At 36.5% G+C, this 71532-nt stretch overlaps 4 protein-coding genes across 6 annotated transcripts; 1 reads left to right on the top strand and 3 right to left on the bottom strand.

The window, feature by feature from the left end:
• Positions 1-19850: 19850 nt before the first annotated feature.
• On the top strand, positions 19851-26606 carry LOC145777537 (cilia-and flagella-associated protein 96-like). Its single transcript, XM_082588940.1, has 8 exons — positions 19851-20102; positions 20959-21032; positions 22080-22225; positions 22457-22594; positions 23597-23672; positions 24096-24275; positions 24565-24737; positions 25423-26606. Exons 1-8 carry the CDS (start codon positions 19994-19996, stop codon positions 25472-25474), a joined length of 948 nt encoding a protein of 315 aa, XP_082445066.1. The 5' UTR covers positions 19851-19993; the 3' UTR covers positions 25475-26606.
• A 2341-nt stretch (positions 26607-28947) lies between these two features.
• On the bottom strand, positions 28948-43916 carry LOC145777527 (uncharacterized). 2 transcript variants are annotated; one of them, XM_082588930.1, is made up of 5 exons: positions 43736-43916; positions 39211-39652; positions 38701-38864; positions 32896-33036; positions 28948-29873 (listed from the first exon to the last, which is right to left on the bottom strand). In XM_082588930.1, the coding sequence occupies exons 2-5, from the start codon at positions 39639-39641 to the stop codon at positions 29773-29775; spliced, it is 837 nt and encodes a 278-aa protein (XP_082445056.1). In that variant the 5' UTR covers positions 39642-39652; positions 43736-43916; the 3' UTR covers positions 28948-29772. The 2 variants fall into 2 exon arrangements, with proteins under 2 accessions (XP_082445056.1, XP_082445055.1); XM_082588929.1 differs by lacking the exon at positions 43736-43916 and adding an exon at positions 39984-40124.
• A 3421-nt stretch (positions 43917-47337) lies between these two features.
• LOC145777585 (uncharacterized) lies at positions 47338-53763 on the bottom strand. 2 transcript variants are annotated; one of them, XM_082589001.1, is made up of 5 exons: positions 53226-53763; positions 51049-51550; positions 50370-50530; positions 49186-49310; positions 47338-47738 (listed from the first exon to the last, which is right to left on the bottom strand). In XM_082589001.1, exons 1-5 carry the CDS (start codon positions 53281-53283, stop codon positions 47727-47729), a joined length of 858 nt encoding a protein of 285 aa, XP_082445127.1. In that variant the 5' UTR covers positions 53284-53763; the 3' UTR covers positions 47338-47726. The 2 variants fall into 2 exon arrangements, with proteins under 2 accessions (XP_082445127.1, XP_082445128.1); XM_082589002.1 differs by having other exon boundaries at positions 47339-47738; positions 51049-51538; positions 53226-53761.
• A 4003-nt stretch (positions 53764-57766) lies between these two features.
• Positions 57767-70888, bottom strand: LOC145777570 (tryptase-2-like). Its single transcript, XM_082588984.1, has 11 exons — positions 70618-70888; positions 70049-70254; positions 68736-68844; positions 67903-68058; positions 67022-67104; positions 66375-66487; positions 64854-64941; positions 63902-64017; positions 61597-61703; positions 59767-59906; positions 57767-59341 (listed from the first exon to the last, which is right to left on the bottom strand). Exons 1-11 carry the CDS (start codon positions 70688-70690, stop codon positions 59147-59149), a joined length of 1386 nt encoding a protein of 461 aa, XP_082445110.1. The 5' UTR covers positions 70691-70888; the 3' UTR covers positions 57767-59146.
• Positions 70889-71532: the final 644 nt, after the last annotated feature.

The following is a 71532-nucleotide window of genomic DNA, read 5'->3' as shown; positions in this document are numbered from 1 at the left end:
GATTATTTTTCAGGATGGATTATATTTTGAGGCAATATTTACCAAAGGGACATTTTCCCGGAAAATTTTTGCCAATTACACTACCGCGGTAGTGTAATAAACGATCACAATATACCACCCTTTGTTCATCAATTAGAGCAGAAGGTCTGCGGGTCTGGAATGATGTCGCCAAAGTTTAGCTGACTTTCTGAAAACCCTGTGTAACCCGGGAAACTTCGCCAATCAGAAAGTGAAAAGCTTTAATGCGCTCCCTTTTAAATTTTGTTGAGCATGAGACATCACGTTTAGGACGTTTTGTTCGTAATTAGTGAAACAAAACATAGAAATTTAAGCTGCTGTCGAATAAACAATTGCATTGCAGATTGTCAACAAGTGATGTTTGATGCTATGACTGATTTATAGTTTTCATATAAAACTTTACTTTGAATTTGCTTCTTGAATTCCTTTTTCTTATACATGGAAGTTAAAATTAGAAAATGAAAAATAGAACCACATGACAATAGAAGACCAACTGACTGTAACGAAGCCACACCCAATTGTAGTAACAATTAATAAATATCAAAAATTCTAAAACTTTTCGGCCATACCAAATGATCAAAATACGGAGTCAGCTAAATCTGCATTGAAGGTAAAATTAACGGAAAGAGAAAAAGAGGCAGACCACCAAGACGATGGCATGACAACATCCAGGCGTAGACCGAACTCAATTTGACGACACTGGGCGAGCTATCTAAAAGTCGTGACTCATGAAAACAGATAGTCCATGTTGATGCGCAATCTGCTGCAAGAGGAGATGGCGATTGAATATATGAATGGAAAATGGCCCATTTACAAAAAAAATCATGTTGACCTACGGTAAAATATTTTAATAGCCTATAAATTGTTGAGACCACAGTTAAAGATTAAAATGATTACTTACAAAGTTTAAGTTTGTGCAAAAAATGAAACGAAAAAATTTTTTACTGGAAACTTATCAGATAGGCTATACTTATCAAAATAAATATTTCCTGAGGGAAAAGCAAGCTACGCAAAAAGACGTGTGGTAATAGTATAAAAGCATTTATGACAGTATTCATCAACGCAACTACATAAAGACCATACATATTTTTACATGCTTTAGACACAGGCCCGTAGCCAGCCAGGGGCCAGGAGGGGCCTCGCCCCCCCCTGAAAAAAGTTTCGCCCCCCCCCCTGGCAAAATTCCAACATTCTCGAGCAACAGTTACAATTGTAATGATTTTGCCCATCTTTTCCGTTGCAGAGCTCCAACCTAGGCCCAATTAACTACAATTGTTTTGTTTAGTTAACAGCTAAGATGATTAAACAATTTCGCCCCTCCCCCCCTACCCCCTTCTTTGGCAACCTCAACATGTTCAATTCAACCAAGGCCAACACGTGTTAGGTTGGTAGACAACTTGTCAGAAACTGTGCAAAATAAAAATGTTTTGGGAAAGAATGATAACCTAACAAAGAGGGAATGGTTTTCCAGCAGGCCTACAAACCGGTACAAGTTAGGCTATTTGATATTAGCTGTCGCTATTCTCGGTACCATATTCTAAGGGTCAGTCTCAGTGATAACCAATTTGTGCAGTGATAAATCGCAAAATGTGCAGTGGCAAAGCAAGTGGTTTTTGAAGACAACGCATACAAAATATAAACCCGTAATCTTTAGCAGTGTTTATTTTTTCTCTTCAATCAGTGTAAATAAATTTTGTTTTTAGTTTTCTAATCTGTAAAGTGTTCAACCTTGCAGCAGATATTGTTACATTTGGATCTAGCACTGCCGTTTGTGAGTGTGGATTCTCAGTGTTAGCAAGGGTTGACGCTCCCACTAGACGGAGCATGTTACAACCAAGACAGGCAAACTTGGTGCTTATGGCCTTTGAACATTCTGTATCGAAATCTATCGATTTAGACTTGTTTGTGAGACGGTTTGCATCCAACCATCCGCGACTGCAATAGACTAGCTCACGGGTGTATAGGCGGAATGTAATCGTATATATCAAAATCCTCGGCACTAGCTTCTTCGAGCCAGTTAAAGTTTTTGCTCATAACCAGTGGCATAGCCAAGGGGGGGGGGGAGGTTATGGGGGTTGCAACCCCCCCTTTGGCACGCGTGTGACGTACGTCACGATATTGCAAATGATGGTTTCAGTCTCTTTATGTCTCTAAAACAAAGTTTGCCTAACTTTAAACGAAACTGCAAAGAGCGAGTTTTGCCATTACCAAACATTCAAATATCTTAGCCTGGAATTAGCAACAAGAAAACATAGAGACTTGTAGCTTTATTTCCGAAAAATGCCGAAGAAAACATGATCTTATCCTTTTGCTATGCCACCGGACAGCACCATTTTACAGGAATATTCACACCCACATTTTTGTTGAAAATACTCTCAGAATGCACCAAATTCAAAGTAATTTTTCAAAATTTTCTGGGGGAGGCCCCCCAGACCCTCCGCCGCTGGGTGTCGCGATAAGCGAAACTTACCATCACTTCCTCCCCCCCCCCCTTTCAAAATTCCTGGCTACGCTACTGCTCATAACAAGTAGCCTAACGCTATTATACAATAAGTCAACAATTGCTGTGTTATGTTGGTCATTGTAATGTGGTTGTCGTGATTTAACTAGCGAATAAAATAAGAGACCAGTGTTGGGCTTAACACTAATCTGATATATTGCAATTTTTGTGGATACCGGTATTTAAAAGGTTAAAATGCCAAAATCATTTAAATTTTTTTGGCCCCCCTAACAAAAAGTTGCCCCCCCCCTAGCTCTGCGGTCTGGCTACGGCCTTGTTTAGACACAATGCTTATGTTGTTTAGTCTCCTTCATGACTGTCCTAAATAGGCTTTGAGTGAGTTGCAGGTTTGCAGCAGCCTAGGTTGCTTGATTATGACCATCTTGGACCTATGCGTACAGCCGTACAGAAATTATTGGTTCAAAAAAGCAAATATACAAAACAGAAACAATGATAAACAAGAATTTCATGGAAAATTTGTGGTTTATGAAGAAAAAAGTTAAAGCTAACCTGATGTGACTTAAAATGTAAATACAAATTACAATCATGTATCACAAGAAAACATTTAATATTTTCCAACACCACACACCTGGCAATCTTGAATTATTTAGACAGCAGAACGATAAATAGTAAGATTACATTTTAAGATTATATCAGTCATTTATTAACATCCAAACAAAAATACATAAAACTACATTCAGCCTTACCAAACTTTTCGTGTTGGGATGATGGTCAGCTGACTGGTGGTTATTAAACCAAACAAATAGAACTGTTTGTTTTGTAAATGATCAATTTAATCAGTTTGTGTTCTCACATCTTTAAATCTATTTCAAGTTAGACTAACCACTGCAACAACTATTTCGGTCCTTCACGACTCACGAGTCTAGCGTTTGTTTAATTTCAACTTTATTACTAAATACTTTTCAGTTTTAAAACAGATTGAGATTGAGTTTTTAGAGACACACAATATAGAAAATACTTGGATACTGTGATAACTAGAGTTATGTCTGTTTATGTGATAACTAGGGCAAGCAAAGATAATAAAGCCAAGTTTTTTCAATAGCATATTGCGGTGTGGTTTCAAGCAAGAGTTCTGGACACAAGGAGTAGTTTTTAAAACCTTAATTTGATAGGTCAATAAAAAAGTAAACTTTTTATCGTTTGGTCAATTTATCAATTTTAGTTTAAGAAAGGCAATTTTATGTAATTGACACGTCCAGTCCAAATGTTTGAGAAAACGAGAAATACTTTTTCTTTAACAAATTCTTGTTCGTCAATCTCAGTTTGTGCTTCGTTAGCATTTCAACCATAAAAACACTGCAAACCAATGACGACATATCTAAAATAATGAACATTGAAAGACCAAAACGTTATTTAAGCACCGATTCGACACCGCTCAAGAGCATGTGGCTGTGTCTTTGGAAAGACACTAAAAAGCGTGCCGTGGATTGCGCAATGGCGCCCCTTCGACAACAGCTCTTGATTTCTTTCGTGATTATGAATTCTGGGTGAACATAATGTTCATTGTAGAGTAAAGAGTTAGTTATCTGCTTATGCTGTATAGCCTTCAAATGATCCTAATATATTCTGTTGAAGATTTAAATCTCGTTTTGCTAATTTAAAATTCTTTTTTCGTTAATGTAGCCTTATTTTAAATATAAAATACCAGAGAACAAAGGTTCATTCAGTCAAATTTTTGATAGGTTAATAACGTCATTTTTTTTAAATTTTAAAGTCAACTTTTTTTGGATTTTTAGATCAATAAAAACTTGCTCTGGTAATAACATAACTTGTATTGTAATTTCGTCATTAAAAAGAGATTATTTTGAAATAATACGCAGTCAAATACAATGGTGTTACTTTTAGTGTATTAATCAAGTTAAAATTGACTGTCAGACTGATGAGTCATGTTTAAATCGACGTTGCCAAACTTATAGTAACAAACTGTTGTCAAGATTGACAGCCATGAAGAAATTTTAATTTGTTTCTCGTGATTAAAGGATAAAGCAATATTGTCCCTTTTTAAGACATAACTTTTGCCTTGCGTACCGTATCTGGGATATTTTTCTGCATTAATATTTAGGGTGTTTTTGTATGATTTGTAGATTATTTGGACAATGATACAGCTACAGGTGCTTTTTTTCCGTAAAAAAAACATGACAATGAGATTGGGGAAGCAGTGATGACCTGTTATCTCTAAGATTTTTCGAGCAATACAGCTAACACCTGTCACCTTAGTATTTACTTTGATCAATAATAAAGAAAGTTGTGTTTCTGATGACTTCAGTGGTAACATGACGCCCTTACTTTCTACACAAATGCTAAAGTACAAATAAACAACAGAGCGGTTCACAAAAACCTTTGGAGAACAATAGTCTAGAAACGTGTCTACAAACAATACAAATGCATCCGGAAAATCGTTAAACGTCCAGATGAAATGGAGTTGCCAAGCGGCGCAATTCAACCCACGATCCGATAACATGAGTGTCAAAAGAAACTCAGGTTGTCACTTTCCTTTTCTTGTGTCTGTAAGTGAGAGACCAGGTGCACGGCTGGGCGCTAAAATCCAAAACCAGTTTTCTCGTGACCGACTTCCTAAATTACGACAACTACACTACCGTTTTTATTCATTTGCATAACGTTCTTAGATGGTAATTTAGCGTGGAAATGAAAAATTGTAAAAGAAAACAGATGACTAGTGTTGTGTCGTTGTAGACGAATACCCATTGTAGGGAAAACGTCACAACACGGACAGTTGCGTAAGATAAATTTGTCTTGAATGGTGTTAATAACATTGATCATATGTTTATACATAATGTTCTTAGTAGCCCAACCCAGTAACGGATCCAGAAAAATCTTTCGTGTTTTAACCCAATTCTGTCGCAGCAAAAGTTCTGAAAGAAAGGACAAATTTTGGGGCCTGAGGAAGCAAAAAATATGCTTGGGCTTTCTCCTCTGGAAATTTCAAATTATTTCATCTTGTCTTGAATACGAAAATAACAAAATACACTATTAAGTACAAAATACTCATGATGCAAATTCTTGTGCTTTCGCGAGGATTTCTAGTAACGCAAGCTTTGTATTTAGCTTTAGTGATCAAAGCTAGTTATGCGGTTGGATTTAAAACTTTTGGTTTTTATTGAAGATTAGTTTAGTGCTAGTTTAATGACTACAAAATTATTTCCATGATTTAATTTTTAGGAAGTTCGGTGCAGCTTTCAAATTGATAAGGTGAAGGTGGGAACAGTTCGAATGGTTAGGGAACTTCAGTGAAACTCTTTTACTGGGTATTTTATGTTCACTTCATATAAGTCTGACCCTTGCTTAGAAGCCATACATAGGCTACTGGGTTTTCTCAAGAAGTAAAGCAAGAGAAAGCTTTGCATTTTATGTAACATTGAAATTTCGCAAGTGTCTCGGAAGTGTTTCATTTTCAATAGCAATGTACAAGGCATTCTTCACCTCATGTCTTTGTTTCCGCTAGTACAGGTTAATTTATTTTCAATTATGCAGTAGACTATAGTACAGCGTGAGTGATATTAGAGTGAGGATTTTTTTTGTATAGGAACGTGATTGGGTTGCGCGTGGCCAAGTGCTCCCCTGGATCTACTGCTCAGCTCAAACAGTAGAGGATGACGCAGCTCGTATTACAGTTGATGAGCAAGCAAGCTACTTTTATATCTTTCTGATTCAGCGTCTATTCGGATTCAATCAGCGTGAAACCGATCATGCTCAGACGAACATTAAAAATCTTTGATCAGGTGAAATTAAAGCCTTGTCTCAAGGTGTGAAAAACGATAGAAGCAGTTCCGTTGCTTATTCTTGATGACGAACTGTTCCACAAAAGCACAAACAGGATTTTAAAACGAAATGTTGCTTTAATTGGGAGGTAATATTATACCAAGTAAACTATCGGAAAGCAATTTAGTTGTCTTCTTGGTTTACAAATTTTACACGTGCGTTCGCGTGCCTTTTCATCTAATGAACTGTATCACATACACTTCGAATGTTATATGTTCACATGAAAACAAAATGGTGGTCAAGTTCTAACAGGCCAGTGTTCGATTCCGCCTTTCGCAAAGGACTTAGTCCCGGTATCTGTTGTTGTTGTTCTTTTCGTACTAGGGCGTAAAGCTAACAAGATGCGAATGCAATAATGATCGTATGTCCATTCGACTTAGCCTATATGAATAAAATTTTGCCAGTGCGATCAAAATGCAAGTGTTCATATTCGTTATTCATCATGTGCAGTCTTCGTTTCAGTTAATTGACATAAACCCATTATAAATGTGGCAAAGTCGTCGTTTAGCAACAACAGTCTATTTTTTGGGACACATAAGTATTAAGTAGCTTAGTATTTCTTGGCGCAACATACCGAGGTGTTTTTTCATGAAATAATTAAAAAAACAGCTGAGCGATTATGTCTTCAGTAAACAATTAATTCACAGGAATTCCAGACTAAAATACAAACACTTTCGGAATTAGTATAATTGCATTAATATAATACAGATCATTGCATCAGAATCGTTGGATGTGAACCCTGTAAGAACGTTACCTGCTTTTTAAGCGTTGCTCCAAACGAATGTCCCCATACAGAAGCCATCACCTTTTTGTGAGCATACGGCTTATGGTTTTCATAACTCATCCGTGTAGGCGAAATGGCCTACATTTTTACGACCTCATAAATCAGTGTTATTATTATGGCTGTGCAACCCTGGGCGACATCAACGGAAGAACGTTTAGGTTTGATATAAAATGAATAAAAATGGAAATTTAATCTCTATCTCTATGGCTTACAACAGCCCACATACACTTTTCAAACTCAAGCTTTCCAGAAGCGTTTGCTTCATTCGTCTGAAGAACATGCCCATTTGATGACATTTGGCTTAAAAAGCAAATAAAAATGATTCATGGTTTCGATTCATTGTACTATATATACATTAGTTATGTATTTTCAATGTATGTAGGCTATACTAGGATCAGCCATTTTGTTACTTGATAAGGCTAACATGTGTATGGCCCAAAACGTTCGTAATTTATAGTTTATTTTCACTTTATTGTATTATATTAAATGCCGTGTGGTTGATAGGTTGTACTTGACTACAATTAAAATGAGCTAATAAACAACGAAAGCTATAATCCTTCATGCCGTATGGCTACGAGAAATCATCAACTAATAAAAGATGTAACGCGAAGTTATAGAACTATTAAAATTATGAAAAAATTGTAGTGGAAGAAGTTAAACATATTTTCAATGATCGTTGCAAGGAAGTTCAGAACGGCTAAGCTACCAAAAATAAACTGTGCCTCAAAAGAACACAGAATTATACCATTCTCCACCCCCATCTGAAAAACTCGCTTGTGAAAATTAACCTTTTGGTTTAAATGTTTCCTAGGGCGTTTCCTATAAAAAAATAGTAAACCTGCCAAAAAATAACCCAAGGGCGTTTGAGGAAAAGTTTGCTAATCAATGATATACGTCCAGCCAACACAACGTTTCAAAGTACAAGAGCACGTTTTTGGAGAAAAGACTATTACTGCAAACACTTAAACTTATGTCAATCAAAACACAATTTAATTGAATTCAAGATATTGTTTTTTTAGTACCAATCTGACATCAAATCGTCACACAAAAAAAATTACCCACGCTTATTCACGTACGAAGCGATCTTGAGCAACTTTGAACCAGAAAATATCAAACTTCTGAAAAGGCCGACTAGAAAAGCGGATAGTGAGTAAACAAAATTAAGAAGGCAAGTGAAGAAGCTCATTAACATTGAACAGGCAAAAAGATTGAACAGGTGCTCAACAGCTGGCTGCTCTGAAAAGCAAAACGGAACGCCCAGGTGAAGAGATGGATTGATTATGTGCTGTGACAAAGTTTAGTTTTGATCTAAAGACTAGCTAATGGAATTTTGATGTAACACTGCTCAACTAAAGCCACAATATTATTTAGTTAATCTAAATTTTGAACCAATATATATCTGCTTGGTTGATCGTAAAGGTTGTGGGTCAATGATCAAATCACCCATAGTTCTCAGACAAGTATGAAAGCAATGTACTACAATTTAGCATCAAACACTGCTCCATAGCGTCTTTTAGTGCCATAATTCTTTTTGTACCAAATCGACTGGGTGACAAAGTCGATAAACTGTAAGTCTAGTTCTAGAACATGGCTATAGAATTAACAAGAAAGAAATTTTAATTCACCGTATTCAAAACCATAAATAAGCTACCCAATGCCACCCGTCGGGTCAATCACATGCGATAGAGCCTGCGAGAAAATGTTGCACAATGTAGAAAATTTACGAGTTTTTTAATTTTATGCAAAAGTAGTCAAGGTGACAAGTGCCCCCTTCTTAGATCCGTTCCATTTCTGCTAATAGATATACAATTACATCAGGTGTTATGTAATATTCATTTGTAGTCAACGTATTTATCAAATGTATTTTTTATTAAAAATGCATAGAGAATCAGCAGAGCCCTATTTATGGCAGATGCATTTCGCTCTACTACTGTACTCTATAGCAGGATTTCCCAAACTTTTTTGGGCCACGGACCACTTGTTACGGACAATTTTTAAATCAAACGTCACATAGAACCGTTGTCTACTGAACCTGACGTCTTACGTCATGGACTGTTGCTAGAAATAAGCAAATATTGCATCACCTTTGTCACACCTGTGAAACATTACATAATCGTTAAATCTTGAATTACGAGATATGGTGTAAGCCAAATTCAACAGGTGTTTGAATAGCTTCATAATGCTTATCATTATTACGTCACAGAAGCTGCTTACGTGCGTTTGAAATATTGTAATCTATTCTCGTCATTCTAAAATTGTTGCTTGAAAGGTTGGTCGCATATTTAACTGTTTTGCTTAGTGCTTGCCAGCTGGACAAAATTTCCGTCTTTATCTCAGTAATTTGTATTGTAGCGACAAGTTTTAGTGGCGTACGGTGTTGCGCTCCAATTTCGACAGCCTTGAGGCTATTTTTACAGAAATAAAATTCTTGAATAGACGTTTTCAGAAGAGTGTTTCTTTCGGTCATTGCATACAGACGAACGGATCCGGGAATCTTATGTTACAATGTTCCCACGAAGAAATTATGGTTTACCGTTGTGACCTCCACTATTTGTGAATCTGTTTATTCGCGAACCCCCAACACAAAGGTAAAAATGAATAAAACCGAATTTTGTTTATTTAAAAAACTGACAACATCAATGGGACGGATGGGATTGCATAATAGGATGGCTCGTTTTTGAACTTTTTTTTAATTCTCTCGGGGTAGTGGGGAAACGGTGCCAATGAGTGAGAAAACGCTCATGACAAAATTTGAGATTCGTAGCAAATTGTCTTCAGCCTCCTCATGGGGCCCAAAAATCGAAAAATGGTGTCAAAAACGAAATTTTTTCCAAAAATATTTTTAGTTTGGGTAGATACAATATTGTTTAGATATATCTAATTAACCTAAGAAAAAAATTTGGAGTCATTTGAACTATTTCTTCAGCTTCCTCACAGCTTCTGAAAATTTTTATTTTGCTGAAAATTTCACATTTTTGTGAGTGGTTACATAATACATAACTGCGTTAGACATTTTGCCAACTATAAAACGTCATTGTATGTTTCTTTATAGACCTGCCCTGAGCTGTTGCGTCATTTTTAATGAAATTGGGTTGATTTGGTAGAAAAAAGTGGCGTCTTTTGTTTGAATTTACGTCACTGACGAAGTTTGCAGTTATGTAACCGCAAACAAAAATGCAAAATTTTCAGCAAAATAAAAATTTTCAGGAGCTGTGAGGAAGCTGAAGAAATAATTCAAATGACTTCAAATTTTTTTCTTAGGTTAATTAGATATATCTAAACAATATTGTATCTACCCAAACTAAAAATATTTTGGAAAAAATTTCGTTATTGACACCATTTTTCGATTTTTGGGCCCCATGAGGAAGCTGAAGACAAATTGTTTACGAATCTCAAATTTTGTCATGAGCGTTTTCTCACTCATTGGCACCATTTCCCCACTACCCCGAGAGAATTAAAAAAAAAGTTCAAAAACGAGCCACCCTATTGCATAAGTCATCAATTCTCGAAGTTATTTGTGAAAGGCAAACTCGTAAGTCAGGGTCCACGGAAAGTCTGGACCTATATTTTGGCTTCATTTTGGTAAGAACTGAAAATGCTCTCTCACACATGTAGGTCGTGGCAAAAGGCAATAAAATTTTAGCTTCTATTTGCGATAGCAATGGGTATTCCTCCACAACACTCAACCAGTGGCGTACCGTGACCACTTTGACAGGGTTTTCAGTGACGGCAAAGCAACAGCGGGGGGTCTGGGGGGCCTCCCCCAGAAATTTTTTAAAATTAACATTGAATTTGGTGCGTTCTGAGAGCATTTTCAGCACAAATTCTGAACATGAGCAGAACTGACAAAAATAATGTTGTCGGAATGGAGAAGAATACAAAATAGATATTTATTTGACAGCGCCTATTGAATGAAAGACTTAATAATATCTAACATTAAGTTGCATTTCTAAAGTCACATACTTCAGTTCAGTTTTTATTTCCGACCATCAAAACGAACAATATTACTTGCCATAACACAGCAGGAGTCTGAAAAAACGCGAAAGTTAAAGCGTGCTCGAGATGGAAATGATTTACTTCATGCAAGGATTAGGCACGGTCGCAACACCTTGAGAAATCTACAAGCGAATTAAAAACAAACATGTAGTAAAAACGGATGTAGTCTAAGCGCAGCTTTAGCCACTAACCAATTTTTTTATTATCAGTACCGGTATCATTTTGTTCATTGGCTTCACATTTTAATATATATATTATATAGGCTACCGTACCGGTGGTACACCCAAGACGAAACAAACATAGGCAATAATTAATGTGAGACAAACCAGGAGACACAGAAATCGACTTTGAGTCAGCTGGCACCTGCTACATAATTAAGGTGTTTCAGCAATAAGGTACAATACCAGTAACCTGTAGCGCACCCAGCATGGGGCTAAGGGGGCTCAAGCCCCCCCCAAACCCGCCACCAAAAGTCAAGTTTTTGTATGCTCCCCATTTATACCTTTTGCTTACAGGTTAGATATGAATAAGACACAACAATACAACAGGGCTGATCATTATAACAATATATTTTACATATTTACAAATAGTTTTAACTCTAGAACGTTTTCGGATTAACTTAAGCCCTCATCAGGAACCTGAAAATATTTGTAAAAATACAATAAATTTCAACTATTAGGAAAAGGCAACTAGGTAAATAACTACAAAATAATTTGCACCACAGGGAACCTACATCTAGTAAATGTTGAGGAAAATAGACACGCCTTCAGCAAATAAGTTAATTTTTTGTGTAAATTTGGGTTGCAGCTTTTGATTAACACTGCTTCCTGAATTTTGATGTCAAATTGGGATTTGCCTTTGCGTAAAATTTTAAATGAGGCAGCAGAGAATTTTCGATCGGTACAAAAAGAACACTCCATGATATGGTTTTTGATGGCACTTTTAAAGTTCAAATGCTCTCGTCGTCAAATGTCTGGTGGACATACCGATGTAGCCTACCGTACGTCAATGCTGAACCACACGGACATGTAAAACTGTATACGAAATTTGAGCAGAAAAACGAAGGCGTCTAGGACTTCAGTTGAAAATACGAACTAATTTTGAATGTTTTGTAAGTAGGAAAAACGTTCACTTCAAATTTAATGTTTACAAAATTAGTGCTTTGTTTCAAACTGTTTTCGTGCTAGTTGTTGTTTTCGCACTTATTTGTATTGGCAAACAGAAAGCTAATTCTGTTTTGTCATACATGAGGAAAAAGTCAAGATCTATAGAAGATTGCTAGAGTAGACGTAGGAATGTAGGATGCTGATGGTGCTAGTAACATGGGGTTCACTAGGCCAACTTGTAATCTGATTGAGAGAACAAATCCTGATGTATCGGCAACCAGTGGGTTGTGGGCCGTGAGTGCCTTACATATTAATCAAAGAGATGGGTATTGGCCTATTGTCACTGTCACTCAGAGGCGTAACCTCAAGGGCTTCGCTTCCTCTAACAAAATTGAAAAAAAATATAATATTTTTCAGTAAAACGATTTCCTAATTTCTTTACCTGAATACGAATTAGAACAGTTTCTAACTCATGTCCCCGTCTACGTTTTAATTTTAAAAAAGTTGGAAGCTTACGGAAGCAGAGATTCGTACCGCATCCATTGCTCTCGTTTTTGCTAAAAAGCAGAGCAAAGTTTGCGCGATTTACGTTTCTTTTAACTAATCTGTGGAAGCAATCTCAAAGTTGCTTCCTGTTGGGTATTATTCCGGTGCGTAATGAGAAAATCTAAGGCTTTGGGGTTACATCTGCCTCGCAAGGAAAGTTTGAGCCTAGTGTTAGATTTACACTGATATCCTGACTACTACAGCAGTAGGTAGCTGTAACTGAGCAGTTAAGCTGAATTGTTGGTGTTCTCTAATTTGAGCCGCAGTTATTGCCCGTTCGTGTAAGAGCTACCTTTCATTTTAAGTTAATAGCTGTTTATCTGCTAATAAATTTTATACAAATATTACCCTAAAAATGTTTCCAGAAAGCACTATAATCCATTATTTGAGTGTAATTTTGCAAAAAATTTTCGGGGGAGCATGCCCCCGGACCCCCCTAGAACACGCGTGCCTTCAGCACGCTTTTACCCCCACGACTTTTATTGCTTTCCTTGCTCAACCCACAAGGATACGCCGCTGCTGTCACTATTGTCGCAAATCACTCAGCCGACATTTCTGAATTAGCCCCCCCCAAAACTTTTTTCTGGGTGCGCTACTGCCAGTAACATACAAACACTCTAATTACAAAACCATTAGATGTGTTGTTTTAGAATGGTGCATCAATGACATTGGCTGCTGCCATAAGCTTTGTTGCAGATTCAGACAAGCTAGTCCTAATTTACTGGCACTTGGTGCATAAAAACCATTTTATCTCATCTTGTTTCCAACTCTGATCACCTCAAACTCTAATCCAACAAGCTAAAACTTGCTATTGCCTGGGATTCCCCCAATGACGCGCCAAGGTGTGCAGATCAGCGAGTGCACAGCCTGGCTGACCTAAAACCATTGCTGTTTTCGCTGCCTTGTGACGTCATTTTTCTTAATTGTTTATTTTAAATAGCACTCGCCAAGCTGTCAGTGCACACCCAGCTTAAAGGTAATGACCGAAAAAAATTAAAGGCAATGACCTCAAACGTTGGAGTATTAAAATTAGAAGGGGACGAGTTTTGCAATTGAAAAGTAATTAGCATGCAGCAAGATGTTAAAATATCATGAAAGTAAAGAACATCGACAACCGATGGAAGTTTTCTTTTTTTCTGGATTTCTTGGGGTGTTCAGTGCACACCTTGAACACCCTGAATATACGCCACTGCACTCAACCAGAAAGATTCAATAGCTGTTTGATTGAAACTAAGCATTAAAGTTCGATCAAATGATAATTCGGCTAATTCTTCTTTTTCGCGTCCTGACAAATCAGTCTTTGAACAACAAAAGGGTTTAAAATCCAGTCAAAATTCTCATATGTCTCTTTTAAAAAGTACTACTTAAAGTGTGCTAGCAGAAACCAATTCCAAATGTTGTGTAACGTCAGAAAAAATCAACTACTGTAGGCTATTAATTAAGGGTTTGTGGGTAGGCTAATGTAATCGCACAGAACAGGAAACATATCCACAACCACAACATTATCATTTAGGCTATCCTTGTTTTCCATATGTTGAGTTTCTTTATGAATCAAATTAAAAAAGGGGGGGTTTGCGACACTTTTTAACCTTGAATGGGCGTAAAGTCCACAAGGGATCCACGTAAAGCAGATACTTAAAGCACCTAAATACAGTGTAAAAAATATTTCAATCAATTTTAAGATATTAACGTCTACCTTTTAAAGTACGTGTTAATTTGAAGAGAAGGAGACATTTATTTATGGTCTCTTAATTATAGTCATTTTTCTTTATGAATGCTGTTATTTTGTTTTGAGGAATACGGGAATTTGTCGTGAACAACTTTTTAACTGCCACGAAGGTGCAACAAGTAAAGATTTACAATACTCGATAGCAAAAGCTTTCGAAATCATTTAAAGGGATACTAAAGAAAAAACCTGACTTGGCGATTTTCCACGTTCTTTGTGTTTAACATGCTACCATAAAACGATTTTCAATAAAATTTTGCCCAATTGCGGTCTGACCACCATTGCGCGCGTGATTTTGCCAGAGCTTTCAAAACGAGATTTGGCCTGAGCAGCGAAGCGTGCGACCGTACAGTTACGTCACTAAAGACTATAGTAATCAGCTAATCGCGCAACAATTGTTACTGCGGGGGATTTGACTGTAGGCTATGTATGTATGTACATCAAAACAACACATTTCAACATCAAAACATCAAACAGTTTGCTCAAAACATCAGATGTGGTAACGTGGTTTTTGTTATTGCTGTCTTTAGTGACGTATTCTCGAGCAGTGTTTGCACTTTTTGGTCATTTTGAAAAAAATAAAAATAAATGAAACATTGGACTTTGGGCCTTACCAGCGCCATTGAAAACAAATTTTTTTCGGTAATTTGTTTTGAAATGTATTCTTGAATGTTCAGTTTACTCATTTTAATGCTTAATTCCCGTTTGAAATTTTCATTTAGTATGCCTTTAAGTTGTAAAGAACTGCGGCAATTATTATCTTTAACAGGGTAGGTATGTAGGCTACTGTACAACGTATATGTGTGACTTTTTAATTTCTTGTTATATCGCCACGGACCACCAATGGTCCGCGGACCACAGTTTGGGACCTGCTGTGTAGCATCATTAGTGCCTTATTCAAATAGATCATGTTTGATTATAATGATATAAAGATAAGAATGTAATAAGGGCTGGGTTTTCCCGAGACACGCAAAAGGTAAAGTGCCAGGCGTTGTTCTAAACGTTTGGGGTCACCAGTGCGGGGAGGGTGGTTAGTCCTCCTTTGGTCGACGTTGCCTTTTTTTTTCTTCTTCTTCTTCTTCACGCAACGCTCGGAGTTTAAGATAGATACCACTACATCTTGCAGGTTTACAATTTTCCATATGAAATGGATTTGTTCCCTGTCTCACCATTAATGCGTCCGCTCCGGGAGCCGTCCACACACCCAAACACTCAGCAGGCACATCATACTTACATGGAGGATACCTTCCAGGGAGGCCAGGGCCGAGGGACATACTCTAACCGAAGGGACCCACCGCGGTAGATGGTAATCTGTGGATGTAAAAATTTGGTTAGGCTATTGGCTGCCTCAAGCTGATCTGCCTGTCCCTACTTTCCTCTTGCTGATGTTGGAGCAGACAGCAGACTATACAGTAGGTCATAGGAGATGGTGGGTCAAGCTCGAGAACTAGCGCGTTTTGATAGGGAGTTAATTTTAATTTGTCTGTGTGTGTTTTTTCTTGTTGCCCGCTTGAAGAAGGGCACCTGCTTGTGAAAAACGGGCCACTGCAGTCTGACATCCCATTTGGCGGAGTGGGAGCTCCCGATGTTGGGTTTCTCAGCGAAGGCAAGTCGACCTTTGTGTTCTATCAGAAACAACTTAGGTTTGTGGAACGCAAATAGAGCAAAATCTCGAAAGCGGATTAAGCTATTTCGTGCCACAGTTACAAGTGAAATTAATTTCTAACGGTTTAAATGCAATTATTTCACCAAAAAGGTTGCAAAAGTGATAAAAATACAAAAAAATTATATTTAAAATCAAATTAAGGCGAACGATTAATTATGTTACAATTTGTAAAATACTTTAAAGTTTAAAGTTACAGTAGTATGTAGTAAAATAGTTATGATGATGCTGATTTTAGTACAAAAAATATAAAAAAACGTTTGACAGCACTTCTTTCACAAATGCAGTTAGGCTACCATCAGTCAGCTTATAACTTTGTGAACAATTTAATGATAAAAATATCTAATTTGCACAATTTAAAGTTGTATTTTAACGGTAATTAATCACATCTCAGTCCAGCACATGCAAGTTTTCATATGACCGAATTTCCATTGGAAAGCCACCTTTTTGTCTTCTCTTTTTTTCCGCATTTTTCCGAAATTCAACTTCGTGATTCCTTTTCAAGTTTTTAAAGAAAATGAAATTGTAATTTTTCCTTTATATTTTTTTGAGTTCAGTTTATCTTCAGATCCTATATTTTCACAAATCCTGTTTTAAAACTTGGATATGAAAAGCAAAAATTTTACAACCGACTTTCATAAAAACGCGTGAGTGAAACTAATAAGAGTTTAGATGTCTCAGAGTCAGAAACGACAGCATTTTTTTACTTTTAAAATTATCTATCCAAGTGAAATAATTGTGGGTGTTATTTTCAAAAACGTTGCAATTTTTTACCTAGAAAAGAAAATGAAAACAGCCAAGGGTGGAAGATTTACAACAACAAGATTTCATTGTCCCCGCCAAAACTAAAATATCTCACCTCAAGCCATTGCTAAGCAACATCAACTGAGCAGTTTGCGAGACTTTCGCGCTTGGCTATGGATGATGGAACGCTGTTTTTAAAAGCTTGTAAACACTGCAAGGAGCAATAGTTGACAACCTTTTTAAAATAATGCACTTACATTGTATTCAAAACCGGTACACCCTATCAATCAAGTTTAACTTCCCCAAAGGTTATGCTATGTCAAAAATAGTGCATAGGGTTAAGCAGAGACTATGGATTTACATTTTCCTTTAGAATAATGAAGTCTAGATTTAAGAACGAAGTCAAGTAGTCAAGTGCATGCTAGTAAACTGTGTCACGCTTGAAATATAGAATTATATTGGGGTGTGAGCAAAAAAAGCTTCTTGTAAATTATATTTACCCTAATGTATTTTGTGTTCTTTTTGGTAACATATGGCCATGTCAAATGCTGTGTCACAACAGGCAGGGCTCCCAAACTTCTTGATAGAAGATAAGCTACTGCATCTGTCCCCGCCCAAAACCAAAACTTGCAATGGAAAGTGACAGTATAATAGCCATTAGTCCTGTTTTATGTTTCAAAGTTTCTTGGTCTTTATCTTGTTTTGGATTAATTAATTAGCAAAGTAGGTGTAACTTTTAAATTTAATCAGTTTTGTTTCTTTATGGACAAAATGAAACAATGAAATTTCCAAAATGCAAGGCGCAAAGGGTATATGGATTTATGATACTTTTTTCTGGAAGTGGCTAGGTGTGATCATTAAAATAGTGATTTGTGATTATCATGATATCTTGATATCATGAGCAGCTGACTAGATGACCAAATGGTCTTTTGCTGCTCCAAGCTAATCAGATTGAATTAATTTAACACTAAGCATAGGCTATATACTTATGTGTTTCTTTATGTTTATGAATTGTATATTAGGCTATTGTGATGTAAGTTTATTGTGTACCGTACTATTATAGAATCTGATTAGGAAATAAAGTTATTTCTCTTCTTTTTAATTCTATTGCTGACATACAGCGAAAAATATTTTATTGAAAATGAACTACAAATGAACAACATTTATATATAATTTTCAATGAAATACATCAATCAGCCAACCAAGAACACTTTGGGACACTGCACGACAGAGGGAGCATTGGAAAAGTTTACGAACTGAGCATCTAAATCTAATTCAGTGTTTCTCAATCTTTTTGGCCCAACGCCCCCTTCTTGAACCTGCAAAATTTTACCGCCCCCCCAACAATAACGATTAATTACCAAAAGCGAATATAAAACAATAAATACTATTAATACTACAAAAAGTGCTCAATTCCAAGCAAAAAGCCAAGCAGAGCGAATTACATCAAATATAGGCTAGTTACCAGTCTCTAAAACCCTTACAGCCTGTTTTACCCTAAAAGGTGGATCATCAGAAGGTCCTTATTCAAATAGAATTCTATTTCTATTAGAATATAAGGACCTTCTGATGATCCCCCTGTTATGGTGAAACAGGCTGTAAGGGTTTTAGAGACTAGTAACTATATTTGATGAAAAGCAAATATATATTTGCAAGCATAAAAACAGTATAGGCCTACTGGTAGTCAATGTAAACCTTGGGCTTGGTGAGAAAGTGCCTGTTTCTTCACATCCGGTGTAAAGCCAGTGAGAAACATTCGAAGATCACCTCTTATAGATATGTCAAGTGGGTTTCGCTGTTTGGTATATAGCAGAACAACACAGCTGAATCCCTTTTCCACCAGGTATAAGGTAGGAAATGCTACCACGAAGATATGAGCTCTTTGATGAAATTTTTACGTTGGGCGGTAGATGGATTAAACCAGAATGCACCTAATAATTAAAACGCCCCCCTTAAGCCGAGGTAATCATACCACCCCCTTGAAAAATCAAAACGCCCCTTGGGGGCGGTGCCACTCCCGTTGAGAACCACTGATCTAGTTCATCAAAGGCCGCATCAGCTATGATACTGTAGTAGTAGTAGCAAAAAATATCATTCAAACATAGGCCTGCAGTACGGTATATATCCAGGGGCGCCGAAGTGATTTTTGACTGGGGGAGGGGGGCAGGATTATGAAAAAAGGGCACTTTTGTTGCTGGAAGGCCAATTTTCTTTAAGTTTTAAGATAAGGTATAGCGATATTGCTCATCTATCAGCTCATTATCGAGTAATGATACAAGTGTTCGGTATACAAAGAACAATGGCACAGAAGGGCGTCATGCTATGTTATAATGATGTAACCTACTGTGATACAGAATTTTGTGTCGTGAATATTATTTTGAGGTAGAAATGAAAGATTATAGTTAGTCTAAAAGTGAATACTGTAGCATAAATTGTTATATTGCAAAGTGTGCAGTAGCTTACCTGATCTTAAAAAGGCACCATTGCCCCCCTGCCCCCATTCACAGAAAATTGATGGCAGGGGGCATCTTCCCCCCGGCTTCCGGCGCCCCTGTATATATCATAATAACAAGCATGAAGAGCTTGCAATAAAATGTGCTTTGTAATGCAAAATTCAATTGCATTCACTTTTATTTTGTTTATTATATTTTTTGAAATATAACTGAAAATGAAACAAAGTGTGAACTTCTATAGAAGGCTATCTACTAAATGAGATCTCTTGCCTTTATACATTCCAATATGATGGTACACATGATACACAATTATAGGATACCCTGATATGTAGCCTGTAAAATATACTGAACTCATAACCAGCACTTGTAACATATGAAAATCCAACACTATTTTTTCATTAAGTTTCCTGGAAGTAAACACTTGACCAGTGACATCAAATATTGAACTAGTCCATACTATATGTTGAGCTAATTTTTTATTGTTCTTGCATCTCATTTATAATAAATTAAGTATTCATTTTATATTTGTAGTTGCAACTAACAATATAGCCTAGGGAACTAAGTAGTCCAAACACTCTAAGTTTGTGTAAGGTTTTCACCCACTCACTGAATGAATTAACAATTCTACTTGTTCAAGTGTAATTAATTACGTAAGCATGTCGGGAGGAACAGGAGGCAAGACGGACATGGAAAGAGTGGGTCTCTTCAGTGAGATGGGTTATACCACAATTGGAGACAAATACCCCAAACTTCATTTAAGCAGTTGTAAGTTTTCCATCTTTCAGAGTTTGCTTCACAATTTGTGCATTGCAGTTATTAGTTGTATCATCCTAGATGATCCAGTAAACTGATATTCCCTATTTAGCTTACAACTGTTTTTTTTTTGTATTATTAATTTCATGTGTCACTCATCCAATTAGTCTTGAGTGTATTTTGTCGATTATCATTTTTTAGTGATAGGAATAAAGTATAGCAATTCCTATTCAACTGATTTTGTTTTCACTTAAGTTCAAGCATTATTTTTACATCATTAAATTCATCTTCATTTGCCAATATATCACACTATGATCATTTTTATATGTAAGAGTCAAAACTTAGTTTATTTTATATTGTTGTTTTAGAAGAGCATTGAATTACCAACCTTTTGTTAGAAATCCAATTTTAGTGTCTCTTTGCAAATGATACCACTGTATGTTACCTATGATGTGAGATGTAGAATCATTTGCTGAATTGTTGATTCAGGCAGAAAGTATTGTGTTGTTTACAAATATCTTTTGCCGATAGTCAAAACTGCATTTCAATGAAATTATTTAGCGTATCTGCTTTGCTATCATGCAAATGGTTAAAACTTTATTGATTGATTTTATGCTACTTTTGAATCAACTCAACTACAGTTATGTAGTTTTTTTTGTGTTTTAGACATGTCCATATAAGTTTAATAACTTTCACAGGTTCACAATATGATTGCATAGGCTAGGCCTATAACGGATATTTCTTGATTTTCTAAGCTATGACTATGATGTTATTGGGCTGTAAGTTAGTATTGCGGTACTTCTATAGGATAGCAGTATGAATCACTTGATGATGATTCCGTGAAGTTTGTGCATCTGTACTTTTTCAGTGCCTTTCAATGATGCCGCATACAAAGGAAAGCACATGTTGCCTGGTGGAAGCAAAACCAGATCAGCTCTTCAGGTGACAAGTTTTCTACTGTTTTTTTTGCCTTGACTGAAATTTTTACTTGTACAAACGCAATGCTGTTAATGATTGTAGTACTTTTCACCTTGTTTTACTATGACACTTTTTACGTTAAAGAAAGGAAACACAGCAAACCACTAATCAAAAATGGTGCACTTTGTAAAATGACGATGATCTCGTACTTTATCCATTTAAGTCACCGTTGGGCAGTGGCGTAGCCAGGAAAAAAATTTGGGGGGGGCCAAATATTTGATGATCTGAAGAGAACAACAAAGTGTTTGATTTAAGCCATTGCCACTTGATGTGCAGTGGCGTATCCTGGTGGGTTGAGCAAGGGAAGCAATGAAAGTGGTGGGGGGTTAGAGCCTGCCGAAGGCACGCGTAATCTAGGGGGGTCCGGGGGCATGCTCCCCCGGAAAATTTTTGAAAAATTACACTCAAATAATGGATTATAGCGCTTTCTAGAAACACTTTTAGGGTAATATTTGTATGAAATTTATTAGCAGATAAACAGCTATTAACTTATTAAAGGTAGCTCTTACACACCAACGGGCAAACACCGCGGCTAAAATTAGAGAACACCAAAAACTCAGCTACACAAAAACTCAATAACTACACAAAAACCCAACAGAGTAAGCCTTTCTGAAATTGCTTTCACAAATTAGTACAAAGAAACGTAAATCGCGTAAATTTTGCGCGATTTACGATTTGCAAAATTTATTGGTGTCTTTCTGTGTGTCTAAAACAAGTCCTTGGAGGTGTTAATAGCCAGATGTCTTGGAAAACGTTACAAATTTATACAAATTTTATTACATTTTCAACAAAGGGCTCAAGTTCAGAATCCAAACTTGGAAAATTTGGGGGGGGCCATGGCCCCTTTCGCCCCCCCCCCCCGGCTACGCCTATGCCGTTGGGTCTTATGAAGGAACCCAAAATTGGTTTATTCGAGAAAACCCTAATTTGCAACACACTTATATGTCTTGGCATAGTGGTTGAAAAGATGTGGATTGAACTCTCGTTTTTCTGTTTTTCTATGTTTCACAGGCTGGGTATTTTGATCTTCAATTTAAGAGAATATTGGAAAAAGAAGCTTACTCGGACGCCGTTAAAACGAGGAGACAAGAGAGAATAAAAGAAAGCAAGAAAAATTTAAGCAAAGCGTTTGTGCCCAATGCCTCTTCGAAGTTACCGTAAATATTTTGTTGTTTGTTTGCCAACGCTAATATTTTTATCGTTTTGTACTTGTTTGTATATTAAAGAAAAGAATGTAAGCTACGAATATAACTGTGCACCTATGCTAAACAGTAAGCATACCAAGTGCAATTGCACATATCATCCGCCATGGCTCACACTGACCAACCAAATACATTCGCGCTGAAAATGGTCTAAAACAAAACTCATCCGTTGAGTGTATCTTGTAGGAGCGGCTTAGGAAATCATTACGGAACATTCTCTGGCCCAATCGGTGCCCTCAGTCCAATGGCTCGATCGTCGAAAGCGTATACGGCCCCAGGAAGGAACTTCACGACCAATCCAGGAAAAAAAGGAACGGGATATGGGTACGGCCTTCGTTCAAGTAATTTATTAATAAGAAGTGCCGCTTTTGTGATTGACCACTTGGTTCGAAAAACGGCTTTTTATGTCAAGTTACATGTCGCTTTAAACCGCCCACCTTTGAGCTAGGTATTGGTGCCATTCTGATTGATAAAAAACATTCAAAAATATAAAAAGTTTAGCAAGATCTCCATATTACACATTCCTTCATCAAATTACATCGGGCTTTGATTGATAACATTAAGTATTTCAAGCGCATTCATTGAGCACCGCTTTACTAATGCCAGGTTTATATTTTAATAACTGTAAAACAAAATTCATGCAGCGGTTTTAATTTTAGCGTGGTTTTTCACTGTCTATATAGTGTTAACGGTTGCGCTGTCAAGCCCTCGGTAGACCGGACATGCGCAGCTTTGCATGTTTTGCGTCTCACTTATTGCGACTTGGGCAGTGCTGCAAATGCGGGAAGAAGTATGAATAACGACGGAAAACGGTTGCATCAGGGCGGATCCAGCAAGTTGCGTTGTGGGGGGAAGCGATTTCAACAAAGCACAATACATTATCCTACCATGCCAATGCACCATGAATAAAGTTACTTTTCTGTGTTTTAGGAGGGGCGATCATCCCCTCTGGATTCGCTACTGTGTTGCGTGACCTATTGAATCATACGTCGTCAGACCACTCGGCATGCGACAACTCAGCAAGTGCTTGCACTCAGCAAGTACATTTCAGCTACTGTCCAAGTCAGCAACTGAGATTTTCACCGAGCATCGTGCTTGGTCATCGCTTGCTAAACTGAATTTGCTGAATTGTGACATGCCAAGTTTCGGCTTGCTCAATTGTTACTTTCTCAGTTTCATTATTTGCCAACTTCAGCCACTTGCTGAAATGTTGCTAGCTCAGTTGTCACTTGCTCAACTGCCATTTGCTCAGTTCACAACTGCTGAGTTGTAGGAAACTTTGAATCATACCATCGTGTGGAAATAACTGAACTTGTGTATTCACAGCTACGTCAATCTCACTCTAGGAAAAGGTCATGAGCACGCATCAGAAATGTATGATAGAGCGAAAGAAGGAAGAAGGGTATGAACAATTTTTTTCTCCTTTGAACAAAATGTATTTGAACAAAGAGCGGTGTAGCGTATACAGTATACATGCTTGAAAGTTATACCCAACGAAAAGATGATACGGTTTTCATGTATTCGATCTAGTTCTCGCTTGAGCAAATTTTCTACCCACTGTTTTTGTGAAAGTTTTAGTTTCATTCGTGAAGAACGTTTCTTGTTCTTTAGTTTCACGGAAATTCCACTTCCATTGCTTGTTAGAAACGAACATGGTTTGTATTATTTCATCGTCATTCTCCGTAGGTGAAACCTGATGTTTGCCCCGCTAGTAAGCGTGCCCCAAGCTTTCAGTTATTTCATCCTGATATTTAATTGAATTAAATATTGTGTAACAACTTTGTTGCTCAACTAACTTTGTTGCTCAACTTCTTTTTTGCAATAGAAAGAAATATTAGCACACAAGAGCTTGATAAAAGGAGGGGCTTTTCGGCTAAACTTACATCCCCAAAGTTTGTTTGACAAAAATCCTTATCGATCTGATAAAACTCTCGGCCCACCCAAGAAAGGATCACCTAAGCCACCTGTGGTCAAACCGTTCAAGCCAAGCTCTCCTGCTAAGAAGGTAATGAAGCCCTTGATGTTTTGTTGCAATTTAAATCTCCTGTTGCAAGAGGAGCTCAGTGATAACACATTGGGGTTTAAATCGAAAAATTTAGTGTTCGATTTTCTGCTATACTTTGTTGAACTTTTGCTTGTTGTGCAGTTGAGCTAGACAGGCAAAAATACAGTTGAACAAGACATGCTACACGTTATTTTCCCGAGCGTTAATAGCTGACTGTTTCCCACTACGTTTTTAGCTTTTCACCCTTTATGAAACAAGAAGGGAGCATAATTATTTCACTTCAATGTAGATTGGGGGTGCCAAAGCTGGGACGTTTGATCCTTACCCTACACATTCTAACGACCCATACGCACACAAAAAGAAGAAGGAAGCCACCACGAACAAGGATGGAAAACTGTTTCATCCCTCCCCTGGCCCCAAGTCATGCCCCACACGGTCTCTTGTTGCACAAAATGTCATCAAGTGCGTACAAACAACTACATTCAGTTTACTAATATTTGCCTGCTTAGTTCACTTATTTTCAGAGTTTGCTAAATTAACTAAGGTTTGAGAATTTTAGCTTCTCTTAAGACTACCTATTTTAATTTGCTACGTGCTAATTTCACGTCGAAACGTATTCACAGTAACGTAGTATAGTATAGTAGATGTAAGTAGATTATATTGTTGACGCAAAACTACTCATATTTTCATTTTGTGTCCCCTCTTCACGTATTAAGAGAAAGGCCTTCTTGTAAAGACAGTTTCTGCCTAGCCTATTGCGATCTATCCACCTCCGATATCTCAGTTAGTTAGCGCGTGGCTTCATGAACGAAGAAGCTTCAAGATCAAGCGGCTCTCGTTCGACTCTTGGGGTGTGCGCTTGATCAACGCATTCTAAGGACTGCTCTTCATTCAGCGGCACAATGGATGGAATAATCCCAAGCAACAACACTTCAACAATCGGAAAACTTCACCCTGCCAATCGGTAACCGGCTCTGGCTTCAAAGCCTGTACAGGTATGCCAGGAATAACCTATCAAGGCTTTGTCAGTCCGAGGATAAAGATTCAAAAACTAACCAATATAACTCGTAACAAAGAATGCAACGTTGACAAGGAGTCTAATTCATGCATAGTTTTTTTTATCACTTTTCATGTCTCTTTGTTTCAGATCTGTTCATTCAGACAATTACAAGATTGTACGGAGTGTCATGGCTTACTAATCATATCCTTCCGTTCAGACGGAAGGTGCTTGAACTTTTCTTCTCAGTTTGTGACGAAAGTCAAAACGACGTCATTTTTGGTGTTTGGAAATTTCAAACCGTTTTCTCGCAATGCTCAAAAATTGTTTCCATCAAGATAAATGCTGTTCCTCCCTGTAAAATATAATGTGTTTGTGGATGATGTTTTCTTTTTTCTTCATGTTTGTAAAATTCCTACAACGATTGTACCATGTTAATGCACCGTGGTAAGTAAAATGAACCAACTTCGCTCGTTCTCTCACTGTGCACAATTGATCCAGTGACGTCTACCCAGTGGTGGACCCGGGGGGGGAGCGATCGCCCCCTCCAATACACTGAAAAGTATTTGTGTAAAGTGTACTTGCAAGGTCGGATTAATGTAGACTTACACATCATTGTGACTTGTTGATATCGCCCTCCCATCTCTCTAAGGTTACCTGCTGGATCCGTCTCTGTATCTACCGCCTTGTCGCTGTCATTAGATCGGGTAATTGTGCCGCATAGTGATTGGGCTAGAGACTGTACCGCGTATCGTTTAGTGAGACACCTCCATCAGTAGGTAGCCCACCAATTTCTACCTTTCACCGCTTTGGTGTGCATTGTAGCTACGTAGTAGTGATAGACGAGCAGTTTCTAACACCCAATGTAACTAACCAATATTGAAGGAGAGTACAAGCTTATGGCCGTAGAAGCATTTCTACAGTAAACTACAGTTGGCCTACCTTGCAATGTAGCCTACCAAGCTGGGAATGAAAAATTTATAAAAATGAAAAGCTTTTTATTTGTTTCGAAATTTTTTTGTGGCATGCACGTAGCTGTGTCGCTTCTTGACGTATCTGTTCCGAATCGTAGAAAGTGATTAGTTTTATGTAAGCTTTGATCTGGTTTAGTGCCAATGAGATGTAGGTTAGGCTACTTCTCCTCCAATGGTTCAACATGTAATCCCAGGGCTTTGAGAGCCACTTTTAAGCAGTCTTGAAAAGCGCAACTAAACCGGACAAAATACTGAAACGTGGCTATCAGCCTCGGCTCGTTTTTGATATTTAGCATCAGCTTGACGTTGACGTGCATTAGCCTACAGTTAATTTTTTAAATATATCTCATCCTTATGTGATTTTTGTTGTTGTTTTCCGGAATTGAACAGTACCTTCAAACTACGATCTTTCCAAATTACAGGTTAAAAGCAGATGCTGTTTTAAGTTAGATGAAAGATCAGACACGGCAACGTTGCTTTATATGACAAATAGGCCTACTGTACAGGTAATAAAATAAAAACAACTGAACTGAACAGGGTTAGTGATAAATTTCTCTGCAGTCCAGCCTAATTTGTTCAACAAAAGTGTTTTTATTTTTCAACAACAGCAAAGTAGCCTAGAGCAGGGTGGTCCACACGCGGGCCGCATGCGGCCCGCGTGAAGCTTTTGTGTGGCCCGCGAACACTTTGTGCATGCCGGAATTATCAGTGCTAAATACAAGGTTTAAAAATACAACTACGTTTTATAAATACAGTAGGTACATTCGCCACAACCTAATTAAGTCGCGCTTAATCGGGTCAATAGGTAACTATGAGGGAACAATGTTGGTTTGTGACGACACAAACGGGCGTTGATATTTTGCTTTTGTTGCTTGCACTTCTCCGTTATGAAGCGATTAAAAAGCGACACATGAACAGAATGGCTGGTGAAACCCTGGATGCCTGCTTACGTCTGTCGACCACTGAATTTAAACCAGAGATCGACACTATATGCAAAAGCAAAAAACAATAAATTGTTTTGGTTTGCTAATTTGTTGACGTGTTATGTATCGTATCTTTTTTACTAGCTGAAAATCACTTTTTGAGTCGCAAGCAGAGATTAAAAAGAGAGTTAGGCGTGCAGCAAAACTTTAGGTCGATCAGAACAGCAAACTCAGTCCTTTCATTGCAACTGTATTTTGTCAGCGACAAGATTTGTTAATGTTCATAGCCTGCAAACAGTAAGAATGTAGCTAAAACAGATCGAAATCTATAGAAAAGAAGTTCAAAATCGCAACTTAGTTAACTTTTTATTTAACAACGTTTCTACTTTCAGCGACCTGTTATCATTTCTCACTATGCGGCCCGTGAAGTTTTTCTCAGACCCTAATGTGGCCCTTCATGTTTGCAGTCTTGGACCACCCTGGCCTAGAGCAATTTCAAAAGAAAACAGAAAAATGTCTTTGCGTTTGTTATGAAGTGTTTTAAGCTTTTAGTTTTGCTATTTAGGTTTTTGCGTTTGTCCCATAAAAGTTTCTCATATACTGTACAGTATCTGAATCCTTGACAGAAGCCTGAGGTAACTTATCAAAGAAAAGAGAATAAAACTGAAGCCACTTTTTTTTTTATAAAATTTGTCGAAAGGTTTTAATGTTACTACAGTAGAATTCGCCTATAACGGCACCTCTATGGGATTGCAATAACTGACGTTATAGCCGAATTGACGTTATAGACGAACTATCGCAAACTATTCCAAAATTGTCTTTTGATTAAAGAAAGAGGTGTATAATCCAGTCAGGTTTACTGTGTACCACCAAACTGACAAAAGTTACGCAGAAAATACAGTCAACAAAGAAATTGTTTAAAAAAAAAAAACCTACAGCGAAAGGTACAGGAAATTTGCGCAATACAGCTCGTTACATACAGTAGTAGAGAAGTTCATTGTTTATTACCAAAAAAGGCATTGATCTTCAGCTGTTTCGGTTTTGACACGGATTTCTCTACCACATAGCGTTCAGCTTTTGCTAAATAATGTAGGATTTGCTCGCTATCGTCGTGACTTCGGAAGTATCGGTCTAGTTGTCTGATTGACTTCAGGGCTTCTGCTGGGGTTGAAACGGCTTCTACAGGATCATCACCATCATCATCGGCCTTTTTACACGTGATAGTTTTTCACGCGGGAAAAAAAAGTTAATTTAGTTAATTAGTTTATACAGTAAGGTCAGCTGTAGAGCTGCTTTTTACACGTGACAGTTTTTCACGCGGGAAAAAAGCTAATTCAGTTAATTGAAGTCCCTGCTGCGAACGACGTAGCAAAATAAAGGGAAGACATTTTGCAAGCAGCAGCGCTAACTGGATTAAAAGACTGACCGTTCGTGGTGAAGGTGATGGCTTAAAGTGACGTTATAAACGAACAAAAGACGTCTGGGGACCAATAAAGGGTGCTGTTACATGCGAATTGACGTTATAGGCGATGCTGTTGTAGCCGAACTACAATGTACGTAAAAGATAGGAATTCTGCCGGGACCGAGCGAAATGTGACGTAATAGGCGAATTGACGTTATAAACGAAGCCGTTATAGGCGAATTCTACTGTATTACAAATATTGTTTTTATTTATTATTAGTTTCATTAAGTTTTCCACATCGTTTTGGCTCAACTCTTATCAAACTTGTTTCTTATCACTAAGCTGAGCAGAAAAAAGATCAAAAGCAAGATTAACTGTAAACACGATAAAAAATATATTGCGGACTTCACAACCTTGAAGCAAAGGCGATATAAAACAAGAAAAGAAAAAAAATGACTGCACAAGATCATACAACAAAGGTTACATTCACGGGGCTCAGTTTTCATGCTTCATCGACGCATTTCTAGGACAGCTTTCAATATACCGGTAGACGGTAGTGACATTGTGTGCATGGAATAACTCGCTAACAACACTTCAACGTCAAGCAGAACCTTTACACTGTCAAGTGTAAACAACCTCGGTGATTGGATGACCGGGTTCATGTCAACGTTTCAAAACCTTTGTAAACGTCCGAAACCGACAAGATCAAGTTCCCAACAGGTTTCTTCATTTCAATAATAGCAATTGGGATGGTACGGGTGTCATGGGACATACGAAAAAGAGAGGAGCACTAGACTGAAAGATTGCAGCTCATCAAACACTTTCGGAATATTGGAAAACACCCAATCTTACTCCAAAAAGCTTTTTTGTCTAAGCGGAGGTATTATAATAATAATAATGGTGTTGCAAGCACAGTAGGTAGGCTACTGCTTTTTAACCCTCATGATAACTTACGTAGCAAAAAGCTTAGAAATATTAACATTGGCCTCTTGAACGTAAGCTAAGTCAAAAACAGTTCACTTTTTAAAACTAAATTGTCAATAGGCTATGAAAAACGATTTGCAGTATGATTAAATAATACTTCAACGAGCTATAGTCTCTGGCAATATCTATTGCAAGTTGCTTAGTAGATCATAACTTAAAACCGTAAACATTGTGCTACAAAGAAAAATTGCAATCGTTTGTTAGAAAAAGAAGGGAATCAACGCTCTTCTTGATCAGGATTTTCATTTTCATAAATCTCTTCATATTTGGGAACGTTCGTGTCTGAATCAAGACTCGTAGCGGAAGCTCGTCTGTGTTCTGGAAAAAAACAGCAATAGTGAAATAAAAGTGATGAAAGAAACAAATAAAAAGTAAATGTTTCGTGTATAAATACTCATGTAATCATAATGAATCCAACTTAGACACCCCCAAGCGAGGTTTTGCTTGCTATAAAGGAAAGCCTTTTAAAGTTCCTTGAATCCATTTTTTATATAGGCTAAACGCTGTATTTTTTATATACCCATCAGCGGATGTAGGCTACATACGCTGGAGTTGTCATTACTCACAGTCTTTTTCTGTCAGCAATGGTGTCAAACAGGGTGGTGTCCTCAGTCCTTACTTATTTGTCGTGTATATGGATGATCTATCGACTGTGTTAAGCAAAACCAAGGCGGGCTGTTATATAGGTAATACACTTGTCAATCATCTCATGTTTGCAGATGATATTTGTTGTATCTCTCCAAGTGTTCATGGTCTGCAGAATATCGTGAATGTGTGTGAAGATTATGCGCTTTCTAACGATGTCATTTTTAACTGCAAAAAGTCATTTGCTATGTACTTCCAAACCAATCACTTAAAGTTAAATTTGAATCCAATTGTACGGCTCAATGGAAGTGAGATCAAATTCGTAGACAGTGTCAAATACAGTATTTGGGTGTTTTTATTGACACGGCAATGTGCTGTGACGACAAGGATATAAATCGACAAGTGCAATCAATCTACTGTTCTGCCAACAAATTAAAATCAAAATTTTACAAGTGCTCCAGTGATATTAAAAATGTTCTATTCCGTTCATATTGTACTCCAATGTATGCATGTCATCTGTGGGAAAATTATCATCAACGTGACATTAATCGCCTGCGTGTTGCCTTCAATAATGCATTTAGAATTATACACAATTTGCCTAAACACTGTAGCGTACGTGAACATCAAGTCTTGTGCAACATTATAACATTTGATGCATTACTTCGGAAATATGTTTTTGCTTTTGTTGGAAGATGCGAAGTATCGTCTAACTCTATTGTTGCCTCCCTGATGAGGTCCGATTGCCATCGTATATCAAATTACCTTCTTCATTATAATAATTCTATGTATGCTGTTATCTAGTCTTGATGGCTGCCATGTCATCTGATTGTTTTTATCGTTCTGAATACTTTCAATTCTTCTAACTTGTAACACTACCGTAGCCTACCATTGTCTGTAAACTCGTAACAGTAGATAGCCTATTTAGTGAGAGTTTAATCTGACGACATCCAAAGTGGCTCTCTGTGGCCTTTGTGCATTTGCGGTTTGTGTATTTCGTTGTTTTGTTTTGGAAATGGACAGCTTTGTCTGATGCAAATAAATATTATTATTTTTGTAGAGGGCACGCTGGCTTTCTGTCTTCAAAGGATCCTGATTAGCAAATCTTTGATGAAACTAGTCTTTGCAGCAACTAGTTTTGCGAACAGTAGCCTAGATCTAGCGGTAAACAAAAGTAATTAGCAAGCTCAATTTTAATCACAAGGCTTTGCCACACGGGTGACTTCATTAGTGAATGAAAGCAACAAAACTCAACTTTGGTCGAGAGGTAACTTTGTCTAGCTATGTGCTTAGTTATAACTGCTTGCAGTGATCAAAACACTATAGGCCTACAACTAAAGGTAAAAAATGGACAAGGGATTGTTCAAATATCATGGGTGTGATATATGGAAGTTAACTTCAAACATCACGCAAGTTCACAAAGTTCAAAGAAAGTCTAAAAAAGCCTACAAATTCAAAATCTGTAGGCTATAAGCAACATCTTAGAAGAGTATTGCGCTGTGGTTACACGCAAGTCATTTGAAAAGTCTTCTTGAACGATTGTTAAGCTGCTAGTTTGCAGGCTACAAAGTTTGACTTAACTACAACATAACTCAAAGAGCAAGGATAAACTTACATTTTCAAATTTTATAATCGGCATTCAAGCAAAAGTGGGCAGTAGCGCGCTACTTTTTTGGTAGTTCAGGGGTACTTTTTTCAATGTAGTGGTGTGCGCGCTGTGGAAGCCAAACGTCACAGTAGTAGCGGAGAGGCGCTACATTTCTTTAAGTCGCACTTCTGCAACCCGCTACTTTCCAACTTAAAGTAAAAAATGACTCTTTTTTGTAGATTTTTATGGCAACAATGTTTGGAAATATCAAGGCAGAAAACATTCGACAATTGCCGGAAACATCAAGCCACGTTGATACCGGCAATTGTGATACCTACACCAGTCATGATTCTGACGATGATTTTTTTGGTGTGTTGGTGCCATCGCATAAAACGTCGGTATGGAAATAAAATGTCAATTGTGGAGGCTTTTCATCAGACAGAAGCGAGTCCTTGAGCTTTCTCAGTGCCGATTTATAACATCTGTTCCTTAAATGCAACACCCCATTCGCCATTCCTTTCAGTGCTGCGGTGGAGAGACTTCTGTGCGTTGGAAAAAACGTTCTGCAGCCAAAGAGTCAAAGCATGCAGAACTCAGCGACTCGTATTTTGAAACGGTCGTGTTTTTGAAAGATGCATAACAATAAATTTCACAAGCAACGTTGTTTCAATAACGATGTTGAAATGGTCGTGTAAACAAGTGTCATTTGTTTTCAAGGTCATTTTGAAGTCACAAAGTGCTGTGTTTGTTTTATGAGAAAAGTAGCGGTAGCGCGCGCTACTTTAGTCTGGGCAGCGGTAGCGGGTAGTGCGCTACTTTTAGTGATTGGTAGTGGGTAGCGGTAGCGCACGTTACTTTGGCCCGAGTAGCGGTAGCGAGAAGCGCGCTATTTTTAAAGCAGCGGATGCCCACCTCTGCATACAAAACAACACAGCAAACTAACCGAAATAATAAAAGCTCATTGAAAACTTTACAGGAGTCATTTTTTCAACACATTTGAAAAAAATGACATAACACTCAAACCTTATTAAACTTTATGAAACTTTTACGCTAAAGAAATATTTTGCAACATTTTTCGAAAATCGATTGAAAGACATTTGTGCTAAAACGGCAATGCTATGTATGAGTTTCACTCGTTCATATTCGTATTTGCACCATGTTTTTCCTCACCTGCCATTTTGAGCTTTTGCTGGGTCAAGACGTCGTTGTATGAAGGCAAAGGTACATCACTACCAGACAAAATGCATGACACTGGTAGCATGGTAGGTGTGCCACTTTCACCCACAGTTGGAGTTGTCGTTTCGTCATGGTCTACAAAATTGTTTTTATTGAATTAAATGTCACAACGTTTGTCGTTGACTGGGTTAATATTTGTGCCTACTTTCTTTCATTTTATCCAAAGTTCGGTCAAAGGTTCTGGTTGGTGACTATAATTTGTGATTTAAATCCAGAAATTTGTTATTGTAGCCTATCTGGCAGCCCCCAAAAAGTGTTGCGATTGTTACGGCACTTTACGTGCCGTAACAATGCCAACACCTGCCGTATTTGTTATTGTTACGGCCAATTGCCGTAACAATAACGCCACCTGTTCAGTTTTATTTTTTACAGAAAAATGTGACATTAAAAATCTCTGATTAAAGTGTGTCGGATGGACTCCTTTTTAGAGCATTCAAACTTGTGCAATACGGTATTCAAGAGCATAGAATGTATTATGGATATATTGCAATATAAATGCTATTATTATTATTACATTTAAAAAAAAGCAAACAGTAGACTGCATAATAGGCTGGCGCAAAATCTCGAAAAAAAAAGTTTTTTCTTTTAAATTTTTCGTCAGTTTGTAATATTGTTCCTTTTGGTAAATGTATCTCCTATACCAAATTTCACAAAAAAATATTAACGTTTGACCCTGGTTCACCTGGTTTGAATTTTTTCAAAATATTGAAGTTTCGCTTATCCCTGAAATTGCTCACTCGCTATCTTTTAATGCACTAATGCACTCTAGCATCTTAATGGACACAATAAGAGGCAGTAACACAAACTTGTAGCAAGCAAAGTGGTTTAATTAGCAACTCCATGAACACTGACACGTGGGCAGGACATGTGAGAGTCATTTTAAGGTATTTCGAGGCCCCTGATTCTGAAAATGCACTAAGTTTTATCGAATTGGCTCTAGTTTTTGAGTTAGCCAAGATTCCAGCTACCACTTTTGATAACTAAATCTTTAACTACTACAGTAGGTGGTAGAAATGGTTTTGAGAAAAAAGCTTGACCTTGCTCTAAAACATTACTGAAGGTATTGAGGTTACTCTCAGTCATGCCCGTTTTCCTATTGTTTCAAGCAAATCACCACTTGAAACAAGAGAGGGCAAACAAAAAACAGAAATAGCAACGTCCACGCAATGACTGCCTTGCCCATTCCATGTAAACATGATGTTCCAACTTCCTTCGAACATGCTCACCGTACAGAACAGAAGTATCAATTTTCATGGTGATTCCACGGCTCTCTTTATGCCATGGCACTCTGAACTTCTTAGCCTTGAGCCCAGAAACGGGTTTTAGTGCAACGTTTGCATACTTTAGGAGGAATCCAGGACTTATCTTGATCATCTAGCCAGTGCCGGTCTTAGGGTATTTCGGGCCCTGTGCAGAATATGCTTTGCGGGCCCCAATGACAATGATCCAATTCAGTGGTGTAGCTAGGTATTTTGAAAGGGGAGGGGGTGGTTTTGACGGTCGGCAGGCGAAGGCGACACCCAGCGGTGGGGGGTCTCCCCCAGAAAAATTTGAAAGATTACTTTGAATTTGGGGCATTCTGAGAGCATGTTCAAAAATTTGGGTATGAATATTACTGTAAAATGGTGCTGTCCGGTGGCATAGCAAAAGGATAAGGTCATGCATTCTTTGGCATTTTTCGGAAATAAAAGCTATGTTGAGTCTGGATGCAACCTATTTCGTCCCCTGAAAAATTTGTACCCCGGTTTCGTACTCTGAAATCGGAGTAACAAAATCAAATTTCGACTTATTTCGTCCCCTGAAAAGATAGAGAGAAATTTGAAATGTTTGCGGCAACTCCAATCAGCGACTTCGGCTATGTTGTTTTTTTTCTCGATCTTTTCAGGGGACGAAATAGGTTGCATCCGTTGAGTCTCTATGTTTTCTTGTTGCTAATTCCTTTGTTGAATTCACTTGTTGAATTTTTCCATTGGAAATGACAAAATTACTGCATTTTCTGAGTAAATTGCGGGCCCCCTAATTTGCGGGCCCTGTGCGATCGCACGGTTTGCACACCCCAAAGACCGGCACTGATCCAGCTTCATGTCAAAGTAATAATAATGCTTGTTTTTATATAGCGCTGTATCTATCGCAGAATGCGTTGCCTCATGCAGCAAAATATATTTGGGTTGTTGGTACAGCATCCTACTTGTCAAAGGCGTATTTTATTAGCCTATAGGTATGCCATTTATTTAGCCTATAGACCAGAAAAAAACTTCTTGCAGCAAAGACTTGGCCTTAGCAAAGGCTTGGCCTTAGCAAAGGCTTAGAATAAAATTTCATTTGTACAGTATCCATTTCAGTAGGCCTACCTTTTCAATATAAAGCTGCATTCATAAACACATGACTTTCGGGATATTTTTCTTGTGATGTAGACTGATTCACAACTGTTTTCATTGAATATTTATGTCTCCCTTACATTAAACACAGTTCATTTCAACCTTTGCTTGCGTTTTGAACTTTCGTGCAATATGAACCAATTGAACTAGACAAGTGCAATTATGACTTCATAATGGTAAACAGGGCTGAAAATAAGTAATTTGCTAATTGAAAGCTTTTGAGTAACGATTTCAAAAATATGTTCATTGTCGAATATCTCGAAAACTAGAGCCAATTCGAAAAAACTAAGTGCATTTTCGGAATCAGGGGCCCTGAAATACTCTAAAATGACTCTCATCTTTTGTGCCAAAAATTTTTGTTGGTTTATTATATGTTATAGATTCACTGACTGCGAAAAGGCTGTAAAATCAAATAAAATGACACTAAAAGCATGCACTATTAGTGACTCTCAGACTTGGAGTAGGGTGAAGATGTTCCACGTGGAAGTTAACAGAGGAAGTGACGTCAAAATCACGTGGTCAAATTTTGAGAAATCCCCTCTTCAGATACTGCTAAACCACTTTGAAATTTATTAATTTTTCAGAAATATTCAGAATTTCTCCTTGGGTGAACCAGGGTCAAAGGTCAAAACCCAACAAAAATTTTTGGTTTGCAAATATCAGTGAGCAAAATGGAACATTATTCCAAACTGACAAAAATTTTAAAGAACATCAAGGAAAATGAGCCACCCTACTGCATAAGCTATGACAGTAGTCAGCGGTAAACGGGAGTCGGATGTTTTGACAATTTAGAAGCTGGAGTGTCTGATTTCGACTGGAGTCAGAGTCTGAAATTTTTGGAAAAAAACAGGAGCCGGAATATGATTGTTTTGCCAGTTAATACTCATAGTATAAAAATACATACGCTGTATTTAGCGCATTTGTTATTTTGTATAGCCTACTTGTATGGTTTTCATTTCCAAGCAGGCCCGGATTTAGGGGGGGGCAGAGGGGGCAGTTGCCCCGGGCCCCCCGACTTTTGAAGGGCCCCCCTATGTGAAAAAAATGTGATTTTGTGTTATTTTTTTCCTTTTGGCTTTTAAAGTTTCTGCAAAATGCTGTGCAGTAGGGCAAAGGCAGGTTAGTTGATACAATTTTCACATTTAGTGAGATTTTACTAAAACTGTTGGATATAGAAACACCATTTATGGTGCTAAAGAAACTTCGTTTGTTGGGATAACTTTCCCCCAAGTTTAGTCTGTTTGATGTCACTGGTTATCAGTTCAGACTCATTCAAACATACATCTCCGGTTTGTATCAACTAACCTTCCAGGAAGGTTAGTTGATACACCTATGAGGTTAGTTGATACATGGAACTTCTAGTTGATACGATCAAAATACGCCTCAATTATACTGAGAATATAATATACTTTATAGGCCTAGGCTACTTTTGAAATATTTATACTCAAACTACTGTAGTGTAGATAGTAGAACCATATTGCCAGGTCAGAGTTAACCAAAATCCATGACAGTGCTGCAGTCTTATAGTGTTATCTAGTGTAAAATGTGATAAAGATATTTTACATCCGGATGTTCTTCCTAACGCCAATCTGTTATACAGATTTGGAAATTGACATAATTGTCAATTCTTATGACAGCCAGGGTTTACGTAGGCCTACAACGTACAGTAAGAGAGTCTTCAGTTGATCTGTAGCATCCAGTGGTGTAGCCAAGGGAGGGGGGGAGAGGTTTGGGGGGTTACAACTCCCTTTGGCACTCGTGTGACGTCACGAGATTGAGAATGGTGCTTTCAGTCTCTATGTCTCTAAAACAAAGTTTGCCTAATTTTAAACGAAACTGCATCAAAAGAGCGAGTTTTGCCAATACCAAACATTCAAATATCTCAGCCAGGAATTAACAAGAAAACATAGAGACAGCTTTATTACCAAAAAATGCCCAAGAAAACATGATCTTATCTTTTTGCTATGCCACCGGACAGCACCATTTTACAGGAATATTTATACCCACATCTTTGTTGAAAATGCTCTCAAAATGCACGAATATCAAAGTAATTTTTTCAAATTTTCTGGGGGAGGCCCCCCAGACCTCCGCCGCTGGGTGTCGCCTTTGGCAAAGACGCCGTCGGGCTTCGCCCGCCGGCAGTCAAAACCCCCTCTTTTCAAAATTCTTGGCTACGCCACTGCATCGATCAGTTTTTCTTTTATAAAACTGGGGCATGTTGTCAAAGAAGCCTTGTTAATTCTGTGATATTGTCAAGTTCACAGGTTCTGCAGCTTCATTTACACACAGCTCAAAAGTTCAACAACTAATTCCAAACCAATTTACAGAGTTTCACATGTAGGCCTACTTTACCTGAAAATATGGTTGAAATATTGCAGGTCACTGAATGTATGAATGCAGTTTAGTTGATACAGTGTATCAACTAGCCTTGGCTAAAATGTATCAACTAACCTTTTCCTTACTTTTATCAAAAATGTGTCTGCCATCAATCTAACTAAGTCGGTTAAAATGATTTGATTTATGCAATGATACTATACACCTATATACTGCCTGTCGCCAATAAGTTAATCTTTTACCGTTTTTCAAACGCTCAAGAATTAACTGAATTGTAAATTTGAAATAATTTACAAAAAAACTCAATTTTTGAACATTTTGCATTATTTTACAAACTTGAAATTGGATAACAGCGAAATCATCATGTCACCACTCAATCATTATTCTTCACCAGTTGGTGGCGGTATTTGTACAAAATCCGTTTTCTGGAATCCGTTTTTAGTGGTGTATCAACTAACCTTCTGTATCAACTAACCTGCCCTTGCCCTACTGGACTGATGCTACTGTAGACGTAGAGGTGGTTTTTCGCGCCGTAGGCGCGAAAAAATTTTTTGCACGGGGGCCCCCCGATCTAAAAGTGCCCCGGGCCCCCCATCAGCTAAATCCGGCCCTGTTTCCAAGTAGTAATTTTTATCTAAAAATAAGCTTTTCTTTTCATGACAAGGGATAGAAAAGATATATGTGTTGTGGCACAACAAAAACAAATTTGGATTTTAGTTTATGGTCTGCGTTTGTAGTCGGAGTGGAGTTTAGAGTCAATCCCCAAAATTTTTGGAGCAAGAATGGAGGTTGGAGTCACAGATTTCGGAGGAGCAGAAGTCCAGAAAACCCGACTCCGTACACCTTTGAGCAGCAGTGCAGTGCTGAACAAAATCACCCTTAATTGACTTTCCACTATCCTGATAGAAATTAGAACAACCTGTCTCAAACTAACGAGTCATACGGAAGAAGATTTTTAAACTACGTGCGATGTAGTTGATAGCCTAAGCTAAAACAAACTTAATTTACGAGAGAAAACATCGCTCACTTTGAAATGCAAAGTTGTCATACGAAGGCGGCAAATCTGCGTAAGGAAGTGCACCATTTCTGTAAGCTGCGTTTTCTCTCCTATCGCGGTGCATTCTTCTTACCATCGCCAATCTGTTTTCTTCCTGTCTCCGAAGTTGAAGATCTCTTCTTGAGGACCGCCACCTTGCAAAAAATTAAATATTAGCAAGTGAAGAAAAAGATAAACGTTTAAAAATTTGTTAGTGGGCTATTAGGGCAGACTGAGTCTAAAAATATACAAGTGTTAAAATTAGTCAAATTTGTCTACCAAGAATGTTTTAAGGCCGAAAAGAAATGAGTCTGCTCTCAGTTTGATGCCACTTACAAGAAAAAAAAAAGTTGTACTTTCAGTTCATTATACCGCATGATTGCAGCTCTAAGGAAGCGAATGCCAACTTTTCTTTTATTCGAAGCTCAATGACATGCTCCAAGCTTTATAGAAATCTTTCCTTAACAATTGGATTTTAACTTAATACTTTCACATTCTTACTTGTTAATTGACATACAACAGGGCGGAATTCCAACCATTATGAAAAGTATACCAATGTAGCTCGGGAGCTCACGGAAGTAGATCACGAAAACTATCCCAATGGTAAAAAACACCATTCCTGTGAAAATTCCCGAAACAAAATGTCCAATCCAGTGGCGCATACAACACGGTTGCTGAAATGTTTTTTGCCATCGCAACTTCAATCTTTTCCAGCAGCTGTGCTGGTCATTGCTTTGGTCTGTACTGGTGTTAGCAATTGAACCTTCTTCTTGGTCAGCAGTGCTGTCAGTTATGGATTCTGTATCATGAATAGTTGGTGTCGGAGGTTGGTAGTCCAATGTGACTCCTATCTCCTCTTCAGTGACATGTTGGTTGTTCAGAGTAATCGTTGGATGGTGGTTGCTGCTTGTTGACGGAACATGGGATGACATTTCATTGATTTCTGAACCACAGTAAAAAGTAAAACATATGTTAAAGAAAGTTAAAGTTAAACTAAATTAGGTTACAGAAAATTCTACATTTAATTGTATGGCTTGCATGGATTAGTAACTTAACATATCCAGAAAAGCATATTCTGCTAGAAATTTAACTAAAAAAAATTTAGGCCTACCAGAAAACGTAGTCTATCTACCTATATTTGAACGCCCTATTTTGTGTATGCCGATGATTAAAAATGCCCAATGCAAAAATAAATTCTCCAACATTTCACAGAATTACCGTATTAAAACGTTGTTTTTTTCCTGTAGCCTATGTGACAATGCTGAGTAACTTACCGTTAGCTAAATCAAATGAACTTCTTCTGATCGTTTTTGTTGAGGTAAGCTTATTTATATGTGTTTCTAGTGATAAATTGGGACAATAGAACATTTACATATATAGGTTTGGTTAAAGTTTTGATCAAGCTAGTTTGTGGAAATAATACAACGGTGCTAAAAAAAAGACATTTTGAGCATTATAAGCTGCTTATACAGTTGTATCATCTCTTCTGCATTTAACCTGTGCATATGACTACTAGTAGCCTACTTAAAAAAACAAACAGTAGGCTGTAGTAAGACTACTTCAATTCAAAATCAAGGTAAAAATAAGATGCTATCTGTCGTCTTGGATACCACATTCACTTTTAACCGTTTTAAAGTCAAATGCTATCCACCAACAATGGTTCACCAACATCTCATTGACATTTCTATGCATATTATGGATGTTTTAGGTAAGCTAAGTAGTTAAGACATCACACGAGAAATCAAATTGACTATATTCTGACATTTCAAAAATTTCGAAATACTATCACAGATGCTTCCACAAATCCTACAGCCGACTGCGACAGCGATCACAACCTATTGGTTGCCAAGTTTAGACTCAGACTACAAAAAGTTAAGAAACTTAAAAAGAAACAAAAAATTGATTGGAACTTCTGCAAGGATATTAGCCTAAGAAATGAATATCAACAAAAATTCGAAAATGAAATGATCAGCTCAAAAATCAACAACAAAAACGCAACATCAACAGAGGAAGACTTCAACGTGATTAAACATTCTCTAATCAAAGCAGCTGAAAATTTTCCCACGGTTGAAGCCTCAAAGCATAAGAACTGGATGAAACCCGAAATTTTAGATATGATCAAAGAGAGAAGAAAATATAAGAACAAGAATGACTTAGAATATAAACGCTTAAACAACAAAATAAAGAAGGCTTGCAACGAATCAAAAGAAGACTTTCTCAATAACCAATGTGCTACTATTGAAAAAATCTACAATTTTACACCAGGTGAAGCACACCAAAAGATTAAAGCAATAACAAGAAAATTCCAATCAGTACACAAATCTGGGTGTTTAAAGTCTAAATCAGGTGAAATACTTTTGGAAGAAGACAAGATCCTTAACAGATGGAAAGAATACATTGAAGAGTTATATGGGGAGCCAGAAAGAACAACAAAACCGTTTAAATTCTCTGAGCCACTTTGAGGACCAACCATCTTAAAAAGTGAAATAACATTCGCTTTAAGTAAAACAAAACCAAACAAAGCATTAGGCCCAGATGAAATAAGCACTGAAATGATAAAAGCACTAGATGACATTGGCATTGACGTACTCCACGCACTCTTCAACAAAATATATGACACCGGTGAAATTCCAACTGATATGACAAAATCTATTTTCATTATAATCCCGAAGAAACCAGGCACAAGAGAATGCGAAGAACATTGCACAATCAGTCTGATGTCCCATATTATTAAACTACTGCTGAGAGTCATCATGAACAGAGTTAGAAACAAATTACACCCAGAAATAAACGAATGCCAATATGGGTTTATGCCTGATAAAGGAACAAGGAATGCGGTCTTCATTCTGAAAAACCTCGCTCAAAGATCAATCGAAATGCAAAAAGACCCGTACTTATGCTTCATCGACTATAAAAAAGCTTTTGATAGAGTTCAACACAATGAAATGTTATGCATGCTCGACAGAATTGGAATAGACGACAAAGATCTAAGAATCATTCAAAATTTATATTACGAACAATCAGCTGCTATCAGGATAAATGATGACTGCAGTGACTACACGCCCATTCAGAAAGGAGTAAGACAAGGTTGTGTGCTATCACCTGACTTTTTCTCATTATACAGCGAAATAATTTTAAGACATATTGAAGATGAAAGAGGTATTAGTATTGGAGGAAACAACATTAACCACATACGATATGCTGACGACACCGTTTTGATAGCCGACTCGGACGTAAAACTGCAGAACATCTTAGATATTGTGTGTACGAAAAGCAAGATATTTGGCATGGAATTAAATAAAAAGAAAACAGAAACAATGGTCATAACAAAGAAAAAAGCAGCCGAAACTCCTGTTTGTAATTTATCAGTTAATGGAACAATTCTTAAACAGGTCCAAAAATTCAAATACCTCGGTACTATGGTGAATTGGGATGCAAGAGACGAAACAGAGCTCAACATAAGAACAGCCCAAGCAAAAGCAAGCTTCCAACAAATGAAACCAATTCTTTGCAATAAAAATATCTCTTTCAAAACAAGATCTAGAGTTTTAAAATGCTATATTTATCCTGTTTTTCATTACAACTCTGAAACCTGGAATATTTCAACAAAAATGGCAGAAAAGATTAATGCTTTTGAAATGTGGTGTTTCCGTAGAATGCAACGCATTTCATGGCTGGCAAAGAAAACAAATAAAGAAATTTTACACCAAGTGAACCAAACCAGAACTCTGTTAAAAAGTATGAAAACCAGACAATATAAATTTCTCGGCCATGTAGTAAAAAAGCAAAAACTGGAGCATCTCTCTTTAACTGGTAAAATTTTTGGAAAGCGGGCATCTGGCAGACAAAGACAAACACATCTGGAACAATTTAACGTCAAGACAGAAATAATCATCCATGCAACATATAATAGGAACATTTGGTCTAATTATTCATCTGAGGCCGTCGATGCCTGGTTCAGGGAAGGCAATTGAAGAAGAAGAAGTAGTTAAATGTATCACAACTTTTTGTCCTATTTAGCTGATGCCCCATGGTTGAAAATCTAGATTTGCCAAGACGTCAAGGAAGCCTTTCTGTCCACCTTCACACATGCCTTTTCAAGGCAAATGACGCAGCAACATGCTCTTGAGCTGAGTCAAACTGGTGCCCTAACAAGCATCGTGTCACGGTTTCGTCACTCGGCTGTGCAGCGGACTACACATGCTTCGAATAAGTCAAAGTTTTCTGGCGTTAGATTTCCCACCATCGTAGTGCCTTGTTAAGAAAGGTTAGAAAACGTAGGCAAGTTAACAATTCAAAACTGGATGATACCTTGCAATCTAATGCGAGACCACCCTTTCATCCGCATGCAAATTAAAATTGATCGGCTTTGCGCACGAAAGAAAAAAACACTAATTTTGGTGACAAAGGTTGGCTTTTATGAAAGACGTTTAAATTTTTATCGGAAAACTAGCCTACAATATGAATTTGTCGAGTAACCGTAGACGTTTGTTTGAGCCTCTGGAGCTGAGGGTCTATTATTGTTTTGCCATTCCAGGTTTTGTTGTTTTTGCGGACTACACCGAAATTGCGGAAGGTTTTTAAAGGGGAACCAGTCTTTTGGTTTAACACTTAGAGTAGGGTAGCCTACTTCAGAGTTATTTTTTTATGTTTGTGAATTGTATGTTATTATGGTGTAAGCTTATCCTGTACTATCAAGGAATCTGATTGGCAGAAAAAGTTTTTTTTTTTTTTTTTTTTCAAGACAGACAGAGCTTCTGTTTTGTATATTGGAAGTATAAGTGGAACAGTCGTCGTCATAGTTTTCAGTGTATTTCTCAGTCTCACACTGGCAAAAACAAAAAGACCAGCTAACCAAAGCAGAAATGCCCGGCGCCTTGGCATTAAGACCAAACGGTTAACAAAAATTGTCTGTTCAATGTAAAAATTTCATCAGCATTGTGGCTTTGTGCACGGACATAATCTACAGTTAACTTATTTAGGGAGAGCACGTACTTTTTTCAATACATCAAAATATACAACTTACAAGAAAATTTGTATAAAGTTATGGCAACCGAAGCTGTGGAGTCTTAATGAAGATTTCTTATGAACTGACTCTGAATCCTCGACTTTTCTCCGACCTCAACTCCACGACTTTGAATCCACAGAGCTGCATGGACTCAAATCAGTAACACTTAACTAACAACGACTTAGGTTTCGCAAGTATATTTAAAGGACTGAACTCAGTTTTTGACGCCTCAAGTCCTTTCGAGTTTGACTTTATAGCCTTTGAGATAAACTCGTTTTCACGCATGTTTGCTAGATCTAGCCTTTTTGTTACTATAGCTTGTGCTTAAATCTGCAAACTGTCGACATACCGTATCATGCCGTTTGGCAAAGATGTAGTGACGTTATGTGGTTTATATTTAATGGCATTTAGTAGCCTGCAATAGATTAATACCAGAGGCATTTTTAGAGTGACTACTGTAGCCTCTAGCTCAAATAAACTTTTTGGCCAGCTTTAATGCAAATATAGTATTTTGATCTAAACAGAAGCATTGAAGAACCCCATTTTTTAAACTTCAGTTAACCAGAGTTAAGATGAACTTTGTTTCCTCCCTCTCCTTTATCACTTACGACCCGGACTAGAAGCAAGCACCGCATATATAGTAGACCACGTGATTGTAACAAGTTTTAACAGTTTGACCCACGCATGCACGGACAGCATCACAAAAAAGTAACCAACGCTATACTAACTTGCAGATAAAAATGTGCGCCTTCGCCTTCGTATTGTAAAGCACTATTGCAAATAACGTTTCCCTCTTCTTTTTACGATTTCTATGTCTTCAATAAATACCAGGTTGCCTTGTCTTTTTAGGTTGAAGATCTAGTTGAATTACAGCAACAATGGAGTCTTACTTCCCATCACTGACTTGCCTTTTCTGTTCAGTTTGTTTAAGCTGTTTGGAGTTGGTCAACCGAAAACATTTTACTGCACTGTCATGGTTGTGATGTCACACAGCGACAACGACGGTTTCGTTTTGTCGTTGAACGTTGAATAAGCGTCAAGGACCAAATTATTAGATTTTTCTCAAGTCGTCAAAGACAACTCTTCCTAAAGCTAAAAGTTTCGCTAAAATTTAATTCTCATATTCTGGTTGTACCAGATATACTTTCACAATATTTTGATAAACTGAAGAGAGTCTCCTTTCAGTTAAACATTAATAAAATTTTCAAAAAGTTAATAATTAACGAGGCGTTAGATAACCAAATGTATGACCATATATAACCAAGTCAAAACAAAATTAATCTGTTGGTTTAGCATCTTTTCAATAATCTGTTGGTACATTGTATAATAATACAATAGAGACCTAATTGTAACAGCCTTGTCCATGCTATAAAATTTCTTTCCAAGAGTTTATTACACTGTAGAAAAGTTGTCCCCACAGTGTGGGACACAACCCTAAGGGCAGTTTCCTAAACGCCTTTTGGAGTCTTCAGATGTTTGGCGTCGTTTATCAACAAAGTGTAGTCTCAAAATTCCCATCATTGTTCTGCAGGGAACGAACGACCGTGGTTGCCTTAAGTCACGTAGCCTATCTTCCCAAACCAAATTGCAAGTCAGATTAAAATGTATCTTTTCTGTGCAATTCACAGTACCAAAAAATTTTTTTTGTAAAGCTATGTTAATTTGGTATTTTGATCACTTACGTCACTAAACAACAATCCTATCAAAAGAATGGAAAATTGAAGTTAAATCAATCCAAAAATTGAAAATCCGAAGCCAGGTTGGTTTTGTTGGCTCTTTTCTTTCTACAAAGATAAGAGTTAAACTGACTGGTAAAAGCAGTGGTCGGATACTCTTGTGGCATAAATTAGTGGTGCGATACTAACGAGTCCAACCTCGTGGGCGAAAGACAGTGTCTATCGCTGTCAATTCTTGCTACAATCGGCTGCCGAGAAGCATATGGAATAGTTTAGTTTAGTAATTATCTCTTTACAGTATGGTAGGTCTAAATAAGTAATGACCACAATCGGTACATATTTGGCACTCAACTGCAAGAGCAGTGAGCGAAGGGCATTACACAAGTGCAGACAGGTTACTATTTTGGCATAGGCCTACCGTATCTACTCGAGCATAGGACACAGAATTTTAGACCAGATGTTCACTCAAAAAGTCAGGGTCGCGACTTACACATACTAAATGATTTCTGAAAAGTAGCTAAGTTGCATCTTTTTAAAAGAGTCTCATTAGGCAATGAAGTAAGAGTAGGAATGAAATGCACTGGCACACACAAATAACCCTGTTTACTCGATGCATGCTTACTTGCGTGCGCATGTGCTAAAGTGGTGATCCGTGGTCAGGAAAAATGCAAGCACAAGCATTTGTGACTAAAAAAAGTTGTACTATATCAACAGGCGTGGGTAATTGGAGGTGCTCTCGAATAAATGCGATAAGTTACATATACAAATCAGCATTATCATACTTCTTTCTTGTGGTGTGGGTTGGAAACGATGCGCCATTGTTCTGAACAACTACGTCTCATACGAAAGAAGACTGAAAGTTTTTAAAACCACCAGCTCCTTTCAAAAACTACCAGTTTGGTTCCCATGTAGGCCCATGGCCACCTGCAGATGCGGCCTGATTTGTCACATTTTGCAGATTTTGATTACAACTACTGCTGGTGTTTGACTGACATTTTCTAAGATTTTCTTACTTTTTGCTGTCTTCTAATGATATAAAAGCTTTTTGTTGCCTTGGGGAAGCAGTAGCAAATGAGAAAAAGAACGCTCAAACAGACTGTTATTGAAAAATTAACAGTATAACTAAAATCTTCGAAATCCAATTTTCTTTGTTTTTTTCAATATCTGAGGATGTTAGAACCTGTTGTCATCTGGGGAAAACAGTAAAGAAAGCGTAAAAATATATTTTTTAGAAAAATTTATTTATACATTCGCCCAAAGTTAGCAAAATCTGGAAATTTCTGCAAAATGTGACAAATCAGGCCATATCTTCAGGTAGCCATGGAGGCCTAATCAACCTTAAGATGAAAAAAGTTAGAAACAGCACAATTTGCTCAGCGATAAATATAAACCGCATAATTTACTCGTAATCATTCCTGTATCCTTTGTTCAGTTTGTGCTTTTCAGTCCAGAGTGTCGTTACACTTGTAGTGCAAAGTCAAATTTATCTTACGATTTTTCATTTTATGTATATTGCAGATTTAATTCCTGGACACGCGTACGTGTCGAAAACGTTTGAGTTTATTTTAATTATGTTATATTTTTTGTGTGTAAAAAAGTATGTTAAACCCGCTAAGGTTACTCTGTTTTATTTCTTTATTTAGCATACTTTGCCAAAATTTGCGACGTTTTTTTGCCACAGGAGGGCGGTTGCTCCCTGGATCTTCCGTTTATGGTTTCTTGTATGCGTTATCAATACTTACAACATAAAACATCTTACGCCTACATAAGTTTTAGACAGACTTTTGTTTGATCTCCAACATATTGTATTTCTTTCGTTCAAAACTTTTCACAGTATACGTTGCTTTCAACGTTTTACAGAGCAGACAGTGTAAGCGCAGCTGCATAGAAGCGCAGCTGAGTGCAGTATCACTCTGAATTCATTCATTTTCTGAGTGTTAATTGCCATCAAGATGATAGCCATTTAGAAGATAGCCATACTTGCCATCAAGATGGTTAAATTATCGAGATAACCTATATAGCCTGCGGTTGGTCTTGACTCCGATCTGTGCATATATACGTGTTATTTCAAATACAGTGTATTGTACAGCGAAAAAACAAAACAAACAAAAAGCAAGTGGAAAACCACAAACAAAATAATAAAAATTAACTACAGTAGCCTAGAGCAAATAATCTTTAAGTAGAAGAGATAACGAAATAATTCGAAAATCATAAACACGAATAGAACAGAAACAATTGTAATTGAAATAAAATAAAAAACAACTCTTGAATCACAACTTTCTTCTCTGAGTTTTACGAATGTCGCTTTCTTGAAATTCATTCGGTTTCTAACATTATTCCATGTTCTACAAAAACAGAAAGATTAGTTAGGTCCAACAGAAATGATACAGGAAGGAGTGTGACGAAATGATAGAAATAAAAAGCACAACTATAGTTCGAGTTTGAGGAAAGACCTCGAGCAACATTTCAAAGCTCAGTTTAATTGTCAATCGTGACAACTGACAACGTGGCAAGCAGCACTTGTGTATAGATCAATTTAAAAAAAATGCATGTGTCGGTTTCTTAAATTCTTAAGTATCTTAAATTCGGTTTTTAAATTCAGCATACAGCACAACACATCACACCATGGTGAATATTTGGTATGCACTGATAAATCCAACAAACAGAATGACGTAGCATTGTTTCCTGCAGGTTAACCCAATTGAAAACAGTGCTAGATTGGCAACATGAAAGGTAAAATTTCACTGCATGCATGTTGTAGTGCTGCTGCTCTTGTTGTAGCCCTAACGTTTATTTCGTGTGACCGTGAAATATCAAATATGATGATAAAAACTCATTAAAAACAACAAGCAAAAATAATTGCAACTTTCCTAACAAATTTAACATTGTAAATGCATTTTCATATTCCGTATTTTTTTTAATACTTTTGCCACAGTAGAGCCTAGCCAGTATAGTGTCCACTAGCCATTTTTTTCAAGATTCTTTACTGTTTGTAAACACTTCCAACAGCTGATAAGGAGCAAGGCCATTGCTCTGTCGTCCATACTGACTCCAAATTAATCACTTCAAATAACAGCTTTATCAATTTTTGGTTGCAACTAGGCTACAGTGTTACTTATGCATCACAAACGCAGAATATAGCCTCCCCTGTTCAAAGCGAGCTGCTTAAACGCGTTTTAGAACTACATCACCGCTTGAGATTGCAATGTCTTTGTTTACATTCCATTGGCCTCACATCAATCGAATATTTTATTTCTGCGAACTAACTTCAAAAGTTTAAAAATTTCAATGACATGATTTTTGAGAAAGGTGATTAAATGTTTCGGCACAAAGATATAGGGGTAATCCAGGCAAATCATACACTTTTGAAATTGACTTTATTTCGAACAGCCTAAATTTAACGGAAAATTAAGTAGCACTTTTTATTAAATTTCCAAAACCTTGAGGTAGTCTTGCTTTTACCTATCAGAAGTAGACGTTTGTTTTCAGTTTTAAAATCACTATAAATAGGTTGTTTTTATCCACTCCTAAACTTATTGGCAAAGATGCTGACTACAAATTTTTAAAAAGCATTTTTCTTTGTTTTGTATGACTCCCATCTCCCATGCGCTTCTTGTCTTCACCCCATAATTTAGTCATGTAGACCTACTCGTTTTCCATTAAAAACACGTCCAGCAACAATAAATCAATAATATTAAATTGTAAATAAACAATGATTAATTTCAAGTTTAACTGTTGGCTCTGACAAAAAGTTAACTACAAAAAACAAGTAGATTTTGTTATGTTGCCTACCATTTCTTTGACGCTTTCGTTCACCTTCCAGGTTTCGTCGTACGCAGGAGGAGAAGTATAGCTCGACTCTATAGAAGAAGATCGTCTGGATTCAGTGTCAGAGTGCTCAATTCCGATTGAAATACCTTTGGAAAATTCAAACATTTTTTCAAAATTTTTAAATCTTATTTTCAATCCATCAAAGTTCTAAAACGGAACGTTTACTCAGCAATTATAGCATGATGGAGGAAAGGAATAAAAGTTCACTTTTTCATGGCAAAATAAAAATAACTAGAATTAAAATGGACTGGAAAATATAGAAGTGGATCTTTTTTTCACGTTTAATCATATTTTTAGGTGATTTTCCTAGATACAGCAGCATTGCATGGTCTTGAGCGACTGCAAACAGCAATGCTTTTAAATATGATCAGGGGGGTAGTCAAATAAGGGGAAAGGGGGCAATTTCCCTCCCCCAAAAATTTTTTCTGCATCGTTTGACAAAGTTAATGGATTTATGCTGAAAGTACTCTCAAAATGCTTAATTTTAGGGTATCATTTTTCAAATTTTTCTGATAGAGAACCTCCAGACCCCCTGTGAATGCTCCACCTTCGGAGACTCGCTAACAGGCTCAACTGACATGTGCAATAATACTTGATTTGCCTCCCGTCCAAAATAGTGCGCTGGCTACGCCACTGAGTATGATCTAATTACTTTTATCACTCAGCCATGCAGCTAAATACAAAATAGTTTAATATTTATGAGATAAATTATACAGTATGATTGTTATAAATATTGGGGCCTGGGATTTATCTTTTCACCACCCATGTTGAGATGTTCTCCCGGGCTACACCAAGAGACTATAATAGAGCGGTCAATCTTTGATTTCATCTTTTGAAAGACACACAGAAGAGTCCATTTGGTAGATATAAAATGGTATACAGTTGCTAATGATGAAAACGTATCAGCGAACGTGTCGAAAACTAAACTGTCTTCGTTTTCAGTATTATTAATAGCTCTGCAAATGAAAACAGTTTAGAAACGTTTGCTGAACATGAGTTTAGTATCAACAGTTTGGGCTTATTTATGTTTTGATTAGCTTAACCAGGCGTTCCAACCATTTTGCTCCTAATATGTATCAATTCTCATAAATGCACGGATGAATGAAAAAGTTGGACGTTAGTGGGTAAACAAGATAAAAACTAACCATCGAATCCAAGATTATCATAGCAAGGAGGATGTTCAGAAGACGGAAGGTATCCATGACGGTGCGGTCTGTTATCTTCTTCTTGGCGATGTCTTCTTATGGTATTTCTTCGATTTGCAGCTTCCAGTCTTTGAGCCTCAAGTAGTCTAGCTCTTCGGAAACTACAAAATATAGTAGAAGCATATTATTGAAGTACTTAAAGTTTAAAACCTGAAAACGTTTGAGTTCTTCAATGTTGTTTTACTTGGGTTCTAAACTTAAAATATTCCTCATAAAATACTTTTCGAGAGTATGCTAGCTTTTACTATCAGATAGCAGCACAAACATGCCTTTGGTAATACAAACAATGGTAAAGAATGGCTTGCCTCAAAAGCATTTATTTTTCTTGTAAGCAAACAATAAAATTAAAAAAAGTAGTCATTCATTTTAAATGCTGTGTTTGTAGCCTATTTATTTAAGCTGTTTATATATGCTATAGTTTTTATCAACCTCTAACTTGTTTTTCTTTTACCATGCCTATTAGTGTTACTTTTTCCAGATTTCCATAACCTTGACTCTGTTCTGCTCCAAATATAAATAGGCCGTCGAAATTATTATAGCTAAAACAAAAAGTAAAATTTTGGGCCGTATTGCAAACAAAGTAATAGAGAACAGTGTCTGTAAAATGTAAGTTACTTACATGCTGAAGGCCATGTAGAATGGAGAGACACAGACGAGGATGAACAGAACACCAATATAGCTAGGCAGATCGGTGACAACAAATGCGATCCCAATTGTCAGACAAATAAGTCCAATTAAAAATCCAGCTGTGCACTGACCGAACCAGTGCTTTGTAAAGAATGAAACAATTCCTACATCTTGCCGACGTTGCGCTCTTCGACTACGTCTAGTTGATCTGGCGTTACTTTCCGTTTGTTCAACATTTTCCGTTTGTTCAACGTTTTCCCTTTGGTCAACGTTTTGTATCGTTTGTCTAAATTCTTCGTTTATGCTCGGTGTGTCGCTGCAGGTATCAAGTGCAACTGATGGTTCGTAGTCTAACGTTACTCCGATGTCATCTACAGATGGATGTCCATCAGGATTTCCACTGTTTTCTATCTCGGGATATCTTGTCGATGGTTGTGATTGGTCGGTTACTTCATCACTAATGAAGACGTCGTCAGCAGAGCCTAAAAAAGTATCTAAAAAGTAACGTATTCAACTTCAAAAATCCATTACAGAAACTTGCAACAAACCGTTCTTCTCTTTTTATCAAAGAATCTAAAACGTTTTCATACGATTCTTTGAATTGAAAATATATTGCTCGTTATTTTAGCAACTGGTTCAGTTAACCTGCAAAATCGTAAAAAGTAATCGTAAATCTCACTTCTTTTAATCTAACTGGAGTTTGATGAACACGTAATTGGTTGCATAAAGCCAAACATCTCTTTTAAAAATCTTTTTTTTCAACATTACGGAATCAACGTTAGAAAAAGTTGATGGTGGCATCGTTTATTCAATGTCCCTTTACAACTGGTCCGATATTTTGGTTGTACTTTTTTCATCTTCAGTTCCAGTTCAATTTGTTCTTATTTTTGAAAAGGGCAAAAACAATCAAAGCAAAACACAGCACATGCCAAACAAAGCAAAGTTTCAGAAAAAAAAGTAAAAGCGACAAAACGCGAACGTTGTAGCGTGCTTAAGACCGAAATAAGATGATAAGGGTAAACTCTCGTATGGTCGCAACACTTTTACAACACTTAAACAATTTAAAAGGATAAAAGTATTTGAAAAAGAGTAACAAAGTGAAATCTGTACAAAATTATAATGTCATTGCCCATGATTGGCAAAAAACGCAAGTAATTTAAGTCATTTAAAAGAATTCATCAAAAAAACACACAAGGGAATTTAAATCATTAATATGACCAAGCTTGGAATCGAAACAACAGTTACTTATACCGAACACAAGAACCGTTTTGTCTTTGAGCTGATACGTTATCCAAAATAGATAATTTAAACTGTTGCTAATGTTTGCCATTCTCCCAACGCGCTTACATTGTGCAATATCTGGCTTACATCAAGAAGGCGATTGGTGTTCTGCTGTGAATAGCCTCATTTTAACATTGATAACTGCACAAGAGGACTTTCATGCGGTCACTGGCAAGCTTTATTTATAAAACTGCCATGATTGAGTTTGCAAAAACGCGAAAATAAACTTTTCTTTTCCACAAAATAAACACTAAGCTAACATTGTATGTTAATCAACGATGCTCTTGCTTTGGGCATTATGGTGACGTTCTACATTACATGGTGAAAGTAAAAGCGTATCCTGAAGCACAGAACAAGAGTTGAAGTGTACGATGTGATTGAGTTAGTTGCTACAAATCCGTTTTTAACAAAAGCAATGTATTTGGGAACGACGGCAGGTATGCTCAGACAAGCCGTAGCAGCGAAATTATATTTAAAATAATACTTGTTGAAAAATGAAACTTGTGTCAAGACTAAATTTAAACTTTAAACAAGCGCTGACAACTTCGAAGCAAACGAAACTCTTTATCCAGCAGTGAAAATTCCAACGAAATGAAATGATACTCGAACATTCACCAGTAACAAATATCTTAAAATAGTGCACGAAACGAATTTCTGAGTAGGTTACCTATTCACAGTGCAAACAAAGTGACAAGAACACACATGAAAATTGAAATTTCTAAAACTCTGTAGCCTACACTGCACCATATTTCGTGTGAGCAAATTAACCCGGCTACATTGACCGTCACAACTTTATTACAGCTTTATCATAGCTTTGTCATTGTGGCTTTGTCATAGGTTCATCTTTACTGTAACCTAGCTGCAAATGACAATTTTGATCACATTTACCTTCTCCTGCGCTGGGTGAGGACGTTTGACTACTTTCACTTTCATTCTGGGAAGTCATTGTCCAACGACAAAGCGACTGACAAAAACAAGCTTCATTCACTTCAAGTCAACTTCTGAGTCGTTCCGCAATATGAATCAGTGGCACGTAAACCAACGACTAGTTCTAATTTTAAACTTACAATACAAATACCTGAAATGCAATGAAAAGTAACTCTTTTTCGCACAATTGTAGGCCTAAGGCTGCCCACTAGCTTGCGATTTCAAATTTGATAGACATAGGCCTACTGTAAACAAGCTGCGTATAAACACTTTAATTTTCAAAAGCGGGAAAACACCGACATAGCATTTTTGTAATCCTCCTGCTTAGTAAATTTTATTTGAGTTTTCACTTTTCTACTGTTTGCCGTTACTTGCTCAAGCTAGTTCAAATTATAGTATTTGATAGTTGCGTTTTTTTTGCCAAACAATGAAGAAAAGGAAGAAATGAAAAAAGAACACGGAGGTCATGAACATTTTTATCTAATTAAAATGGAACTTTTCGTACGGTTTGGTCCAGTTGTGCTGACTGCTGACATGTATTTTTATGGTAGGCTAATGTTTGTTTCTATTCAGTTGTGCTGACGAGTTCTAATGAACGAAAACGGTTCCAGAACATAAGTTAAATTTTATTGAAATACTATTGTGAGTGTTGGCCTGTTCAAATGTTTTAAGGTTCAGACTTGAGAAAAAAAGCTATTGATTTGTTTTCTTTAATTCTCAATTGTGGGCCATTTTCATTTCTCAGTCACATCAAAATCACTTCAATTGAAAAAGGCAGGAGAAAAATGGCTTCTCCTTTCGACTTTGTAGGCTACTGCTGCGCTGTTATAATATTATTTTTGGAGTATTGAGCAAGGGGTTGTGTAAAGTGCGAGAAAGTTGCAGATAAAACTAAGTAGACATTGCAATTCACAAAACGCAGCTGCATTTTATGTTTACAACCGTCTCCTCTCGAGATCGTGTTTTCTCTTAGATACATTTCGCTTTTTTATCGATTTTATGGTTCTTGTGATGCAACAATCAGTAAATTGTTGTGAAGATACTGTTCATTATTTGGTTCGACATTATAGAGGCAGTCTACTGTTGCAGTGGAAGATAACCCTGAAAAGGGGAAACAAGATTACATGTGAACCTGCAGGCTTAAACTATTAATTCTGAAAATAATAAAACACAGTGAGGAAAAGCAAAGTTAGGTTAATCAATTCATAATAATAAAATTTGGGCAACTCAAACTTAAAAAAAAATTTTACTTATGATCTTGTTACGAATGTCGATATTAATACATTCTTAAAGTTGTTTTTTACAAATTTGTTATTATCTAAGTTAAAATACTGAAGTGCAGTTGGAATTATTATATCAAGTACCATACAGAACTTGGTTACTTGTGGCCAAGGGCAAGTTCAATAAAAAACCTTGAAAACAAAACTTTCGAAACAAGAACAATAAACGAAATAAAAAAAAAAACTAATGTACTTAGGTTAGATCATTGTCCAAACTGAATGCAATTTTTTCTGGTTTCATGACATCTTTTTCCACGTACGGGCGTTTACTTTTCGAAAGCCTGTAGTTTTGCTTCCTGAAGTTTTTGAGTTTCTTTTTTCTTTTTTCTCCAGTTCCAATTTCTCATTCATAACCTCAAAAAAGTATATTTCTTTGAATATATAAACGTAATGAATATATTTTAAAAGCAGCATTATCACTTGGATCATTTATTAATATGAATATATTTTGTGAACTTTAAATCAAATATAGTTATTAGTCTCTAAATCCTTGACAGCCTGTTTCACCCTAAAATGAGAATTATCAGAAGGTCCTTATTCAAATAGAATGTGTACAAAATTTTGTGTACATTTTGTTTGGTAAGTTTCAGCAAACGGATTTCGTATTGTTTTCGAACTTATGATGCGTCTATTTGGTTAAAATGTAAACATAACGATTTGCAGGATTTAAAGACGTTCTTTTTCACATTCTGTTGTCGGAAGTCATACCAGAACTCTCACCAATGGACTACACATCCCGGCTAAAGGCCCTGTCTTAAGCAATCTATCCTAAAAAGAGTCCTGAGCAACCGAAACAACGTTGGTATATAGGTTTTGACGTAGCGTTGCCTGGAGTTTTATTTCTGTTTACTTTAGCTTGGGTGGTCTTACGGTTCCTGGAACATAAGTCATCACTTTATTGATTGTAGGCTCACTTTGAAATGAGAAAAAAAACTGAATTTATGTGCTGGACGAAAATAATGATCGACTGGAAACATTTTCTTAATTAATTCAACAAAAACGCAAAATCGTCAACACTAGGCTACCTACTTCAGTACTTGACACACTACTTATCAATATTTTTTGACTCAAAGCAGAAAATTATAAGTTGTAGGCTAAACTAAAGTGTCTGCAAGACTCAATAACATTTGTCAAGGTAAGTTTCGTGAGTAGATTCTACACAATCCACACCACGCCCACATTCGCCTAGGTTAGAAAAATAATCAAAATGTGACATTCCATAACCTACTTGTAGCCACCGTTTAAGTCTCCTGGTTTATTCTTTCGGGAAAGTAGTGAGATTGCGCAGCATATAAGGCGCTCGCTTCCTAATCATGCTATCTACGTTCGACCATGGCTAACTAAAGATACGGCCTGATTTGTCACATTTTTGCAGAAATTTCCAGATTTTGCTAACTTTCGGTGAATGTTTAAATGAATTTTTCTAAAAATTAGATTTTTACGCTTTCTTTAGTGTTTTTCCCAGATGACACAATAGGTTTTAACATCCTCAGATGTTGAAAAACAAAGAAAATTTGATTTCGAAGATTTTAGTCAGACTGTTAATTTTTTAATAACAGTCTGTTTGAGCGTTTTTCAATTTACTTTTTCTCATTTTCTACTGCTTCCCCAAAGCAACAAAATGCTTTTTTTATCATTAGAAGACAGCAAAAAGTAAAAAAATTTCAGAAAATGTCAGTCAAACATTAGCAGTAGCTGTAATCAAAATCTGCAAAATGTGACAAATCAGGCCGCATCTCCAGGTGGCCCTGGTTCGACTCCCAGATGGCTGTTTATAAACACCGTTTACCTCCACTCAGGGTATGATAAATTGGGTGGGCGTAGTTGCTGAAGAAAAGAGCTGCGAAGAGAAAGGAACTGGCCACCCTACTCTCGTTAGTGCCAAAGACCTGGTATAATGAAAACCTTATCTTCTCATCCCTCGATGCTTGGACTCAAGTATGGGATTCACTTTACCCAATACCGGAAAGGCATACTGAGAGCAGCCATTCGTTAGTCTTATCGCGTAAGGCACGCAGACCTGGTTCATTTGATGGACTGATGATGATTCAATAAGCTCCACACTCACAAAGTAACTTCCCTTTAATCTGTTGCAAATATTTAAAAAAAATGAAAGCTTGGGTCCTTTCACATCTATCACTCCTCAAATAGGCAATCGATTCTATCTCACAAATATTCAAATGTTACAAAATACGCTAGCATTATAAAATAAGTCATTTGCAGTCAAATAGTTAGTCAACATAAAAGAAGCTCGGCTTTTTTATCGAACCACTTCAGCTTATTTTCAACTTTTCTTTCGTTATTATGTTGTTTGTGCAGTACAGCCTCTGTGTATTCCTGCTTCCATACATTGCATAACATGGCTCTTTATAAATAGAATCGTTGTTGAATCGAATTAATTAATCATTAACCTTTTTGTACAGTATACTTTGTTCATTGGATTCATGGTACGCAGGGTGGTTTACTGGCAGTTAGTGAGACAAACTATTGGCCCAACATATGGTGCAAAGTGAGTTGTGTTTTGGTATGCACTTTACAGTAAACCGGATCAACCGTAAAAATGTAATTTTGTTAAATTAAATTTTAATTTCAAGTTTTTCAAAGAAATGTTTTTGTCTAAATGCAATTTTTTTTATCACAATTAACGATGTAAAAAACCTTGCTGAAAAGACATTCGTCAACCACCTCTAATAGCTAGAAGGGTTTTGACAACACCTGATTTCTAGCAAGTGGATACTGTGACGTGTTAACTATACAGTTCGATCCCCAGGCAGCAAAAGTTGCTGTTCAGAGATGTTGAAACGAAGTCAAAAACATAGCTATTTCCTCTGGCATGCGTCAGCAGAAATGTGTTTGCATTATATATCTGTAGCGTCGTAGTTTTGTTCTTGCAAATATTCATTAGTTAAAAATCGATATCTCAATTCTTCGTCAGTTGCACAAACAAGAACATTAAATCAATGTACAAAACAGTTGATTTTTTGTCTGGGGACTTATCTTCCTGGCAAGGACTCATTTTCTCACTTTCTATCAAAGCACACCCCAAACAGCAAAACTTGTCATTTTTACACTGATTCAACATCTGCAGACGTTGGATCAATGTAAAAATGACAGGTTTTGTTGTTTGGGACATGACGATTTAGGCTGAATAACTTAAACTTCAAGATTGGGACATGAGCTATTGGAATAAGCCTGCATGTTGGTAAGCTTGCATAACTTTAATTGTACAAAATATAAAATGCAACATAGTAAACTAAATATTAATGTTTAACTTGCCACAAAGCAAGTAAAAAAATACAGAAAATTAATAAATAACGCATGTTGACTTTTTTCACATTTTACTGTTTGAGAATCATTACGTCACGACTAGTCACATCAAACGCTGAATCAGCAATTTCACAAGTTTGATCATAAAGTTAAGTAATGTTCTTGAAAAGTAAAGATTGCTCAAGTTTACAAGCAGTGCGAATTGCCTGTAGAATTGCCACCCCAACATATTTTAGTAGGAAACAATTCCTCAACGGGATGGCTTTGATTTATAACTTTATAGATGGGTGACAAGAGACAATCACTAATTTCTGCAAATTGCTAGAAGTGGGGGTTGACTTTATTCATACAGTCGTAAAAGGTTAATAGAAATGTGCTTTTTAGTAGAAAATCGTTTTTCGCAATCGACCTTTAGAAATTACGTAACGTGTCTGTCTTTGTAACTGTTGACAACGTTGGTATGAACGCATTGTTGCTCGATCCACTGGAAGCCGTATATAAAACTTTTCTAAACTACGCTGTTTGGCAATGCATTGGTTAAGTTTAATTATCTTTTTTAAATGGAGTTATATCAGAAACGTATTTAACAGGGGGGAAAAACACTATTGGTTCCTAGAAATCCGGAAAAATCGAAGTGTCATTTTAAAGCCTACTTTGACTGCATTAGATTAAAAATACAGCATTTGGATAAAAAAGTGTTTTTAGTGAACTCCTTTTAACTACAGTTGCCTCCTTCTCGGCGAAAACCTGGGTTGAGAGGTGATGTACCTTCAGATGAAAAGTTTGTGGCGGCAGTTTTTCGTGATAACACAACTTTTTATTGCATTAGTGGAGTCTTTAGATGAATTGAAAACGTTTTAAACAAGTCATTGAAACATCTATATTTTAAGTTTTTCAATAAACTGTTATGATTCATAACATTTTGTTATTGACTTTACAAAGCTTAGCACTGCAAAAAATTAGAAAGCATGCCGCAATTTTGTATGCGAAACAGAATAATGCGTTTTGAACTGTAAAGTATTTGGATAACATTGTTTTTAGCTGCTAAAAAATCGTAATACAAATCGTTTCACCCTCAGTTTGTGATTAAAGCTATTGAGCACACGATTCAGTTATGATTTTGCTATATTTTTTTCTTAAACATTTCTGAACACAAAATTATAATTTTTAAATTAAATTATTGAGATACAAAGACAAAAAAGCATTGAACAAGAAAAATATGCTGTTTACAAACAGCCAATAAAAATCTTATTTGCAGCGTTTCAGTGCTTTTTGATATTGCATTTATTAGCACATTATCAAAGCAGGAACAGCAAGTCATCAGTGAAATATGCATCAGTCTCTCATGTTGTACTCAATCCAATCCAAGTAGTCAGCAACTTTCGTATAAATTCCAGGCTTGTCCGGCTTAGCACACGTGTCCCCCCAACTTGTGACCCCCCAAAGAACGAAAGTTGTTCCTCTTGACGTGTTTCTCCTGCAGGCCAGTGGTCCACCACTGTCCCCTTGACAAGCGTCTTTGCCAGTGTCCTAGAAAAGCAAGCATTGAAGTATTGTAGATCCACTAGTATCGGGGAGAATTTTATAGGGTAAAGTTTTTCTTGTGCTGTAAATCCAAACAGGTTTAACCAAAAGTTTAGTAGTTTTTGGAAACAAATACCAGTTTTAATTTGTAAATTCTTTAAAAATACTTATAAAACATGATTGACAGCAGCAGGGCAGTTGTTGGTTCTCGAGTTGTGAGTTGAATACATTTCCAAGTATTTAACATGGATCAAGGCTAAATATAAAAACACGAAAAGCCCAGCATCGGACCACACAATTGCAATGGTATGTTTAGTGAGATTTAAAAACTGATTAACACCAATTTTCATGTATAAGTGCCATGCAAGAAATTAATCCGATGAGCCTGATTGCCAAAATATATTTGAGAAAATTACTTCCATTGTTCTTACCGCAGCACAAACTGATTCCTTTGGGACCTTGTATCCACCACCCAGGCTTTGTGAATTGGTGCCGTACGACTTTTGACATGTCAGATGATTTTTTATTTTTATGTCCGCTTTTTGTAAAACTTTTGGAAATAGAGTAGGATCTGTAAAGGGTAAGATGGAGTTTCATTAGGCTTGCAGCTATTTAAAAAAAGTAAATCTTTTTATATACACTAGGGATATGATATACACTATTTTGAACTTTTGAATATGTCATATAATGTTAGCTAGCAAGACGACTGTGGCAATGTCCTTTTCTTCAACTTGTTCCATGAAGGAGAAAAAGAGTTTGAACATGAATATTAAAATAATCTCTTTGAAATCGTGTTTATCAAATAGGTCAACTTTGGAAGAAAACAAATCTGGTTTAAACCATCTACAGACTTGCAAACTACGTTCTAGTACCAGAAAGATTGTAGTCTGGCCACTGTGCCAGGTATGGTCAATCAATTTGCACAGTACCGGTAAGAAAAATAAAAAAATGCCATAAACGCAAATCGATGGCAAGAGTTTTAATATCTTCAACATGAATTACAAGGCAGCATTTTTTTTAGAAGTGGCTTTGCCCTTGTGGCTCAGGAGTGGCTACGGCCTTGAGTACAATGAGGACACGCGATTTTACAGGGACGTTTTTTCGGCAGTTGTGAAAGCCAACCATAACCCAATTGTTTTTAAAGTGACGTTTGTGCTAAAAATGAAAATTACAATTTGCAATTTACAAATGCACAATTTGCTCAAAAAATCATAATGATAACATGACAATTTATTTTCTTCAGTTGCTCGCTAGCACGCCTTGATCTAGGTTTACAAACTACGGTAAAACTACGTTGTAGGCCAATATTCGTTTTGTAATAACAAACCTTTCTCAAGGAAACTTAAAAGCTGGAGTTAGACGAATGCCTCTATATTTTAGTTTTTATACGATAGATTTTGTATCTTGAATAGTCTTTCAACTAGTAAAACCAGCATTATCACCATTGATTCGTTGTCTACGGACATTGAATCAACGTTTAAAAACGGATTTGGCTGCGCTGCTGCATCTCAGACACAAAACTGTGGAGCACAGTTTGAGCTTGAAGCTTTTGCACAGTGATTGAGAACTAGTGATTGAGAACCGAGAACAAACGGTCTAACTGTTGAGCCTCCATCTTTTTGGCACACCTGCTTCGTTTTCCCCACGCTGTGGTGATATCATAACAAATTCTAATTATATTGAAACAAACAAAAATAATGGGTGGTAAGCTTTGTTTGTTTCCAACTCATACAAAAAACATGTTGCATTAAAACAATGTACAATAACGATGCTTCGACGTATTGACTTGGTGTGGAAAAAGATAAATTAACTTAACTTAGAATAAGCTGTTTTTATGTCACAGCCACGTCACAAAACAACCTATACAGCCTACGCACACGATCGTAGTCTAAACTTTAGACTCTAAATAATGTCACGTGATCCAAAAATGCAGACACAAATTTTTGCTCTGTTCTCTTTTTTGCGTCCTTAAAATAATATTTCTTGGAAAAAATGTATTTATTTATTTGCTGTGTATATTGTCGTTGCACAACACGTGGATTAACTGTTTGAACACCCAGACTAGAACAAAAAAATGTAAACGCAAAAGTGCTATAGGGGTTGCACTTTCTCGTGTAAAGGTTTGCCAGTTGCAATCTCTTGTTTTTTTCGTTCGTTTGACATGTATTGCTTTATAATTATAATCAAGTTATAACCGGAACAAACCGGTTTTATCGCTATGACTGAATGCAAAACGTGAATAGATTAGTAAAGAGACTTACTAATACGATCTTCCCACTTTTTCGCTCCCCATCCGCTGACTGTGCAAATTGATCCTTCTGGCTTTGTCTCGTTTCTTGTAGGCAAGCATATGGGCCACACGATGTCACTACAGAATAGACAAAATTAGAAAACTTATTTGGTTATACCGCAGTGGCGTGGCGATTAATATATAATTAAACGTTAGGAAAATCGACTCATTTATCACCGAATAATTTGATTACGACAATTAGGCCTAATGATTTATTGTTATTTTATCTTGTGACTAATTCCACTTCAAGAATCAGTAAAAAAGTTAAGTAGGCTACCACATAACTTATGGGCTGGCAAATTTTAGTTATGATATTATATGGTAGAAACACAAGATGCAAATTTTCTTACAAGATTTGTCAACCCAAAGTGACGTCACGTCAACCCAAACCAAAGTGACGTCAACCCAAAGCTTCTGAAAAACGTCCCTGTATGATCACACAAACACAGCCAAGACCCATCAAAAACAAAACGTTATCACTGAATTAATCCTATTTATGTTTGGTGCTTCTTGGCTCATTGCAGTATACAGTAATTTTTATCATGTCATCTTGTACTTTGTCGAGTTTATTCAAATCTTTAGCCTCTGTGCACGGACAAAGCATGAAATGACAAAGATAAATGAGATGCGCATGCAGCTCATATATCGTACTTAGTTCAGTTCTCAGTAATATGCAAAGTATCACAAATCCATAAATCAAAATAAACTTGTTTGTTTTCAAGGCGTGTTTTAGCAACACACACGTCAAAAATGCAAGACATTTCTTAATCCCTTTGCAAAAACAATTGGATCCAAATAAGCCCAGGTCTCAATTGCATCTGCTGTAGGCTACCTTTAGTCTGACGTTAAATGAAAGTAATGAAGTAAAAGTTGGACTGCCTCTGTTTTTCATTTTTTGCAGGTGTAACCACAAAGTAACATTGCGTTCTTTTTGACTTATGATTTGTGTATTGTTTCAAAAAAGGTTAATCAGGAAGAGCGATATGGTCTGAATACTCTTAACAAGTGTCTACCTTTACATTTAAAGTAAAACTGTTGACATCTTAATAAAGGCAGTCCACGTCTATCTTACAGGCTTGTTATTTCACTTCATAAGTAGTAAGTACTGTATGCTGTGAAAGTTTATTTTAGATTTTAGGCGAAAGTTTTATCTTTTACAAATTGATATTCGTTTATCTTGTTTGATCTAAAACTATCACTTCTATATCTTGCTAATTTGAATATATATTAATAAAAAAGCAAGATAGGCCTTTCACCGTAGACAAACTCCATTAATCAGATCGGCCATCGCAAAAAAAGCGTCAGTTTTTCTTTTTTTAAATTCTGAACATGTTCTTTTAAATCAATGGCTGTGTGAATTGTATGACTTATTATAATGTTCATGATGCAAAAATATTTTACTTCACCGATTTCGTCTACCATCATTCATGCTACTGCGTTAGTGCGCGTTGTTTCTGTTTTTAAAACGTAATCTATTTAAGGACCGAAACAGATTACACTTAAATTCTAATGGGTTTTATTCCCAGGTCATTTAAAAAGAAGAAAGTCTTTTGCATTAAATTAATGCCATGACAGTCGAATTTAAGAAGAAAAATAATAGTACAAAGCTTAATGAGAAAGTTGTGCAAGGAGTCGTGATAAAAATCAATTTAAAAAGAAACGCTTGCTTTAAAAAGTAATTAATTGAAGCTATCTGTTGGTAATGCTGGGCACGATTCAAGTTCTTTCAGCCTAGCCAAGAAGTTTGAACGTTTGACTTGGTATGCAATCAAATTATGTGGTCTCGTCTTGTCAAAGCGACAGAATGTCATTCCGCAGTCACTACTGTCCAAATCGCGACAGTCTTTCAGCGAATATTATTTCAATCTATTAACGGATATTGCATGCCAAACTATGCACGTTTTGATCCACTAGATTTCCCCCGACGTGAACATTGCCCATATGATGCCACTCATGACTTTAGGGTTGTATTGATCAGCTGTAACTGCTTGTACGTACACCAATTTGCATAACAAATATCTTCGTAGAAAAACAGATCATTTAAAAAGAGTTGCAAGATAAACGAGCTCAGTTTATTACTTGTTGTCCAGCCGATATCACGAAATTTTACTTAACTCATTTTAAAATATAAATTCGTTATGTATTATAAAGAAACAAAATTCGCTTGCGTATGGTAAGAAAGGTCTTTAAGGTAGACGGTGCAATCTCATTCAAGAGGTATAGATAATAGTTGCTACTGGAAATTAAGTTTGCTTTCAGACTATTCGAAAACTCACTTGAATTTTGCACATTTGGATCCATTCGACTTCAATTTTAGCAGCGCTATGTCGTGTAATGGACTCGGTCTTGCCCGGAAATGTTCATGGGGGATTACCCTTTCGATGTCAAACTCCTGAGAACAGAGCAACCTTTATGTTAGGGCGCTCGACGCCGCATTACATCACTTTGGTTATAAGCATGTCTTGGACATGTGTTTCTGTTTAATGACAATAGACTGGAAAATAAAGTTATTTTTACTGATCGCTTGCCAATGACATCACCAACAAAGTGTTTCTTTGACTGAAAGGTCCATTGGGTCTGAGACGTGTTTGTGATATGGACGTTACGCTCAGTAGTATTTTCAATACCGAAAATTTCTAATTAAACTAACTAATATCACAAGTCTGCTCTTTCAGAAATAGACCTCATGATATAACATAGCAGGTCCTAAGGCCATACCAGTACATAAACTGCATAAAAAGAGGTAATCTTGTCTTTACGTGGTGCAAGATGCCTAACTAAGCAGTCTTGGGTAACGATAAAGAGTTTTCTCCGTTTTGATTTCCACTCGATACTAAGTTTCTTTGTCCTTTTGCACCATAACGAGAATTATCGCCAATAAGTTGTTTAAAAAACAAGTTATTTGTGTCTAAAGGAATAGTTTTATGTGTAGTGGTAAAGGTTTGCAATGAGCGGTGTAGGTTCAAGGCTAAAAACTACCATTTAAACAACTTGTATTACAATACAATTTGATTGAGTTCACAGCCTTGCTAAGGTTGCAAGTTGTAATGTAACAGATGACAACTTGTGCAAACCAGCAAATCAGTCACTTTTTACATTGATTAAACGTCTGTAGACGTTAAATCAATGTAAAATATGATTGATTTTCTGGCTGGGATGCAATGTGTTGTATGACATTTTGGTTTGTGTGTTTACATTGATTGCATCACCAGTTGTTTTTCAACTGACCTCAACAGCTTCACGGCTTGAAAAGAAATCTTCTTCTCCATTGAAATAATCTCCAACACGTACAACGAATTTTGTTGGAAAGACTTTTCTAAAAATAGAAATAACTTTATTATGGGAATTTTTATAAGAAGTTAAAATAAGTCTATTAATCCATGAAAACCGCAATCATAATATACTGTATAAGTAAATAACATAATATCTTAAAGTTTAAGCCTTGACGTTGTTATCTTGATGTAAAAACCTCAAGGAGAAACAATGAACAAAGAAATACAACCATAATAACAGGGGGTTTTTTATGACGCAATATCAAATGAGGAGTGAGATTTTTTCGGCGCTAGACACGTACTGAAAACATTACCGTCAGTGCAAATGGTTTAGAAATGCAACTCGGTGTGAATTTGCATAACATACAAAGTTAATAATTTGAAAATTGCAATCAATATCAATACCTGACGTTATAAGATATTTTTAGACAACGTAAAAAAAGCCTTTCTCATAAATTTGTATATGTGACAGAGACGCGCGGTTAATCTGATAATTATGAAAATTGTTAGTAATGTGTCAGGCCATCTATAGTACTTTAGTATATTTGATCCAAAAATTCCCACCACAAAATTGCTTATTTTGTTAATGTTAATAAAGCACGATAGCAAAGAATATTAAGTGATTTAAGCAAAGATGTTTCTTTTTTTGGGGGCAGACGCATAAAAAACAACAAAATTGATATCAGATGTGTCCAATATTCTTTAAGTCTGAAGAAACAGCTATTTATTTCTGGCTGAAATACTTTTCCGTTTTTCTTTATAATCCTGCTCATGCATGTTCATAAGAGATCAAATGTTAAAACGAGTCGCCATTTTGGCAATGAAAAGTTGTTTCTTTCACTGAACCAATTTAATTAAATAAATTGAAACTAAAAAATATTTACTCGGAAATGTTTTTCTATCAGAACCGTCTACATACGTTTCAAAACTGTTTGATAGCCACAGACAAAAGAGGGGGAAGTTAACACACATATGCCAAGCTTGAAATTGCAAAGTTGTTATTGGAAGATTAAAACAAATTTGATTAAGGGGCGAACATGTCTGATTGATATGGACCTTAGTTTGAGTTTTTTTTTTTTTTAGTTTGAGTGATACATTTAGACATATAATTATGAGACGTGAAGATCTTTCAGAAGTAATATTTTCCATTTAACGTCCATTTTCTTTTGCCCTAACTTGATTTTTGTTAACTAATAACAATAATAATCATAGTTTATTTTGCTCCCGTTGTGACACAACACTGAGATACAACGATAAAGACGCAGCACAATAGACAACTGGAGGCAACGAAGGGTATATTTATTAAGTCAGCTGTTTATTTTGACATGTTATTAAAGTGTCTTTTGGAAGCACAGTCGCGTGCTCTGAAGCGGTATTGAACCGAGGCCCTTTAGAGCGTCGCGCAGATGTTCTGACCACTCGGCCGCGCAGACAACGATAATAGTTTGATAAGAGCTTGTCAAGTGATCAAACTTACACATCAGCAAGGCAATGGGCTGCGGTTAACACCCAGCAAGAACTGATGAGACTTGCGCCACAAAGATGTTTGAATGGAATGTCGGGCTGTGCGACCTTTCGTCTGATAGCTGCCTGGAAAGCAAAAGATACATTTAAGATACTTTAAAATTGAATACGACAAAGATGGAAAAATAAATGTTAAGAATCCTGAATTTGTGAACACAAAATAGAGAAAGAGGGTTCAGTAAGCCGATAAAGCAACAAGAGATATCGTGTACGATTGCGCAGGCGAGAGATGAGAGCGCCTGTACATGTACGCTTGAAAGAACCCCACTCGACACCGAACGTAAGCACTTAGTTGTGTCTTGGCAGAACAATTGTTCTAAGACCTAAGTGGACACGAAGATTAGCTTTATTGCTTTCTCATCAAACAGCACAAAACTTGAGTATGACAGGCACAAAATCACGTTTGTTGAAACTTGCAATAAAATTAAAATATATTGCAAACAAAAAAACCCATGAATTTTGTTTAAACTCAAAACATTTTGCCGTTCTTCTAAAGTCAAAATTTGTCGGATTTAAGACTTGGACGCATTTAGACTGTGCGACTTTGCAAATGTTGTGCAAGCATGCTCTGCATATATCCCTCAATTATACATTCAGTACCTGCCACGGGAACTCCCCGGTTCTTGCATTTACTCCTCCTGTGATCCGAAAGCTACTCAGTCCAGGCCTCACACCACACGTGTCTAAGAAAATTAAATATATTAAGGTTTATTGCGAAACGGATATTACAAAGACGCGCGTGAACGGTAACTATTAAAAAAGTAAAAATTAGAAAATCATGAGTATATTGGATAATTGCCAAAAACGTTTAGTTTATTAAATAAAGTAAAAAAAAGCATTTTTTTATAAAGACGGTCAACCAAAGGTCATCAAACTCAGAAGCCACAAAAATTTGGAAAAATTGAAATATAATGACTTCCAAGAGTTCATAAAATCAACAGACAAAAAAAATTTAAATTTCCTTTTGAAATTAAGTGTTTGATAAGTCACGCTATTTTGCCAATGTAACTTAACACAATTTAAAGCAAAATTCTGCAGTTCACAAATTGAATCTGACATTTATGAATGGCAGTTGCAGCGCTGTGTAAATGCAAAATGAAATTTGGGTGTGGAGTTTGCATTGGTACCACAGCTTACAAAAAAAAAAAAATCTCCTTAATCTTGAAAAAAAATATGTTTCCACTTAACAGAATACAAAATTGCAAAATTTCTTTCAAGGGTTCAATTTGTCCAAAATACTTATTCATCTAAACCTTTTAGGATTTACCATCACAAAACGTTCGATCATGTAGTGAAGTATGCAATCATTTAAAGTCTTGTGACTTTGCTGCATAAGCTACGATTTTAGAAAGCCAAACGGTACAAGCTTCTAGAATTGCTTTTAAAATAAAGATAAAATGCTATTGATGCTATGATAATATTTTGTTTGAAATGTTCAACTTTGTAGGCAATAAAGTGAATTTGAATTCCATAATACTCACGTCTGCTTCTTAAGCTAAATGGAGCTCTTGTGATATGGTGTTTCTTGAAATAACCCCCGTACGCGCGCACATGAATGATGTTATCGTGCCCAATTTCATCATACATGGTCTTTATGTGCACACCATTGAGAAATATGGTAAAATTTCTCTTGCCGACTGTCAAAGCAAAATGATAGTTCAACGGACAGCAAATCATGCAATATGCTACTCAGTGGATTAACTACAGGCCAGTGGAAGGCGAAGCATTACAAATTTTTTCTACATCGTGATATTGAAATTCTACAACTTGTGTTACACAAGAAATTGCCAATTATTTTTAGCGTTAAGAATTTTGTAAACCTCAAACCATCTAGCCCCGATTTAGCTTTGGAAATGTAACTAACAACACCAACACAGTTAAAGAAAAGTTTTGGTTGCAGAACCTAATTTCTTACAAGACATGTAATTTGAGCATGGGGACACAAACTATATTTTGAACACATTACTTCACTGAAAATAAATCTGACAAGTCATTATGCTGCCAATGCCAAAATAGAAGCTCAATTGCACGATTAAGCCTAATTCAACACACCGAAAACCCAAAAGCACATTTAACGAATGAGACCGTCAATGAATCATAGCAGGGAACATTTGACCAATTTCGTTGGGTAAAGTATTCTAAGCATAATACCTTGTGGTAGTGGCTACTAACTTACACAACGCGCCAGTAAAAAGATGCATGCAGCATGGCTATTGTACAGTATATAGGCTACAGTAATATCTTGCTCATAAGCAAGAAGAAGTATAGGCTAATATATTGGGTACTGTATATTGCTTATAAGTCATCTATTCACCTTTGATTAAAAGTTGGAATGAAAGACCAATTGTGACATTGTTGTTGCTGACAACAGCCACTTCAACTTCTCGATTCATATTCGGATGCCCCTTGTACAAAATTTGAATCTGTATTGCAAAAATGCGTTATTGTAGTGATATCATGAGATTGATCTCAATCTTTATCTGTTTAGCTATTTTTTTTTTCTACCAAGAGGCGTAATGGCATCATGGTCTCTTTGTCACCGAGAGCCACTTGGCAGCCGGTCAAAAAAACTTGAATTTTAGTGATAAAGCTTCTTGATTTGCTTTGCTAATTAATGCTAATAAGTTTATGATACGAGAACTAATGATGTTTTGAGATTGAAACCGCGAGCTATCAGAAAGCCACGGTTACAAGGAAGCAGTGTTGAAGATCTTCCCTTACATCGATTTTCAGTGGAAGTTTCGGCTTAGTGGCCGTGTCTATCACGACCTAACCAAGTTGCCACAACAAGTGTGTAATTAAAAGTATTTGAAACTTCCTACTTCGATTACCCGTTATTTGATGATAAAAGATCGTTTTAATGAAACAAAATTTCTTATAAAGTGGTTAAATTGTTGAGTTGATATAATCAGTTCATCAACCTAAAATTGCCCCTATGATAAAACTTGCGATAGCCATAATCTTGTTATAGAAAAAAAGATGCCGTGTATACTGTCAACTTTATATGGCGATGCCTATTAGCCATGACAAACACAATAAATATTTCCTGTCATAATCCACGTGCAATTTGCATCTTTGAAGAAAGTAAGCTAAAATCAGGTGTGTGTTGTGTGTATTTATACAAAACTGTCAAGCAAAGCCTCACAAATAACTGCACAGCATTTTAATTCCAACTTTGGCTGTTAAAAGTTTTTTCTAGTGATAAGAAAGAGAATGTTTATGTTCTATGGTCTATACTCTTTGTACCAGCAGGTACAAAGTATAAAAAGCTTTAATAAAAAAGAAAATTGACAGAACACAATACAAAAGACACCTAGTCGTATTAGACGCCTGGTATTAATGATGGCGTTAATATTAAATAGATTAACAATGAAAAGTTCTCTATAATTCAACGTCTTCATATAAAACGAAGCAATTCCCTGTCTGCTGCTGGTGGTACAAGCAACCAAGGCAACATATTTGTACAGATTTTCAAGCAAAAGACTGAGACGTCGTTTTATTTCAAACTAACAAAAAAAAAATTTCGATTTAAGCTGTCACACAAAAATGTGATTTGAAAAACGTTAATTCACATTTAAATATACTAAACATTGTAAAAAACCATGCTCTTCCTACACTTAGTGATACCTGATGGTATCTTGGACGAAACTTCATGATCAGAGGATGGCACTGTGGAAGCACATGCCTTGCTTGTGGAGTAGGTCCAGGGCAGCGTTTTGAAATGCTGACAAACCTCAAAAGAGTAAGTCTGTTTCTAAATTTTCCATCAATAAAAACTTCATCCCCGGCACTCAAGGGGCCATCTTTCAATTTTAGAAGAATTTGATTCGTGTCTGAAAAAAAAAGTTTTATTTAAAAGAACTATAACGTTACAATTTAATAATTAGATTTTAACTCGAAACGATTCTGATGGAAATTTAACATTAGCAGTCGGAAAAATAACAGTCTACAACGCTTTTACTAGATTATGTATTTTTTCATAATCTTTAACGTTTTACCGATGTTTTTCGACAGAAAACTACAGAAAACATCAACTCTTGAAGACAAAATGTTGCATAAATCACTGATTTCAGGTAAAGTTTTTAAGCAAAACTGTAATTAAATATTTTTTTATTTCTTATTTTCTTGCAGGCCTAGAATAGGTTAATTAAAATAATAAACCTGGGAGAATAGCATCATCAACGCCAACTACTTACATCCTGGCAGAAGCATACAAGGCCGGGCATGAAGCAGCAGTGTTAATGTAGATAAAAGTACAAGAGAATTCATTTCAGTTTTTTTTTTTGGTGCTTGTACAGTATTCGGATTAGGAAACTTCAATAAATCTAGCAAGCTAGACAATCCTGTAAAGGCCTTTTCTTGGTTGAGAGCTTCTATTTAAACCAAATGGTTCAAATTCCTTCAATCAAATACAATTAGGCTGCAAGGCTATTGTGAATCTGTCAAACTGATACTTTTCTCATTGTCTTATCGTTCCTGTAAAAGAGAAAAACAAGAATGCACATGTAAGCAACCTTTTTTAGAAGCTGTGCTTATTGTGTTCTGAGTCGAACCAATAGAGGATTCGGCCTATATACCTCGAGACATGTCAACTTATAAACGTTTTCTTGGATAATAAGTAAATTCATCCTTTCATGGATCAAGAATCAAATGACTTCACAACTACGTAAAAACGGATCTTTAAAGTTCCGATAAAAAAACCTATGCTACTCTTATTGAACTACTAAGTAAATATTCTAAGGTATAATCAATCCAGCTTAGTATTTGAAAAACCCCTGTAGCCTGTGGTCAAAGGTTAGTTCAAGTTCAAAATCAAACATTTGATGAATCAATAGAAACGAAATTGTACTATTTCATAAATATTTGTTTATTTTCAATATTAAAATTTTTATGCTAGATAAATGACGGTAAGAGTTTCCCCATGGAGTTTCGTATCTTTTTTTAAATTAATTCTTTGGTCAAAGAGTGACGCTATTGCAGGCCTTGGTTCTTTTCATCAAAAATAATCCAAACTCCGCTCGGATGCCTTTGATTTCAAAATTCAATTTGATTTAACTTTTACAAAAGTAGGCTAAATCATTTCACTCATGCACTATCAATAGAAAGAACTT

This window comes from Aplidium turbinatum, chromosome 9, assembly GCF_918807975.1.
Source record: "Aplidium turbinatum chromosome 9, kaAplTurb1.1, whole genome shotgun sequence".
NCBI lineage: Eukaryota > Metazoa > Chordata > Ascidiacea > Aplousobranchia > Polyclinidae > Aplidium > Aplidium turbinatum.
The sequence above is the reverse complement of the archived record's forward strand: the minus strand, read 5'-3'. Positions and strand labels throughout refer to the sequence as shown.

What these genes read in the sequence shown, in the direction of transcription:
- LOC145777537 (XM_082588940.1), top strand. Translation starts at nt 19,994, where the DNA reads ATGTCGGGAGGAACAGGAGGCAAGACGGACATGGAAAGAGTGGGTCTC. An exon ending in GAGCGAAAGAAGGAAGAAGG is followed by an intron (nt 23,673 to 24,095) that starts GTATGAACAATT and finishes TTTTTGCAATAG; the next exon opens with AAAGAAATATTAGCACACAA. An exon ending in CAAGCTCTCCTGCTAAGAAG is followed by an intron (nt 24,276 to 24,564) that starts GTAATGAAGCCC and finishes ACTTCAATGTAG; the next exon opens with ATTGGGGGTGCCAAAGCTGG.
- LOC145777527 (XM_082588929.1), bottom strand. Translation starts at nt 40,077, where the DNA reads ATGTTCTATTGTCCCAATTTATCACTAGAAACACATATAAATAAGCTT. An exon ending in TTCATTTGATTTAGCTAACG is followed by an intron (nt 39,653 to 39,983) that starts GTAAGTTACTCA and finishes ACTGTGGTTCAG; the next exon opens with AAATCAATGAAATGTCATCC. An exon ending in TGACAACTTTGCATTTCAAA is followed by an intron (nt 33,037 to 38,700) that starts GTGAGCGATGTT and finishes ACAATTTTGTAG; the next exon opens with ACCATGACGAAACGACAACT.
- LOC145777585 (XM_082589001.1), bottom strand. Translation starts at nt 53,283, where the DNA reads ATGACTTCCCAGAATGAAAGTGAAAGTAGTCAAACGTCCTCACCCAGC. An exon ending in CTCACCCAGCGCAGGAGAAG is followed by an intron (nt 51,551 to 53,225) that starts GTAAATGTGATC and finishes GTTACTTTTTAG; the next exon opens with ATACTTTTTTAGGCTCTGCT. An exon ending in TTCTACATGGCCTTCAGCAT is followed by an intron (nt 50,531 to 51,048) that starts GTAAGTAACTTA and finishes TATATTTTGTAG; the next exon opens with TTTCCGAAGAGCTAGACTAC.
- LOC145777570 (XM_082588984.1), bottom strand. Translation starts at nt 70,690, where the DNA reads ATGAATTCTCTTGTACTTTTATCTACATTAACACTGCTGCTTCATGCC. An exon ending in TTCGTCCAAGATACCATCAG is followed by an intron (nt 68,845 to 70,048) that starts GTATCACTAAGT and finishes TTTGCAATACAG; the next exon opens with ATTCAAATTTTGTACAAGGG. An exon ending in ATTTAGCTTAAGAAGCAGAC is followed by an intron (nt 67,105 to 67,902) that starts GTGAGTATTATG and finishes TAATTTTCTTAG; the next exon opens with ACACGTGTGGTGTGAGGCCT.